General features: G+C 39.5%; 1 long non-coding RNA gene across 1 annotated transcript; it reads right to left on the bottom strand.

The window, feature by feature from the left end:
• Positions 1-12,905: 12,905 nt before the first annotated feature.
• LOC142150172 (uncharacterized) lies at positions 12,906-49,529 on the bottom strand. Its single transcript, XR_012691057.1, has 3 exons — positions 49,445-49,529; positions 14,821-14,978; positions 12,906-13,168 (listed from the first exon to the last, which is right to left on the bottom strand). It is a non-coding gene; the product is annotated as an uncharacterized LOC142150172 (long non-coding RNA).
• Between the last annotated feature and the right edge of the window lie 22,560 nt (positions 49,530-72,089).

The raw sequence follows: 72,089 nt of genomic DNA, 5'->3' as shown, positions 1-72,089 counted from the left end.
TCTGCTTAATAAGTAGAACACTTAATCTTAAAGAGTAGTAAACACACTGAAGCATTAACAACATTTTCACAATACAGCTTTGGGACCAGGCAGCAGTGGGACATTCTTGGGTAAATAGGATTTTTCCAGGTAGAATTTGAGCCGAATAGTTGATGCTCACATCCAATCCTTGGATAACCTCTTTGGCCAAAAGTACTGTTGATACTGTTGATAGTACACCTAACCAAATATTTAATTTTAATGGGGAAGGAAACTCCCAGTTGCCTCATAACAATTAAAACAATTTGGACAGTGTTTTCCTACCCCTTTAAATGAGCACATCCCTGTCTTATGTTTTATGTTTTGTCATAATGGTGAGTGTTGTTGAGAAAACATATGGATGATCAAAGGCACAGCTGCCATATTAGCAGTGGGTACAGCTACTATGAGCCCCACAGTTGAGGTGTGTCACACAGTCTGTACAGGCTCAAAGGGAAGATATGTGGTTGTTGGACAATAAGCTCGGAGGGGGGGCTTTTTCCTAGGCTCTCTTGCCTGTGTACCAACAACAGAAAGACAGGCCTTGTTGAAAAACCATGGGCATGTGGCTTACCTAATGTGGGTGTGGTTATATCTAGCCAAAAAAATATATAATTGTTACATCATAGAGCTATAATCAAATACAGCATCTAATATAATATATATATATATATATATATATGTATATATGTATACACACACACACGCACGCACGCACAAACACACCGAACAGCCGCAACATTGAAACCACCCGCCTATTATTGTGTAGGTCCCCCTTGTGCCGCCAGGATATCTCTGACCCGTCAACGCTTGGACAAAACCTCTGAAGGTGTCCTGAGTCGTCTGCCACCAGGACGTTAGCCGAAGTCATAGTCTTTCAGAGGTTTCCTCTGATCTTTGATTTTTTTTTTCTTTGTTGCGTTGCAAACGACACATCCGCAACACTAGGGAAACATACTTATCCCAGCCAATCCAACTATTAGTTATCCTTTATCAAAACTTTGTCAAAACTTAATAAATTTGTTTTAATCTTCACAGCTCAATGTCATGTTTTAAACCATTTAGCAGTAAATGTTTCACATGTCCTATCATAACATTCACAGTCGCATGTTAATCTATTCATTGCTTGCCACAACACCTACCATCCTTGCTGTTTTTGATCCCCTTTCAAATAGGTGCTGATGTTTGATTGCAATTAAGTCAAAGTATTTTAACGTAATTCTAGGTCAATGAATGAATCTAATTTGAAAAGCTCTTAGAAATCTATTGTAACTAATTGAAATACAAGGAAGGCAGAATCGGAAGCCACAGAAACCTGATTAAACAAAAATTTATTAATTTCAAAAATACCACATATATAAATATAAAAAACAAAAGATAATGTGGAATACCTCATGTAACTAACACAGAACTAGAACAAAATTCTAGTTGTATAAAATATATAATATGTAACAAACCTATAACATATGGGAGTTACTCCCACAGCAAGGCCATATAAGCAAGCACCAAAAACCCGTGAGAGTAACTCGAACTAACAGGAGCGTCCTCCTCTGTAAAAAGTACAGTTTTCAAATAGAACTGTAGGTCCACTTTCTTATACAAATTGCTAGGTCAGAAAAGCATCAAGAATTTTAAAGTGCAATGTAAATATATCAAATAATGCAGACATTAATTGAGACAACTTCAAATACTGGGACAGCCAGCTCTGTCATCAAAGTGTTTATGTTCCGATCTTGCTCCACCATATAAGGTGACACAATTTTATAAATTCAGAAAATCGAATAATCCTGGGACAACTATCTATAGCGCCAAAGTATGCGGTCAGATGTAGATACACCACATAGTCTCCATGTCTCTGATTCTCAGTGGAATTTCAGCAGCTTAGTTCATTACCCAAATTCTGGGACAAAAGTCTCTAACGCAGCAGTATTGAAAGTCCTCTCAATTGGCGGCAGTAAATCACGGTGGCCACCATATAAATAATCCTCTCCTCTCCGGACAAATTATACAAATTAATGTTTGCACTTCATACATTAGTCAAATTTTCCAATCTCAATATACTATAGAGAAGCAAAATAGATCAGCTTCTCCTTAACTTCTCAATCAGCTTAAGCTCCACTAGTATCCACTGACGCGTTTTGTTCAGAAAAAGTTTGTCTTGAGCGAAAACACATAAGACAGAAACCTGGGACATATATATCTGCCATTATCACCTTCCCCAGTGCTTTTGTCACAGTATATTCTAATATTATTTGCAAAAAAATTAAACATCAACCTTAATTTGAAGGGCTTGAATATCAGACAAAAAAAGCGACACAGCAGAGGTTGTGCAATGCAAACAAAGAACCTTGAATGCAAACTGTAAATGGTGAACACAAGCAGTAAATTTCAAAGCACAAATAAAGGTCTATTGATGGTTTTATGGCAAACATGTTCGTAGCCATCAAACCAATGAAATTCGTATTTCAAACCTGTAAAAAAAATTCTGCCATCTATACACAAAACATTCAAACTCAATGCTGTTCCTCTCTCTCAAGAGGAAAACCTGTTATGTCATTGTAGTAGAGGTCAATCCCAGGGCAGTCTTGAAGGGGCCTCTACCAAGTATCTTTTGCCTGCTAGCATGATTAGACCTATGTAAACTGGATATAATAGCAGAAATATATATATGTATATATATATATATATAAATTAATATATATTGTAACAAAGGGAGGCAATTATCTGACCCATTTGTCAGAGAACCTGTCCCAAACCCATGTATAGGGCACCTCTCATTCCAATACCAATAGTACAGAGGCAATTCCCCTATGAAACATTAAGTCCAGCACCATAGCTAAGGGACTTGTAGTGATGTTTACACGATTGGGAATACCCAAAGAAATTCTCACAGATCAGGGTACTCCTTTCATGTCTAAACTGATGAAGGACATGTGCCAGTTTCTAGGGGTTAGGGCGCTTCACACCTCTGTAAACCATCCACAAACAGATGGCTTGGTGGACCCCTTTAACCGCACATTAAAGCACATGCTCAGGAAATCAGTGGCTCAAGAAAAAAAAGATTGGGACACTCTTATTCCCTATTTGATGTTTGCCGTCCGTGAGGTACCTCAAGCTTCAACAGGGTTTAGTCCCTTTGAGTTATTGTTTGGGAGACAGCCCAGGGGTATCTTGGATATGTTAAAAAAAGGGTGGGAGCAACAAGGTCCCAGTGAGCCAAATCTGGTACAATTTGTGTTCCAAATGTATGAGAGGCTAGGAAAGATAGGGCCCATTGTGCAGCAACATATAAAAGAGGCTCAGGAACGACAGAAGAAAAGTTATGAAAAAAGTACTGTTGTTCGATCTTTCAAGCCTAGGGACAAGGTCCTAGTCCTGGTTTCTACCCAGGAAATCAAAATTTTCGCCCCATGGCAGGGGCCAAATGAAGTTCTAGATGCTGTCGGTCCTGTCAATTACAGAGTCCGCCAGTTAGGTAGGAGAAGGGAGGAGCAAATATATCATGTTAACCTCTTTAAACCTTGGCATGATGAGGAAACCTCTCCTCAGGTAGTGAGTACTGCCATTGAAAAGTCTGAAGTGCCCATAGAGCCAGCATTGTCTGTTAATCAGAGACAACAGATTGAAGAAATGATTCGCCGGAACAGGGATGTCTTCTCTTCCCTCCCTGGGCGCAATAACTTAATCAAACACGACATTGTCACTCCACCAGGAGTCATTTTAAAGCAGAAGCCGTATCGTATTCCAGAAGCCAGACGGGTGGACGTGAGAAAGGAGATCGAGAAGATGCTCCAGTTAGACATAATTGAAGAGTCCACTAGTGAGTGGAAAAGTCCCATTGTGCTTGTTCCGAAACCTAATGGGACAATTAGATTCTGCAATGTCTTTAGGCGCCTAAACAGTATGTCGCAGTTTGATGCCTATCCGATGCCACGTGTGGATGAACTAGTGGAAAATCTTGCTGGTAGCAACTATTTGACAACCCTTGATCTAACAAAGGGTTATTGGCAAGTTCCCCTGACTTCCACGGCCAAGCCAAAGACTTCATTTTCCAACTCTGATGGTCTCTATCAATATAAAGTCCTACCCTTTGGGTTGCATGGGGCACCTGCCACCATCCAAAGGGCCATGAATAAATTGCTACGACCTCACACAGCTTATGCAGCCGCTTACTTGGACAATATAGTGATTTATACCCTAGACTGGGGATCACATTTAGCCAAAGTTGAGGCAGTCTTAGCTTCCTTAAGGTCAGCAGGGTTAACAGCTAACCCAGAGAAATGTGCCATAGCCATGAGAGAAGCTAAATATTTGGGGTACGTTGTTGGTCGAGGGCATGTTAAACCCCAGCTAGACAAAGTGGAGGCAGTCAAAAATTGGGCAAGACTAGAAAAAAAGTCTCAGTTAAGAACCTTTTTAGGCTTAGTAGGTTACTACAGGCGGTTTGTTAGCCACTTCGCTACTAGAGCTGCTCCACTTACGGACATGTTAAAAAAAAGTTGTCCAGATAGATTAACCTGGTCTGACTCTGCAGAAACCGCCTGGTCTGATCTTCGGTTATCTCTTTGTTCCTCTCCAGTTCTACAAGCACCAGATTTTACCCGGAGGTTCTTCCTCCAAACTGATGCTTCTGGTGTTGGCTTAGGTGCAGTCTTGTCACAGGAGAAGAATGGAGTAGAAAATCCTGTCCTGTACCTAAGTCATAAATTGCTTACAAGAGAATAAAAATATGCCACTGTGGAGAAAGAATGTCTCGCCATAAAATGGGCTACAGAAGCTCTGCGCTATTATCTCCTAGGCAGAGAGTTCACCTTAATAACAGATCAAGCACCATTGAGATGGATGCAGTACAACCGGGAGGTAAATGCCAAGGTAACCCAGTGGTTCTTGGCACTGCAACCTTTCAAGTTCTCAGTAGAACATAGACCTGGGATTCTGCACAAGAATGCAGATGCATTGTCACGAAAATATGCGCTCCTCGCGAAGTCCGCGTCCCCCTACTTGAAGACGCTAGGGGGAGGCATATGTAACAAAGGGAGGCATTTATCTGACAAGATGCAGAGAAAGCATACAAGCAGAATAAAACATTGGCGCAGTTATGCACCTAGATTGAGGTTAAACCAGGTAAAAACTTATGTGTAGTTTAAAGTTTGGTTAACTCACATGTTTTGGAAAGCTCCTTCCTCTCAGCAAACAGACAGGGTGTGTCTGTTAGTGCAAACAGAGCCAGTGATGGGTGTTTCCTCTTAAAGAGAAGGTGGGAGTGTCACCTGCCCATCAAGCTAAGGCTGGGGGAGCAGTATCAGGTATAAAAGCTTGTTTGTATCATTTGTTCAGGGAGACCAACGCTTGGGAAGCTGGCTGGTCTTGAGAGAGATTGTCTATGTCTAGCTAGCGTTTAGGGTCTCCATATCTGTTGTGAAATTCATATGGTATCAAATACATTTTAAACCATCCTGACAATAAAGCTGCATAAGAAGAAGAAGTGGTTTGCGTGTGCTTCAGCAGTAGCGGGCTCTTGCCACAATATATATATATATATATATATATATATATATATATATATATATATATACATACAGGGTGATTCAAAAGTCACAGTACACCCTTTTATTTCAAAAACTCTACAGGAAATTGGGAAACCTGAATATTCAAGTAAGTATGGGTGACGTGGTCTATCGTTTACGGTATGTACCAAACATGGGCACCATCTTGAAATTGGCCAATCGGCCCAATTCCTGTAGAGTTTTTGAAATAAAAGGGTGTACTGCGACTTTTGAATCAGCCTATATATATATATATATATATATATATATATATATATATGTGTGTGTGTGTATCGTGCATTGATAGCACTATCATTTTTTTAAATAAAATGCACAAATTAGGTATTACTATACTTGGGAGAGTTCAATGTATAAAACTTATTTTTAAAGAACAAAAAACAGAATTATGAAAATGTCTATTTTGCCTAATTTTACATATTTATTCTTAAATAATGAATAAAAAAAATATATTTATAACATGTATACTACAGAAAAAACTCCTATCTCTTCTGAGAAATCCAAAATAAAATGCATTCCCTTTCAACCATATATATAAGCTTTTGGTAGAACATCTATTCGTTTCCCCTCCAAAATTTATCAAAGAGTGGGAGAAAGATTTAGGAATTGAGTTACAAGAGGCAGACTGGTCTAAAATATTTCAGCCAGCTCACGAGTGCTCTCCTAATGTTTCAATCCTAGAAACCCACTATAGGGTAATTACCAGGTGGTACAGATGCCCGGCACAGCTGGCAAAGGTCTTCCACGGGGTGCCCGATACTTGTTGGGTTCTGGTTCTCTTTTGCACATCTGGTGGGACTGCCCCTGTAGCAAACGTTCTGGTCCCGGGTGGTGAGCACCACGCGGAAGTTGCTAGGTCAAAACAAACCCAACACTCCGGTGTTCTGGCTATTAAATAAAGTGGATATGCCTCTATCACGTTTTAAAAAATCTCTTTTAAAATGTATTATCTTGGCAGCAAAGGCAGTAATCCCAGTGAAATGGAGATCAACCACGCCTCCGAGTATTCGGGACTGGTCTAATAGATTGGAACACTATAGGATCATGGATGAGATGCACCTGTCAACCAAAGACTAGTTTGAAATGTATTACGCTACTTGGGTTCCATGGTTAAAACTTCTGGACTCCCCAGAGTCCCCGATTTCAAATTTGACTGATTGAGTGGTTTTGTTCCCCCCATTTTTGCACCCGAGGGCTGGCTTGGTTGTATGGACCATTTGGGTGTGTTGTGTGCCCGGTAGATACATAACATACTAGGTTGACAGAGCTTTAAACTAAACTGAAGCTTAAATGGGGAATTTTGCTATACCCCCCCCCTAATGTGGTTCCCCCCCCGTCCCTTCTTTCCCTTTGTCTTTGTCTATAGGTTATTGGTTATATGGTTATTAGCAGGTATGTGTAAGGGTTGGCATTGCTCTCTTACAGATTTCTGAGTACATTTTGGACTGGTGCCAGGATGTCATTTTCTCAGTGTCAATAACATACCATGCCATTTTGTTGGTTGTACATGTATAACCTGTATTTGTGTGTAAAACCCAATAAAACTTACATTTAAAAAAAAATGCATCCAGTAAAATAAAACTAAAAAATAAATAAAAAAAAGTTATTAATGAGGACTCAGGCACAAGAAACCTAAAAATCGACTTACAGGGTGAGGAAGAGAAAACCCTCAGAACAAGAAGTGGTTAAAATAAAGACATTTAAATATAAATATATATATATATATATATATATATATATATATATATATATATATATATATATATATATATATATTTATATATATATATATATATATATATATATATATATATATATATATTTATATATATAAATTTGTAGCGACAACAAGAAAACTTTCAGCTGACCCTTTGCCTACGAATCTCATTTGTTCCTTTGTCTCTTCTCCATAAATTATGAATTACGTTTAGGATCAATTCAAACTAAGTGGTAAAATGTTTTAAAGAAAAAACAGATCAATTGAGAATGTTTGAAATCATTTTGTAAACTTTTTAATGATACCATGTTAACTCAATGCTTTGAGTTTAGTTGTTATCTTTTCTATCTAATCTGTTACATGATTTATGACCTTGACTCCAAATATCTTTTTGTAAAGTAATTATGAAGCCATCACACGCTATACCACACACAAGGAAAAGGCATTTGTGAGCAATGATTATCTTATTCAATAACAACAGAGGACATTTAAAGGACATTCAGACTGTCTGCCTTGTAATACAACAATAATTCTATTTATGTATATACTGATACATTTTATGGTATGTACAAATAGTTGTTGCCTAATGTCTTGGCTGCTTTCCAGGCCACCTACAGAGGATTAATTGGAGGTGGAAGAAAACTTTATGTCTTACTAATAGTCTATCTGTAGGTATAATTGTGTCTTGTTACTTGCCAGGTCAAACTAATTATATTCAGAGGTTAAAGATTTCATTTAAAGGGTTGCCATGTTCATGGCATTCTCAGAAGTGGCAGGTCTCATAATATAGAGATGTGTATTTGCATGTAATGTCTTGGGAGGAGGGGGTGACTAAAAAAAAGGAAAATCTAGAAAGGGTAATTTATGAAAGTAGAAAAATGCATATAAGCAGTACAGGTTTTTTTGTGCAAGTGTGCCTATCTGTCTACTGACAACAAGGGGCCTTATTCATTAAGGAAAGTTAAGCAAACGTATGCAATTAAGGCAAAACTATGTTGCATTGGAGTAGGAAGGAAATTTAAAATGTGATGGCAGATTTATGGTTGGGGTAGGGCATGTCCTAGATCAATTTTAAATTTCAGCGAACAAATAAGCTATCAAGTATTTGTGTGCTACATGAAAAAGCAGTCAGTTTTTTCCTGATGTGCAAAATATTAAACTAATTTGACCCCTTGCATTGCAACATGGTTTTGTCCAGAAAACTTGAGTAAGAAAACTTTCTAATTTTTTTGCTTAAATTTCCTTAAAGAATCGTGCCCAAGGAGAACAGACACTTTCTGCTTTGGGTAGTGCAAATGCTCTATATACCCATTTGTATGATTGTTAAGATGGCAACACACATGCAGCAAAAAGTAAAAACACAGCATAAATCTAATGCATGGACTTTTGGACAAGCCCCTTATTTATTTACAGGTTTAAATGTCTTTGTCCTACAGTCAATTTCTTTGGATCCAATTTTTCTCTTTAATAAGTCAGTTCCATTATTTACCTTGATGTTTGTATATAGTGCCCATGTGCTTCCAATTGAGTACTATGAAAGTATAGACCACCAATAAATTAGGTACGCCTCCTAATTGGGCAATCTGCTACTCTTGAAGTTCGTTCAAATATGTCCTCTGTAGCAGACTACACAGTTCTTTACTGCATTTAGTACACATTCGGCAGGAAAAGCTGCAATCGGCCAATCTCCTTCTAGCAGAGTGAGCAAATTTTATACTTCTATAGTTACCACCTTCTTGACACACTAAGTCCTGCACAAATATGCACTAATTAGTATTCACAGAAAAATAAGCATAAAAAGGGTATTTCTGGGGCTGCAAATTTACGTAAAAATTTGTTTATGAAATAACGTCAATGGAGATGAATTTAGAACAGTGAACAATGTTTCAGAGCTTACCATGAAGTCACAAAGTAATAAACTGCTAATGAATATAGTAACAAAATATAAAGAGGATATTTTGCAAAAGAAAACAAAGTTTATGAATCTTAGAAGTATTAAGTAATACACTTATTACCAGCACAGGCATATACAGGTTGGCTGACAACTATTAATCCATGGAAATGGTCCAATCGAGAAGTCCAGTCTGTGTGCCACCACTAGAGGATGAATGAAAGTTAAAAAGAAGCACTAGACCTCCAAACTACTCTGGGCTTGAGTTGTTCGCAACAGCTCGTAAATTGGCTCTGCATACTCCGGGAGTCAGCAAGGTGCGGATCTCAAGATACGTGTGGTGGTGACTATGGGCGGAGGTTCACTCTGCTGTACTAGACCAGACACTGCAGGAATGCGAACAATATGTATGTGGAATATGAAATCTCAAAAGAAAGCACAGAAAAAAAACTATTAATCAATGAATGTTACCTGTCATTTATGATTAGAAATGGAAACTGTATAAAAAAAAAAAAATAATGATATATTTTTTTTTCTTTGAAAAAGCATTTATTAGGCTGTCCTTAATGTCTACTGTACATAAAATACATTTTTACAGTTGTTCCTAATTGCAGACACATGTTATAGCATGCATACCATACTGACCCAGGACTTAGACTAGCCCCTTAGCTGGTGCAAGAGATACGGCAAAAAAATAAAAAACTTTCACACACACAGAGCTTCATTTTGATGTGGCTGCATTCGCTTTAGTTTGGCACGCCCATGTTGTGCATCAAGTAAGGGCACACGCCCCTTCCCAGCTCCGTTCACTCCCCAAAATCGTAGGCCGTCGTAACTGTCATTTGCTTTGCCATACGCAGCGCACTTCCTTTGTTGACGGCCGAGTGTCCTCGTTCTGGGCATGCGCAGAAGGTAATTGCATACGATATGCACAAAAAACAGAGATACGTCCCTTAATGACTCAGGCCTTCTATCTCCATTTCTGCACCAGAAAAAAAATGCTCTGTGTCTAACTGCAAACCAGGAAACGTTACCTAACATGAGGTGTAGCCCACATTTAATTTTTAACGGCCCAAACCACCCAGCTTCTTCCACCAGAACATGCTACTTGCTGCTGCCCTACTGTAATTTTCATATACAAACCTTATGCGTGTCACGCATAATCGAGTACTCTCATTTATGAAGGGCTCACAAAGACACAATATTTTGTGCTTTCAGAAATGATCCTCACTCACTAGTTTTCTTATTAACACACTGTCAGTAGATAATGATATGTGTTTTATTTTCCTTTGCATGTCTAGTTCCAGGTCTATTAACAGAACAATAATAAAGTTGTGTGGTGAAGAGACAGGAAATTATTTCATGTAACTATTGAATCTGAGCAGGAAGCTTTGTCCGCTGAATAACCATAGTAGGTGCATGCGATTGAGTCTTCATTAGGAGAGAAGCATGAAAGAGGACATACCTTCCAGCTGTCCCTGTAGTTGGCACAAAGTCCTGACTCCAAAATTGAGATTGTCTCACCAAAATCATTTGTCAGATATTGCTGCTCTCCCATGCCTGTTTTTGCAGCTATGACTACTAGCTTCTGCTGGTGTCTTAAGATCAGTTGCTGCTTTTCTGGATCTTAAAATGTTGTGTCCCTGTTTGGCAAAAAGATAAGTACTATTCACGTCCTGTAAGTTGAGCAATGAGTGAAAACTCTAGGCCTCCCTTCCCCACATAGAAACCTGACTTTAAATCATAAGCGCTCACATTTAATAATTACGCCTCCATCTTCCCCATCCAACGCCAACACTAAATTAATAGCATTTACATTTAATAAATAACCCTCTCCCCTACCAAACATGGCGTTAAAAAAACATTTCTATTTGATAAATATGCCTATTTTTCGCAACATTAAATCAATAACATTCACAATTACAGATTCCCCCACATTGCATGTATAGTCTCTAAAATATGTTAATAGCCCCACAAATACCACATAACTTTGATAGCTTCACATAACATTAGTACTTCAAAAAAAGCACCCACATAATATTAATCATGCCGCACCAGTCCACCACATAACACTAATCCCCCACAGCAGTCTCTATATAAAATTAATCCATCCACCAGTCTACACTTAAAATTATCCCACACACACCAGTCCCTATATAACATGTTATCCCTACACCTGTCCACATATAATATAAATAATACCCTTTACACTGGAATTTTGATTGTTGTGTTAGGCAGAGTTCTCTGCTTGCCCTTTGGAAGTGATGCAGTAGTAAAGTCTTTGTGGGTACTGAGAGAGGGAGGTCGGAGAAATGAGCTGCCTGAATGGAGGGAAGTAAGAGGGATCAGAGAGGAAGGGAAGGAAGGGAAGGAAGGGATCAGGGTGATTGTTCTGAAGAAAGGACAGCAATGCTGATGCCACCCAGCCTGGACCATTCTCTTAAAAAAATGGAGAAGAAAAAAGTTCCCAATCCTTTCATGGCCCCTGCCCTGATACAGGCCTAGATGGCTTGGTTCACTCATGCCTTGGTCCGGCCCTAAAACTGGCACACTATAGAACCAGCTTGGGACAGAATCTGATTAAGACCCCATGGAGCTCTAGGCAAGATAATGGTATAGGCCCCCTTACACATCTCCATTTACCATAAAAGCACATATAAGGAAGGGTTAGAGTAAAAAGACCCACAATGCCCTAAGCTGGAGTCTAGGTTGCTTAATGTATGATCTGATTCTGGCTTGGGGGCATATGACACAATCACATACGAGTAATACTCTGCAATGTGTTTGATGTTTTTTTTATATAAAGAGAGTGGGCCTACACTTTAATTTGTGTTTACAACTGAGACAAATTTTCTTATTTTCTTGTCCTATATTAATACTTAACTACTTTTCATACTTTGTTTACTAGAGAAGGTATGAAGGAATACATGGTCTGGTCTTGATGATGCAATTTGCGCCATCAAGTGGGCTGGACAAAGGATGTTATGCCACAGATGATATGTTCACCAAGGTGGGCGTAGCTTGATATCTTCATTTGCGTCATAAAAACATGTCCCCGTTCACTTTGCAAGCCATTGAGTCATCTTCACAGAGAGTTTACAAAGTCCCCGAGGTTTCCTAATAATTCTCCACATATTTTGGAAAGGTAGGCAACTGTGCATTAGTATATTTAAGACTAGAGCTATTTTTAGAAAAAGGGAAATGTGCCTTGGGCCCACCATGATAAAGGGCCCACCATGATAAAGGGCCCACCATGATAAAGGGCCCACCATTTTTTTTTTTTTAAAGGTGTTAAATGTAGAAATAGACCCTATCCTACCTGTAAGCATCTTCTATAAACACTTTTTAGTAGAGTAAATTTGGCACCTGTCCTAAAGCTTTTGCAATGCTGGAGTGGGAGGGGCAACCATAGTGAATCACCTGCAGTGTAATCAAACTTTAACAGAAAAGTAAAATCCAAAGTCAGGGATTGGGATGTGCCGGAGGAAGACTGGGATTCATTAATGCCTGCCCTCCCTAAACAATGACCATTATCCAGTACACCACAACAGTAGATAGAACATAACTAATATATGGTTAGATGGTATGGAGTTAAAACACATATGTTATTATTTACACCATGTTATAAATATGCCTTACAGTCTTCTTTGTAAAGCTGCATTGAACTTTGCATAATGGTTTTGTTCCATTAAAAACATTTTTTTATTTTCACGCATCCATTTCCATAATGACAAGAGCACCTTGATCACAATACAAATAACTACTGCTTCCACATGCCACTAGGAAAACCATTTTACAGCACTTATAAAAACATTTTTGACTTTGAAAATGTGACTGCTGCTTCTAGTTAAAATTGACAAGTCTCATTGAGTCTGTCAAGACACTTGATGACCCTCGCTTATCTTGTAAATGTTGGCTCTTCAGCTGAATCCTAGTTGTCATCTTGATGCATCCCTCTTGAGTCATCTTCTTCTTTAGCTATTAAAGAGAAAGGGATCTTATTAGCTGGTGGTATTTGTGTGCTGACTTATTTGTCTCTCTAATTTCTAACTATCATGAAGGTTGGATTGGGTTGGACTGCAAGAACCAACTATTATTTTGGCAATTGCACATCTACATAAGTAGGTACATTTGCTGGTAACTCTTGAATTACTATTCTCTCTTGTGTATATGACACTTCATTATATTTCTTCATTACATTATAATATTGTGTACAAAAACGGTAATGCGACTTTAGCCTTTACTATTAACACTGTCAAGCCACATCTCTCCGCTCTCTATACACTTTCGATGCTGTTGTTGAGCATAAGTTTACACACTTGGGGCCTGACTCATTAAGGATCTTAAATTAAGAAATATCTTATTTAAGTCTCCTGGACAAAACCATGTTACAATGCAAGGGGTGAAAACTAGTTTTCCGTTTTGCACATAAGTTAAATACTGACTGTTTTTTCATGTAACACACAAATATTTGATAGCTTATTTGTACACTGAAATTTAAAGTTGATATTTGTGTGCTACATGACAAAACAGTCAATATTTAACTTATGTGCAAAACAGAAAACTAATTTTCACCCCTTGCATTGTAACATGGATTTGTCCAGGAGACTTAAATAAGATATTGTTGTGCCTGATGCAAATGCTTCTGTTTTTGAGCTGGGTGTATCATGAAATGCATATGACTGAACGTGCACATAAATACACATCATTTTTAAGTGCGTCTTTTCACTACTATGCTCTGAGTGCAAATGTAACAACCTATAAATGAGCCACTTTATGTTGTAAATGTCGTGTCCTCTGTTGTAATAAAACTGCATCACAAGTAATTAGAAATAATTATTACTTTTTTAATAAATATGACTTATGTAATTTCTTAAATATTTCCACTTTTTGGACCCTAGATAATTTATGTTTATGAATATTATTTATGCATTTATATACTCATATGTCCAAACAGAATGGGAAAGTAGACTTTCCTAGATGAATTGCCACAATAGTTGGACCCGGATTGCCCAACGGGGGCCCAAGTATTCCCTGAAGTTTCCCACCATTCTAATTGCCCACTCACAGGATTTGAGATGTGAAAAAGTTTAGTTGACCTGTGATAGCGAGAAGCAAGGGTAGATGTTATATTTAGCCAATTTTGTAATTATGCATATGTGTGTGTGGGATGGAAATAATGGATGAGGTATACAGATCACAAAACCCAGAGGCTACTTTTAAAATCTTTTGTATGTATAGCCTACTTTCCTCACAGTAGGTGGTATTTTATAAATACCATACATTTCGCATGTTACGATTTTAAACAAAAAAAGCTGCTTTTATCCTCATATCCAGGAGTATTTTACATGCACTATAAATTATACATTTCATAATGAAACATTTTCACAATAAGTCATGTACATCACTACTCTCCGAATATACATTATACATTATACATTATGCCACGTGTGTGTGTGTGTGTGTACAGTTTATCTATATTTATTTACCACATTTTTAATAATAGTTTAATTGATTTGTTGCTCTTGCTGTCACTTTTAGTAGCTTGCTAATGTTTTGCCAATTTCTGCAAAAATATTTCGTCTGCAGAGTATACTCTTTTTTTTTTGTCATTATTTTTTTTTACTCACCATAAGCCAAATATGCTTATATCCACAATACACTTCCAAGTGTGCAGCCTCAGCAGTTTAAGTGAAGCTGATGCGTCCGTCAGGAGTGAACAGCTGGCTTTGAGGAGGGTCACTGAATTTGTAGGTTTTTTTTTTTGTCCCGGGATTCTCCATGCAAGCTGTATAAAACATCAGGTAAAGTCTCAAGGGAGTCTGCAAATGTGTAAACTTAAACTAACACTTTTTTTGCAGACAAGCAGATTACAAAAATAATCACAACATGCAGTAGTTAAATTGTGTTAAAACATCATTATAAAAGTAATGAAGGCATCTTATGTATATACATGTAGACATAGGTATATAGATATATGTCATATGCATCATTTATGAAAAGTCAGGCAAATTATATTTATTCAGTCATCTCTTTATAATCTGCCTTTTTCTCTCATTTCTGTGCCATGTGGGTGGTGCTGTCGTCCAGGGCGTAAGTCCAAGGGCAGTGGCGCACACGGGGGGTTTCTGAGTCTCCAGAACCCCCCCCTGCGCTAACTAAGTGGCCACCATAGCGGCACTGTCCTATACAGCAGCCGCGGCGCTGTCAAAGAAGCTGTATGTATACAGCACCGCTGCAGACGCTTCTTTGACAGCGCCGCAGCTGCTGTATAGGACAGCGCTGCCGAAACGGAGATGCTGCGCATGCGCGGGTGCATGTGCAGCAGCTCTTTATCGTGTTTTTTGCTTTTTTTGGGGGGGGATCAAGGGGTGGGGGGGAACCCCCCCTGATAATCCTGCGTGTGCCCCTGAAGGGGGCACAGTGGCACGCTCGCTACTTGCCACCCTGGCCTCCATTGCAATGCATGAATGCATGTCACAAGTGGTAGTACTGCAGAATACATTACCAGTGCCAGAGATCCTAAGATGCCGCCCAGCACCCGGCTCCTGGCTGTCTTGTCTCTGCAGTGTCATGATGTCACTATGCTGTCAGTGGACTGAGAGGAGCCGAGAGGTTCCAGGAACTACTGGACAGCGACACCAGGCAGGTAAAGCTGACAGAATGATTACAGAATAAAAATACAGAAGAACAATACAGAAGAATAGAAGAGAAGCAGAGAAGATAATTAAATAACTCCATAATTAATTAATAACTCCAGTACAGAGGGGAGGGCCGGGGCGGGTAGAGGTGCTGTGGGGTTACTTTTGCAGTCTTCAATTAATATTAACCTGCTTTTGCCCTTTAAATTAAAAATTTGCGTATTGATATAGAAAATGTAATTAATCTACTTTAGGTACGCAATTAATTATATTTTTGATACCAATAAACTTTTTATTTATTTAAAAGGTGGAAGCAGGTTAACATTAAATGAAGAGTAAAAAACATAAGGAAACCTGTGCTCATATATGTAAATAACACAATAAATAAATGTGGTTAATTATATAAATGTGGCTAGTTCTAAAATTATATGGTAGCTGAGGATTGATAAAAAATGACCAATCACTAAAAGAAAATGAATAAACAGAAAGAGCGACCACTACCTCTGGGTAATCGAACAATGCAATTTTAAACTTATATTCATAACTTGATAGGTAAGCTATTGCAAGCGACCAACTATATGATGATAATAGGCTTAATAATGGAAAAAAGATTAGTATGTGAATTTGTTTATTTATTTGTTTATTTTGAGTGTATGTATATATATATATATATATATATATATATATATATATATATATATATATATATATATATATGTATATATATATATATATAAAGAGAGAGAGAGAGACAGACAGACACTCTTAGGGGGGTTTCCAGTTGCCTGGAAACCCATTCCATCGTCCACTTCCAGCCAGAAGCTTAAATCACTCTTTAAAACACTGTTTTAAAGATCTGTATCTGTAGCTGGTGCATACAGTGCAGGATATAACCTAGCCAAAACTGCACAAGCCCAGTTGCAGCAGCTCCTCCTGCCTAATCTGGCACCTGTGAGGATTGGTCTGATCAGTCAGTGCATTGGATTGGAGAAAAATCAGGCTTGTTAACATGAGGGAAAACTCAGCTCTGCCTCACTTATACCACTTTCATACTGCCTCCCCGGCACTATCCCGGGTATATGAACCCGGGATATTGCCGGGGCGGCAGAGCCTCTTACCTTCAAATTCCCGGGTAGACCCTGTTCATACTGAATACGGGTCTACCCCGGTCTACATGGCAACATCACAAGAGAAGCTCTGATTGGCTCCTCTTGTGATGCTTATTTTTTCTTGTAACATTATATCTGGTGAGACCCGGGTTGAAAATCCTGGGTTTCACCATTCATAGTGCGGGCAACCAGGGTCGGACCAGGGAATTACCCCACCAAAAGACCCGGGTCTAGTTCATGGGTCAGCCGAACCGGGAATTAGATCTAGAGTCATTCATACTGCAGCCTTGACCGGGGTTGATGGGGCTCGCCCCGGCAAAAAATTGGGTCGAGGCTGCAGTATGAAAGGGGTATTATACTAACTTCTGATAATACTTATGTTAACATTCTCCTGACCACTTATACTATTTATATGAAATAGAGAAGAGTGATACATAAAGTGTTTAGTCTCCCTGACATCACAGCCGTTATGGGGCTAAAACACTATAGAAATGGCAGCTGAATATATAGTGAATCCTGTTCACACTCTAATTAGGACATATTTTTTTTTGCAGACACTTATAGTAACCGGAATATGTGTTGGCTGCACCCAACACTAGATCTGCACTTTAGACTTCAAATTGCAAAAATGAAAGTTGCATTAATATTATTGTTAAAGCTGATTTTAGTGTTTTTACATCTGGAAAATATGTCTTTTTGTTTTGTTACAGGAGTAGTACTCTGCTTGAATCATTATTTTATTATTGAAAGTGCTTTTTGCAGGGTTTTAAATAATTATTGTCTATCATGTGATAAAAGTGATTTCAAGCTAATTATTTCTGCAGCATATGTAGTTGTGTGTAATCATTCTAAGGGAACACAGGTAGACTTCTAAAGTTGGATGATGTCGCCAAAAGCTTATACACGTCTCCTCATACAATGCATAATGTATGGTATCAATAGTGTGGGTCATCTATGGTGCCACTGATTGATATTGTATTATAAGCAGTATGCACTGAATGAGGAGATCTCTGTGTGGTCTATGGAATTACATACACTGAGCTCTGTACGGGACCATGGTTTGTCAGGTGCCATCCATGTCACCTCCATGCGCTGGACACACTTGTTTCAAAATCAGCATTTGGAACCCCCCACTGTTTGTGTACTTATTTTTTCTATACTTGTGGGGATATTGACCTGTTTAGATTGTGGGGAACTCAGTCGCTTGGGGACAAAGAATGAGGCACCTATGAAGCTCACTAACACTAACCAATACAGGAGATCTTGCTAATATACTCAGCATCGAAATCTGGCACATCCCAACAAGACACTTTTATTAGTCCAAAAGTGTGTGTGTTCTTCTGACATGGATGGGAAAGTGTTCACTCCACCACCAGGTGTCGATGGAACAGAAAGCTCCTATGTATGTTTGACTACACTCCAGAAGTGAAGGAGATTGCAGCTTTCCTGCCCTTTTACACATAAAGGGGATAAGACACGGTTACATTCTTTTCCTATCGAAAGGAAAGTGAGGACAGTGGAGCATGACACAGCTCAGTGATGGCTTTTACTATAGCCTGGAGAGTAGTGGAAACAAGAATGCCCCTGTACAGGGGAGGGCTGGCACATATTAGCCTGGGGGGCAATACTCGACTCAACAAACTATTAGTAACATTTTAAAGGGAAAAAAATGCAGGTGGCCCAGTGACCCAGCCCAAGGTAGCACAATATGGGACCTGCTGGGGGCAGATGTACATCTGAGATGTCCAAAGCTTGAAGTGAACTTGGCTGCGTGTGCTCCAGTTTTGCCTGCCATCACTCTACATTGACTACAGATCTTCCCTGCCCCTTTCCCTCCCTGAAATTGTAGACTGTAATAAGCGTCCTTTGAGTTTGAAGATGCTTTGAATATTGCTGCGTTTAGTTGCATATGGTCCAGATCTGGGCACGAGCAGATTAAATTTGCAGATTATTTGCACAAAGTCAGCATTTGCATTCCTTCAAGGCCCTGGGTGTATAGTACACCAGAGGGTAAATGTATGAACATGCGGGTTCTTCAACACCCGCGTGTTCAGCGTGTTCGGCGATTAAATTTCCAGCGGCGCTGCATTGTAAAGGGAAGTTTCCCTTTACAATGCAGCGCCGCTTGAAATTTAATCACCGAACACGCTGAACACGCGGGTGTTGAAGAACCCGTATGTTCATACATTTACCCCCAGATGGTGTATCTAGGAAGCAGGTCAGTACAGATGCCCAAGACTTGAAGCTGGCAGCAAGCAGATATGGTCCACAAACAAGTTAAGACAGGAAGCAATCAGAAAATAATCAGTGAACAGACACAAAGTCAGGAAAAAGACAATCAATCATCAAAGAATTCAATAGAACAACAGGAAATGAGGTACAGGCACAATGCTATAACTGGAAGGTAGGCTAAGCCCTCCATGATTTTTAAAGGAATGGGGTCCAATAAGTATGCTCCTGGGAGCGAGCCTCCCTGTGATCTGACAGGCAATTTATGATCATGTGACCACCAGGCAAAAACACAGCATCCTGGTTGCCTAGAAACCAGCCAGAATAGAAGATAAAGCTACTCTGCGGCACCACAGGAAGTAGCGAAGAATCAATGTGAGCCGTCGTGAGTAACACGACATCTCATAACAATCTCGATGTTCTTTTTTCCAAATGACATTCTGGAAGTGATGTATAGAATGAATAACTGAAATGCCATCCAACTTTACACCACCTTGTGTAAGAAGTCATGTCTCCAGATGAGTCGTGTGACAATAAACATTACCTGGGAGAGCGTCTGTGTCCCTGAGGCAGCATCCAATTGAATTGTGCTTCAACTATTTAATACTTTAAACACTTTGCAAGGTGTGGTGTGAAGGGGGGAAGAGTACAATAGAGTTGAGCAAAGATGTTGTGAGATTTTAAGCAATAAAGTTCCATGTAGAAACATTCTATGTGTTAGATACAAAGTTCTGGTGATACAGCCCTTAAATTCTGCCTTACTTCTGCTATTCCACGGAATGCCTCCCCGCACTGTATTTCTAAATGTTTCACAGCCAAATACATAATAAGACAAATATTCTTGGGATATTTTTGAAAATGTGGCTCATCTTGTGGAGATCCACCACTGCTATACAATTTTTCTTATGTTATTTAGTGGGACAGCCATTTTTTTGAACACGTGAAAAAAAAATGGATGGAAATTTCTGATTCCAGTTTTTGGCCATAAGACATACAGCAATAGCTTGTGGCCAAAAACATTGTAATGTTTTCTACCAATACAGCTGACTTGACATCAACTAGTTTAAGACACTATAGATTATTTACAAAATGTAAGTGTAAAATTGCCAAAAGTCCAAATGATGCTTTATAATGACACGCATCTTTTTTGTGTGAATGCACCTGTTTTTATCATAGATCTGTGTATTGAGATGGCATCATCTGCAAATGTTTTAATGTTCTGATGGGAGATGCTGGGCCAATCAGTGAGGTGCTAGTGTTGTACCCACATACAAATATGAAGTTTCTTTTTGCAAGATGAGATATTTAAATGACAATTTGTGAAGAGAGCGCAATCACCAGGCCAATCCCAGATTAGCTGGATCTGGAACTAACTCTGTTGTCTTCTCCAAAATAACTTGAGTTTGCTGGAGATAAATAAATTGTATGATAATTATGTATAAAATAAAGTCTTGGGGGTAAATTTATCAAGCTGCAGGTTTGCAAAAGTGGAGAAGTTGCCTATAGGAACCAAACAGAAACTAGTTATCGTTTATTTAGTACATTCTACAAAATGACAGCTAGAATCTGATTGGTTGCTATAGGCAACATCTCCACTTTTTCAAGCCCGCAACTTGATACATTTACCCCTTGATGTGTCTTTGCTGCTGTAAAAAGTTAAAATTACTGATGGGGATGGTTCTACACTGACAGTAGACTGGATTTTGAAATGACGAATTTCCATTTCTATCATAAGTATTTACAACCATAATAAATCCTGCAAAAATAGGTGCAGAGTGCTGGAGGCAGTACTGAAATTAACTCAATATAGAGAACACCTCACTCATGAAACTATTTATGCACTTAACTGCTTCAATCATGTCCTGGCTTTCACTTATTTTCACTGAACTGTGCATATTAAGTTTTGTGCTTAAGACCCTGCACCTGCATTCATAACACTATCTACACTAGCAGGCATACATCCTCTACAAGCTATCCCAATGTTCCTGCTTTTACAGAAAAAAAAACCCATCTGTGCACAATGGCAAACATTCTACAAACATTATTAACAGTTTATTAAATATCATCCCCATAGCTTGGGCAATGTAATTGGGTCAATGTGTTATTATCACCAATAATTAATGTAATAGTTATTAATATAACTACAAAAAAATATTTTTTACAATATATTGAAATATAACATATTGCTATAACATATTGAATGCCTGGTATAGATTTCCAGCTGCCGTTTTAGACACTGTCTATGTACAAGAAATACGTAGTATTGTACTGTTTGGAATATCCATCTAAATGAAACATCATTGGAATTTTTCAGATGAGCTAAAATTAGCTAAAAAAAATGAATATTTTATCTTTTTCCTCAAATTTCCTAATTATGTGCCTTTAAAACAACTTGCTCTTTTAGTGTTCATAAATTGTATTTCAATTTTCACTTAAAGTATTTACTTCGAGACGTGGTGTAAAATAATTTAATTGTAATAGCGCCTTTATGCAGCGTAAAATTTCTGAAACCTCCACAATTAGCATATTTTATTAAGACAAAAAAATAGAGAAAAATATGCTTGACTGTAAAATATGAGTAGTAGATTGCCGCTGACTCCCCTCTAATGGTACTATATACCCTTACCTGTCCTAATAGCTCCAGAATGATATAGGACTCTTGTCCAGTTTCTCAAATAAAACTGGTCTCTAAATGACCTCAAAAATCATAATTTTTAATGATTTATTACAATTGTATTCACCTTTTCACTGCAGCAACTATAACATTTGACAGGTTCAGTAGCATATAGTATAGTAACCAAGAAAACTACAATTCTTGATCCTCACTTCCTTTATTATTGATGCTTACTGACCCCCGTGAACTGGTTTTGGATCTGGATTAGCTTTGTGTTTTTTATTTTGGTTTTGGTTTTGTCAAAACTGCCCTTGTGTGTTTTAGTTTTGGTTTGGATTTTGGATTTTTTAGAAAAAATCCTAAAATAAGCAAAAATCACATAATTTTGCTCTTTTTTTGTTCCAACATTATTATTAACCTCAATAACACTAATTTTAAGTCATTTGCAGTCCATTTAGACCACATCACAATATTATAGTCATACACTTTCGGACAAATACTGCAGCAACGTGGCTGGATGGTAAGCGGCAGAGCAATGACACAAACACACGGCACTTCCTAGCACATCTAGGACACATTGGCACACAGCAGTGGCAGAAAAGGAAAATGGGGTTCCGCCCTCCCTTCCACCTACAGTTATGTTGGATCTTAAAAAGGAATCCAAAAATCGCTGTGAAACCGAGTACCGAGCCGACTCCCCTAAGTTTGGGTGTGTTCGGTTCCCGAGGAATCAAGCCTGAGCATCTCTATTTATAATCCTTATTGGTCTTTAACAGAATATGCACCATGACATCTTGATACAGCTCATGATCGTTAGCATACCAATTTATTGATAGAACACTTTTCTTTATGAGCAAAGGCGTTATGAAGTGCCAGTTACATGACGTTATGTCGATCACATTAAGCTTACACAATATCATGATATATAGTGGAGAGGGAAGAGTTATGTGGCTAGATTCCATATGCCCCCATGCTTTAGGGGTCATCGTATTATGCTATTAGTCTAAAGATAAATGCTCCATCTGAATACCTTTGCTATCAAATACATGTCTAGTTATTTGTTGTTATTTTTGCTATTCATCTGATTTTATTGTTGTATACAAACAGAATTGTACATTTTCTAACTTTATGCATAGTTTGTTACATCCTTACTGTAAAGAAACCCCACTTACATCAATCAAACTCTCAAGACAGATCCAAATTCCAGACTATTGCCATTGCTAGGTATATGTCACTTTCCTGGGAGAGCTTTATGCATTATTTTTTTTTTTTTCCCAGGCGCAGTGTCTGTGTTTCAGCAACTATAATGTGGACAGGAATTTTAAGACATAAATGGAAGACAATCATCGTATTTATAATACCTGTGACAGGATGGTCTTACTTTGATACCTGGTCTGTTGGGGGAGAAATATTGAAGGAATGTTCTTCTTGCACAGTTCTCTCTCACCAACTGTTGCTGACCACTGCTACTGGTGTCCCCTTGCTACCAGACACTCGCCAACTGTGACTGCGCAATAATTGTAGGAGAATTCAGCTGCCACCACTCCTTCAATGGCACCTGGAACTGCTTACTAGCTGGATTAGCTGCTGCAGTGCCTCTTTGCTGTGGGCTGGCTGGTACCGCCTGATCAATTACTATGGATCAGGACTGCTGGGTAGCTGGCATAGCAGTGCCAAGGAGATGCTGGTTTAAACACAGGACAGCATGGGAGCAAATTAGAGTGCCAGCTCTTATCTGTTGGTCACAGGATACAGCAGCTAATAGGCTTCAGGCAGAATCTTCAAGCAGTGATGTTTTATTGCACAAGAGTCCTGACAAGGACCAGTACACACTAGTTCGTGCTACTAGTTATCATCCAGAAGTACAGAAGGCATAAATATTACATGGAAAACAGGGCTCTTTTTATACAGTTTTACACATATAACCAGCCCCTTTAACCAATCCAGGTTGATTCATGCAGCCTGTATGTGAATCTGCCTGGAGAGGTTAACACCTTTATACATGGTTGCTAGTGGCAGAGGGGACGCTGTACACGAGCTGCCAGGAAGAGGGGTTCATGTACTCTAGTGCCAGAGAGTCTATGGCGGGGGATTTATCTTCTTATAAATCTTCTGCCTAAAACCACTTCCAGGGACCCTGCATTGGGGTCTGGCTCTCCCCCTGATTGAAAATTGTACCGGGGCAAGGCAGCCAGATTGTGGGGAAGCCCCTAGCTGCCGCTACCTGGAGCCGAGCTCTACCTGGCGACCAGTGCCGGGAGTTAACCCTTGCGATACTACGCGCTGGCTACTTACCAGTGCCACAGTGGCCATACATTAAGATATCATACTTATTTATGCTCCCTGTTTAACCCTTTCAATGCTGTGGCACCTGGTACTACTTTCCCAGTGCCGAAGCGCGCATTTTAAAATACATTTTTACTACATTGAACACTTTTAAAACATTTTACACCTGAGGCGCCCAGCTCTGGTGAATTAACTCCTCCGGCGCCGGGTATTAACCCTCTCAGCACTGGAGTCCATGTGCGGCGGCCAGAACTCAGGACCCAACCACAACCCCTACTTAAACTTTAAAAACATGAGGGGTTTCTTGCAACTTTATCCCAAAAGCAGAATTTAAATGACTGTTCAGCCCTCTGAGTGGAAAGGAACACCCTTTATTCTCATTACATCTCATTAACTTGCTCCGTATACTGAATTCTTGTATACGGAAGTTACACCTGTGCTTTGCTAGTATAGTATATGTACTAGATAATACATAAAAAAGTATTAGAACCCATGCAAATTCTGTATACATACATGTATCTTATTTACATTAATTTTTAGAATTTAACAGTTTGGACTAGGATAATTGTGTCACTAATAAAGGACTTTTGTGAAGTCACTCAACATTTTGTAACAAATAAGTCAAGTTTTACAAATCTTATAAAAGTAATGATAACATAATAATTACAATTTTTTCACGGTTATATATTAAATTGTAATTCAACACCATCTTCCTAAAGCGAGAACTCACAAATTAATAGTCAGTTCCATTAGATATAATGAAGTTTTCAAGCTTTCATGATGTGTATGATTAAAATCTTATTATACTTATTTTATTATACTTATTAAGGTAACTGACATAACCAAACAGAATGTATTTGTTAATGATAACCCTAATTTAGATTAAGGCCACACATTATAAGGTCTAGAGTTCAGTAAAATGTGGTAAAAGTTTGTGAATTCAGCTTCACAGCAAAACAGGCTGTTTTGAGCGGCGTAAACACCCAGCGATGCAATCTCCAAGTTCCACTTTTGGTTCACCCGTCGTAGAATGCCAATCTGGATTGTATTTGTAAATTAGCATTGCACAGAATTTGTAGTCTATAACTGGAAAGATTTAATTCATACTGCTTGCATGGTGTGGTTGGGGAAAGACTGAGAACACAACAGTCGAAATTCTGCTGCCAAACATGTAAAATTTCATTACCAAATGCTGAACAAAGTGAATATTTACTCTAAAGCAAATGGAGCAATGCCTTTTGGTCATTTTTAAACAACACTGGCTAAAAATCAACCTGTAGCTAGGATATTAGAAGCAAACCTAAGTGCTGCTGGACCCACTGAACCCAACGGCCAATTCTGTTACCATTTCTATTCAGCTGCTGGACCCACTGAATCTAACTGTAAGGCTGGGTACACACTACAGAAATTTTCTGCCGATGCGTTATCTATAACGATTTTACCAGTGACTGATAGATAAAAAAAGTCCTGATCATCATCTCGATTCATGTGTACATGCTATAGACGTTTTACAAGATTTACCTTCAGATCAGCTCTCCATCTATCATAACCATCGGCGGAAAAGATCATGATTCTGTAATCTGTATGGAGATCCTGATTGTGAGTGCATACACACTGCAGGATTGGAACGACATCGTTCCATTGCTGAACAAGAGTTTCAAGTCACTTTGAAAATCTCATGTGCTTTGGAACAATAATTGTTCATCGTTCCAGGGTACACACTACTGTGATATCGGGCCAATCAGTCGCTTATCGTCCAATTGACATGATAATCAGCTGAAAACCCTGTAGTGTGCACTTAACCTTACTCCTGTTACCATATGTAATTGACTACTATACCCACTGAGAAGACCTGTTACTGCTGGCACCATGTCTATTCAATAATGGACACACTGAATCCAACGGTTACTGCTGTTACCATCTCTATACAGCTGCTGGACCTAACTGTTATTTAATTGACTACACTTTGGATATTTCCAATGAATCCAGTTGGACTAACCATTTGATGAATTTACATAAAATATTTCAACAAATAGAATTTCATTTGACTCTAGAGGGGGAATTCAATTAACTGCGAAGAGCCTCCGAGATGGTCGTGAAGGCAGTCAGTGGCAATGTACCATTGCGGATTTCGCCATAGAAGTGCGAGCAGATATCCGCGATGTGGAGGTACCGTAGTACCAGAACATGGGTGCAGCCACAGTGTTCCATTGCTTCCCCAATAGTGATGGAGTCATACATGGCGTTTGTATGTTTTTACCCTATGTGGTCTGGATTTCTCCCACAGAATAAAGATGTCTGGTTATTTGGCTTCTAACTAAAGTTGGTAAGGTTATTAGTAAGTTGCTCAGCGGAAAGGGGGTGATGTGCAGATTGTATAGTTCTGCGAAATAGGTTTATTAGGTACAATTTTCTAGTACTGTGCCACCAGAACAGCCTAATTTCTTCACGACATGGATTTAAAAAGATGCCAGAAACATTCCTTAGGAATTCTAATCCACGTTGAAATGATAGTATCACACAACTGCGGCAGATTTGTCGGCTGCACATTCATGCTGCAAATCTCCCGTTTTACCATATACTAAAGGTGCTCTAATGCATTGAGATCTGGTGACTGTGGAGACCATTGGAGTACAATTAATTAATTTTCAGTGTACCCATTAATGGAACCAGCTTGCTGGAAGTAGCTATTACAAGATGGGTAGACTGTTGAATCAGAAATCAAGATTCATCAGACCAGGGGGTAAATGTATGAACCTCCGGATTCTTCAACTCCGGCGAGTTCAGCGTCTTCAGCGCTTAAATTTAAAGTGGCGCTGCCTCGTAAAGGGCAGCGCCGCTTTAAATTTAAGCGCTGAAGACGCTGAACTCGCCGGAGTTGAAGAATCCGGAGGTTCATACATTTACCCCCAGATGACATTTTTCCAATATTCAACTGTACATTTTTGGTGAGCCTGTGCCCACTACAGCCTCAGCTTATTGGTCAGCTTGAACCAGTCTGGCCATTCTCCTCATTTTCTGTTTTGGACACTATTCTCTGTAGACTCTTGAGACTGTTGTGCGTAAAAATTCCTGGAGACCAGTGGTTGCTAAGATGCTCAAACCACCTCCTCTGGCACCAACAATTATTCCATGGTCAAAGACACTTAGCTCACATTTCTTTCCTATTCTAGCATTTGGTCTGAACAACATACTGAAGTAGAATTATATGTAATGTAAAGTATACAAGCATTTTATGTACAAAGATGGAGTGAAAAGCAAATGAAATGTATACTCCTGCTATTAGTATTTTACAATAAAACTGAAACAGCAGAGCTGTACAGTATAATCTGATGTACATCTCACACCACTGTGTTCCTATTAAAACAAATGTATCAAGGTTATGTCTCTAAAAGGTTACTATGGTTCTAATAATGAGCCAATATTTGATTTACATTTTTATTGTGCATCATTATTGGCATATAATGTGTAGTGGGAGTATATTACAGCCTGCATGCACTCAAACATACACCCTCTTATTATGAGTGTACTGAACGCAGGGTCAAACAAAAAGGACTGAAATACACAAACAAAACAGCAAATGTAAACACACAGAGAATATATATGTTCAGTTTCCAACACAGAAGAATAAATACATTTTAGAGCAGACATGAAAAGTATTATCAGGATACATTTATCTCTTTGTGGGATGAAGGTTTGGTGCTTCTTAGTGGTGAGCAACGTTGCTGCAAAATTTCACACAAATCAAATGTCTCATTGGAACAGACTGTTTTGCAGAGGTACAATATTCCAATATCACAATCTACTTCCCTATCTCAAGGTTACTATCCCTGGTAACCTCGAAGCTCCCTTGTGAACATTCTTCACTTTTGAATATTGTCATGTTATCCAAGTCACTCTAAAAAAAATTCTAGACTGACGATTTTCGTATACATATTGCATTTCTTTTATTGCTTGATATGGGAACTTTCTTTGCACTTGCTTTTAAGGTTCTAGGTGAACTAGAATTAGCAGCTTTAGCATTGTATGGAATCACTTTATTGGTTTCACTGAGCATATGATAAATTACACTTTATTTCACTGAATCCTGAGAGGGTGTATGAGTGGAGTTGTATTTCTGTAATAGGGATCAATAATTGATAGAACTTCTGAATCAGTTTCTGAAAATAAGCTGTCCAATATCATTGTATTTTGTGAGGCCATGTGTCAGGCGCCATCCCTCCAACAACGGGACGTGATTCTGAACCCGTCAGTGGCTGGCGACGTTACTGCCACAGGTAATTAGCTGGCCACCTCCTCTATTTAAGGAAGGCTCTAAGGTTCCAGAGTATTAGCTCTTTTCCCCTGTGCTCCAACATTCCTGCCCTGTGTGCTGATACTCTATCGGATTTGTGGCTTCTGACCTTGACAATTCTTCTGGACCAGCGTCTTGGATATCCTTTTGGCTCCTAACCTCTCCTCGTGGTACTTTAACCTGTGGCTCGGCTTCCGTTTTGCTGCTGCTTGTCCCGCTTGGTTATGACCTAGATCTCTTGGCCACTCTTAACTACTACTTCACTGGTGGCTGTTCTGGAGAATCGCAATCTGCATGTCCCTTAAATCCAACCCCCCTTGCAGGTGTAACTGGCTAAGACCTTGGGCATGTTAGATGCCGACCATTTTCAGTAGCTCTAATCGCAGCAAGTAGGCACTACCTTATTGTTTCAACATGACATTATACTCTGACCATGACGAATGGTACAGGTGAACTCACTCCCCGAGACCTACTTCTACATTTTGCTCTGTGGGTAGAGCAACAAGAATGGGATTAAGCCCAATTACTTGAGTGTATTCAAGGGGTAGTATCCTGGCTGGACTCCTTACAAAACTAACGAAGGATTAACTCTTCACACATCCAGACTGTTACACAAATGTAAATGCAAGCACACACTAAGCTTGTTAATCAAATGTATCAACAAATCACACACTGGCATTCAGATGGTTAACTTGGTCAATATATATATTCTTCTTAACAGGCTAATGGATTTGTTAGAGTATCAGGGATGCAACCTATTAAATTGTAGATTTAATATACAAAGTACAGGGCATTCAGATATAATAAATAATTAGTAAACAATAGATTGAGATAACATAAACAAGCAAAACAGTTTAAAATTAAAGGGGTTACATTCAGAGTAGCACTTACATGAATTTGCATTTTCTGGCCAAGGGAAATTGGCTTGGAAGATGGATAGCTTATCAATGTTAATTGATTTCCCACAAGTCTGACAATTTGTTGTAACTGGTCTCAGTTTTTTAAAGACACTTCAACACCTGTCCCCGCACCCAGGGGTTGTATCTGTGATACTTTTTTAAATCACCATTTGAATGTTGCCTGATTTACAACCCAATTCTATTATGTGACCTAACTTTTCTGTGGAGCGTCACACAGACCAAGGGGTAAATGTATCAATATGCGGGTTCTTCAACACCCGCGTGTTCAGCCTCTTCCGCGATTAAATTTCAAGCGGCGCTGCATTGTAAAGGGTTAACTTCCCTTTACAATGCAGCGCCGCTTGAAATTTAATCGCGGAAGAGGCTGAACACGTGGGTGTTGAAGAACCCGCATATTGATACATTTACCCCCAAATTTCATTATTAATAAATCCCTTATGAATGTGTCCATCTTTTGATGCCAAACATGATGGAATTATGACAATGTGACATACCTTTTCCAAAGATATGTGATTATAACTGTCCCTGGATACTGCCAGTACCTGGCATTCACAACCCTGGTGTGATTTCTGCTCGTTGGTATGGAGTGGCACCCAGTTTTCCAAATTATGAACTATGAAGACATTTTCCTTTGAAGCCTATATTTTTATATACTTGTATAGACTTTCACATGTGGCCTTTGTCTCCAAGATTTTCACCAAGGCATCTGGCTCTCTCATTTACATTTAGTGTTTCTTTGTGTTTACACTACCTATTGAAATGAAGTCAATTAGGAAGTGGAATACATTATCAAAAACAATGGATGTCTGTGATCTGCATATGTTAAGCAGGTCTCCTCACAAAATGGTTTGTTCAACCTAATTACCTCCTACTGGGCTAATTGTTTCCTTTTTAAAAACATTTGGTCAAACATTTATCTGAGTTGAAAGTCAGGTTTATTTATGTATCAATGCAATAATTTATTTTGGCCCTGGCATTTAATATTCTATTACAGATCTCCGATTTATGCTCTCATCCTGACAATATATATATATATATATATATATATATATATATATATATATATATAAGGCAGCCCTACCTACCCTGATTTAACAATGTGAATTTTATTATGGTCATGGCTGTTCCTAGCCCATTTTCTGCAGCACGTGTCTTTCCCCTTCCACCTCAACCAACTGCAAGCCACTCCACTTCTCAGACTGTCAGTGTTAGTCAATGACCCAATCACCAATGTCATCCTCCTGATGTATAAGTGTAATATATTCTCTATCGCCATTCTTCCCTTTGTGCTACCGATACATCAATAGAAAGAAGTGATCGGTTACTGGGTCATTGTCTGACCAATTATCACCCACTTCCTTCTGTCAGGGCATGTAGTAGGAGGGTTGTGAAATGCGCTATTTAGCAAAAATTTGATTAAATGGTTCCCCTATTGCCCCTTAGATCCTGTTGTCTGAAGTAAGGTGCTCACGATACCTCATAGCAGGAACGCCACTTTCTATGGTGCACAAAGAATTAATAAGTTATTCTTGGCTTAAGCTGAAACATGTAAAACTGTAAAATGCCCCGAATCATGAGGGGGTTAAAAGTAAATATGATATATTTAGCCTAGATTTTGTTTAAAATAAACAGTATCAAAAAAGTATATAGATATTTTAAAACAACTCTGTTGGTCTCAATTGTATGTGTTTCTGTGGCTGCTGTACAATAAAGCATTATGCTACTTGTTAAAATCTAAAAGCAAAATATTTATTGCAAACGCTTTAATAAAATAAAAAGTCCCAATACTTTGATACGTTCTGTATTTATTTGTTGCTCAGCTTCCCGACACAGAAATAATGATACATTGCACTGCAGGTGCACCTTACTTTAGACTTTGAGTTAAAATAAAATGATGTGTATTTATGTAAGAAAAGAAAACAGAGTCAAAATTCATCATAAAGTGTTGTTACACAACAGATGGAACTCTGGGATATCTTTAAACCTGTGAGAAACACATGCAAGACACCATGCTTAATAGCTTCTCAATTATTACATTTAAAGTGATTTATTAAATCTTGTCAAACACATGCTAGTTATGACATAACGACATCAATTACGCTCGCTATGCAAAACTCTAATGGATAGAATAACATTTAGCGTGTCACCTATTTATGATAAAAGTTGAGGAACAAATGTAATCCCTCATTGTTTTTACTTTTGCAGTGGATAGGAAATACTGACTTTTGTATAATTTCTCAATACTCTGAAATATAGCCAATGGGGCCTATATTTTAAAATGTCATTAACCTTGAAAAGGTGGAATGGTTGGGTTAGATAGGTTACAACAATGATGTCACAGACAAAACTCATGCCCAAGTGTGTTCATGTACTGCTCTGTAATAATTCTATCACATTTCCTTTGGGTACTTCATCATAAACATATGGAACCTTCCTACTGTGCAGTTTGCCAACAGCCCCCTTTCACTTAAAGCTAGATTCCCTTACCAGTACCTGGTTGGCCCCAGGAAAACTGGGAAGCGAGAATGCGGGCATAAGAAGAACCCAATGGCTGGATATCATGGACAAAGGCAGTCATGTGGTCAGTGTGAAAATCAAGAAGGCGATTAGGCTAGTGATTTGCGTACATGGCAGCACACCACTTTGCATCCCAATAATCCATGCACATTTGCTAGTCACAAGATTGTTTGTATCAAATGTGGACACATGCCAGTTGCATCTGGCTATGTTGCCTAGCTAACCTAATGACTGTGCCAGAACACAGTATTTTAAAAATTGCAGAGAGTAACTAAGGAGGAATTTAGCAGAGAGGCAACCTTGTTAAGGACTTTGACATGCTCACAGTCAAGTATAGGAGTGCATATACTTAGGGATAGGAGTGCATATACTTAGGGAGTATAGGGAGACAGGGGCAGGCTGGGCTGGGTGGCTAGGGCACCCCAGGCCTGTCCCATAGGGGGCTACCTTGGGCTGGGTCACTGGGCTACCTGCTGGGAGATGGTAAATATTTCACTAGAAATCAGAGAATTACCTTCAAAAAAAGAGGATGCAATCTCCGGTGCTAGTGTCAAAAAAAGAACCAAAATGTAGATATATACTGTACATATATAAAAAATATGAAATATATCTAAAAATTATATTAGATATTTAATAAATTCTTACTCCAAGCATTGGCACCCCTCTGCAACTGTTAATGGGACTGTTTTTAACCCTCTAGACAAAACCAATATATATATTAAAGCAGCCCTGTGGGGTACCTACAGAGTAATACATTTACAAAAAATTCCAAATAATACAACCCTATATAAAGAATAAAATATCCTATAAAATAATGAAAATAATTTTTTTATGACTGATATGGGTTACATAGGCAAACCAGGGGGAAGGGGTCCTAGTGCCTGGAAACCCCCCCCCCCCATCCAAGCCTGGGGCACTGTATTATTGAGGTGGCTGGACCCTGCCCCCTCTTCACAAGGCTCTGCTTGAAAAGGGAGAGCTGCGTGAACCTAACAGTAGTGCAGACAGCATTGCCCATGTATATTATGGGGATAGGAAGAGTTGGAGAGCAGCCAAGCACTGTCTAAAATTATAGCCACACCCCCATGCATGCTGGCCACGCCCACTGGCAGCGTGGTGTGGAAACCATCCTCTACAAATCCTGTGTTTGCCCCTGGGTTGGATATGAAATATTAAATGTTATTCTCATTATCTTCAGTTCAGTGATATAAGCTTGAAATATTCAACCTTTTTCAGATGGGACTATTGTTTTGAGAGTTGTAAAACTTTTGTAAAAAATATATAATTGATTTGTATAAAATAGTTGAATCTTTAAAACAAAATATATTGCATGAAAAAGAGTTTTTAACAAGCCTTTTTTTAAAAAAATATGTAATGTTTCATTACACATTCATTAGACATTTATATACATTTAAGACTTTTGCCAGGTAAAATAATTTAGGTCACACTATCACTGTCTGTACCATTTTTTCTAAAGCTTAGTTCCATATATATCTATACACTTTACTTTTTGACTCCATAATATTCTTTATCAGTTGCAAGTTATTTGTTCTGTGTTATATAAAATGCTAGGAACTCATAGCAGTAACTGTACAATACCTGTTACAGCTTCCTTTGTTCTTGTGCCAGAAAATAAGTCATTAGATTGTGTTAACCTCTGTTCCTGAGAGGTCTTATGAGGTGTAAGAAAACAGGATAACAAGTTTTCCACTTGTCTAAACTGATAGAAATGATACGATTTACTCTCTGCTATGGAACAAGCCAATGCACTGATGTCCCAAAACTCTTAAGTTGTAGTTCTAAATCGACACACTAGTTTTTTTTTCTACTTAAAAGGAAATGCTGCACATTTTGCTCTTTTATATCCCCAAATTGATAAGGTAAATTGCAAATACTGTCAAGATTTTTTGCAGCCTCAAGCTGCAAAATAAAATAATCCTGTTGAAGATCGGTAAAAATAATCCTATTCAAGATCAGTTACCCACTGGAATTTAAACACTGTGTCTGACTTGCATGTTAATGCAAGGGCAAAACATGTGACAGTGTTTTAAAATATAGTACATAGTTGCCTACTCTACCGGAATTTCTGGGAGACTCCAGAATTTCTGAGAGTCCTCCTGGTCTCCCAAGAGAGCAGGGTAACCTCTCGGATCCTTTCCACTTAGTTAAGTGGTGGGGGCAGGGCTTAGGACACGATTCACGCGTCATCGTGGCCTCGCCCCCTGCTGTAATAGGCCAAAGAAGGTGATGCCAGTTTAGGAGGCGGGGCCAAATGACAAGATTTGGCGAGTCCCACCTCCACACACCCACTTTCTCCCCCGGATCTTCCGGAAGACAAATTGCCAATTTTGGCAAGTATGGTTAAGTATCACATATCACAGCAATAAAAAAAATTAACTTTGCCTCTATTTACCAAGTCAGTCTACTGGTGAAAAGTGGTTGTCCCAGACTTATCTATCCAGAGATAACTTTTCTCTTTGCTGGTAGTTTTAATTGCAATAAGTCTGTGCATGCTCAGTGTATAATTATACTTTAGCAGTGGTGTATTTTTCTTGTTTATCAGTTTTCAGGACCATGGACAGTGTGATGCTCTGTAAATAAGAGGGATAAAACTCTTGTGAGTATATGGGAAGTGTTTAGAGAACCTGTAAAACCACACAGCGTTATTACACAGCGCTATTACAACTGTAATCACAATGAATTTAGGTTTTCTCGGTCTATGAAAGTCACACCTGCCAGCTGTATGTACACTTATAGGTGTCTCAAACCCTTTGAAAGTCAGCCCCCTATGGTGTATCCACAGTAATCTCTTGCCCTTTGAGAGTCAGCAGCATGATACCACCTGGAAGCTAGATGTTCATATATTTACAGCATTCAATTGGGCTGATAAAAACATGACAATAAGATTACACATCCTCCAGGACTCCGGGCTGGCTGGTGGCTTAAGTGTACACAACCTCAAATAAGATTTCTAGGCATCAGAATTAGTGCAATGCATTCAAAGACTTTCTCCCTCTGGTTCTACAGGCTGGGATGATATTAAATGTGACACACTTTTTCTATATCATCATCAGTGATTCTGTGGTCCCCATGTTCAGTTTGGTCACAAGTAGAGATGGGCGGGTCCGGTTCCCCGAGAACCAAACCCACCCGAACTTTGGGTATCCGAGTACCGAGCTGAGCAGCTCGGTACTCTCCCGCCCGTTCCGAATCCAAATCGAGGCCGAACGTCATCGTGACATCGTCGGATCTCGGGGCTCGGTTCTCGCGATACTTCAACATTATAAATACACGCCTCCACAGCAATCCATCGCCATTTGACAGAGGGAGAGAGCAGGGTGTAGTCACAGGCTGATTAGAGCAGGGACAGAGAATCCAATATTTTTCTTGCGATTGCTCTAACAAAAATCGCTAGAGAAGAGAGGAGGATAGAGGTTTATTATTTTTTGTTAATATTTGGCACTCCCTAGTGCTTTTGGGGTGTCCCCCATAATTGTGCATAAATATTTCTGGCTGTCAAAAGTCATATCTGTCAGCAGTATCTACCAAATAATTTTTAGCACTCCTCAGTGGTTTTGGGGTGTCCCCCATAATTGTGCATAAATATTTCTGGCTGTCAAAAGTCATATCTGTCAGCAGTATCTACCAACTAATTTTTTCCACTCCTCAGTGCTTTTGGGTTGTCCCCCATAATTGTGCATAAATATTTCTGGCAGTCAAAAGTCATATCTGTCAGCAGTATCTACCAACTAATTGTTAGCACTCCTCAGTGCTTTTGGGGTGTCCCCCATAATTGTGCATTAATATTTCTGGCTGTCAAAAGTAATATATGTCAGCAGTGTCTACGAAATAATTTTTAGCACTCCTCGGTGCTTTTGGGGTGTCCCCCATAATTGTGCATAAATATTTCTGGCTGTCAAAAGTAATATATGTCAGCAGTGTCTACCAAATAATTTTTAGCACTCCTCGGTGCTTTTGGGGTGTCCCCCATAATTGTGCATAAATGTTTCTGGCTGTCAAAAGTCATATCTATCAGCAGTATCTACCAAATAATTTTTAGCACTCCCCAGTGCTTTGCGCTCAGAATGGATTCAAAGCAGTCCACATATGATCAGAATGAGCAACCAGGTTCGGTCACCAGTCCTGATGTTAGTGTTCACAGTACGTCATCTGGCCAAGGCGATATCAAACAACAGAGTGTTTCCAAATTAGTGCAAAAAACAAAAACCAAAAAAAAATTTACTGTATTGAAGCGAAAAAGAAGTGTAACTGAGCAAAAGTTAAGTGACGATAAAAAAAAATTGCAAGCATGCCATTCTACACACGCAGTGGCAAAGAGAGAATGAGGCCTTCACCTTTGGTTATTAGTGGCAGATCCCAAAAAAGTTACCCAGCCTACAATTGGTGCACAACTACTGTTATGCGTCAAAGCCGAGCTGCAAGATAACAGTAAGGCATTAGAGGAGAATGTTTGCTCTGATTCACAAATGACAACGATCCCTGTGGAGAGTCCATCCAACAGTGGGATGTCTAATCGTGAGCATTCTGCTGATGTGTGCTATAATAGCCCGAGTGTAGCCGGTGATACTCAAATTGAGGATGCCACTTTGGAATTAGAAGAGGATGAGGGGGAGATTTGTGTAGGCGACGAGGGCGCTAATGAGGATGTTGATGACGATGAGATTGTTTGTGTAAGTCCTGCACCAGTGGCAGCAGTTCTGGCACGTGACAAGAAAAAGGCCATTGTCATGCCTGGGCATAAAACAAAAAAATCCACTTCTTATGTGTGGAATTATTTCTACCCAAATCCAGACAACAATTGTATAGCCATTTGTAGTGTATGTCAAGCCACAGTCAGTAGTGGGAGGGACCTTAACCATCTTGGAACCTCGTCTATGTTACGCCATTTAACGAGAGTTCATGGCAAAGTGTTGGGAAAAGCTGAAAGTTCTTCCCAAAAAAATAAAAGCACTCCATCATCAGCTAAGAGCCTCCACTCACCGACATCCCGGCGGCTACAAAATACACCCAACACACCATCCTCATCAATATCCTCAGTAGCGCTCGGAGTTAGCCCAGCATCCCACTTAAGGCTGGATGACTCCTGCACTATTATTGATTCCTCTGAAGAAAGCGTTAGTCCCACTGCTGCTGCTGTTGCTGCTGCTGGGGGTGAATCGTCATCCCAGAGGCAGGTCAAGAAAATGAGCAGTCCTACATTTCAGCAATTAACTGTGAAACAATCATTTGTGAGGGGAAGCAAATATGACAGCAGTCACCCAGTCGCCAAGCGAATCACAGACGCCATGGCTGCAATGTTAGTGTTAGATCTGCGTCCAATCTCCACAATAAACGCAGCTGGTTTTTCACGGTTAATTGAGGTTTTGTGTCCGCGTTACAGAATTCCATCGCGACACCATTTCTCCCGAAAAGCAATTCCACAACTATACCAAAAAGTGTGTAAAAATGTAGAGATTGCGCTGAAAAATGCCATTCTGCCCACTGTTCACTTAACCACAGATATGTGGACAAGTGGAAGTGGCCAAACCAAAGACTATATGACTGTGACAGCCCACTGGGTTGGTCATTCACCTTCACCAGCAGGAACAGCAGCAGAATGTACACCACTACGTAACATTTGTCACAGGCAGGCCACTCTTTGTATCACTGGCTTCACTAACAGGCATACGGCTGACAATTTGTTACGCAAACTGAGAGATGTGATTGATGCATGGCTTATACCACTCGAACTCTCCCCAGGGTATGTCATTTCTGATAACGCCAACAATATAGTGCGAGCATTACAGCTGGGTGATTTCCAACACATTCCCTGTTTTGCTCATACCATCAACTTGGTGGTACAGAGCTTCCTACGAAATAACCGTGAGGTACAGGAGATGCTTTCGGTGGCCCGTAAAATTTCAGGCCATTTCAGGCATTCAGCCACAGCATGTAGGAGATTACAGCAGCTCCAAGTGCAGTTTAACTTGCCCTGCCACCAACTTAAGCAAGAGGTGGTAACTAGGTGGAATTCCACCCTGTACATGCTTCAGAGGATGGAGGAACAGCGCAAAGCCATCCAAGCATATTGCACAAGCCATGACATTGGGAAAGGAGGGGGGATGTATTTCACTCTTGCACAGTGGGGAATCCTTTCAGTGCTGTGCAAGGTGCTGAAACCATTTAAAGTTGTGACGTGTGAGGTGAGTGCAGACTCTGCTAGTTTGAGCCAAGTCATTCTTTTAATTAGACTATTGGAAAAGCAGCTTGAGAAAATGAAGGAGGAGCTGAAAGCAAGCAATTCAGCAAAGTATGTTGGCCTTGTCGATCAAGTACTTAATTCGCTTCACAATGATCCTCGAGTTATTAAGATCTTGAACTCGGATCAGTACGTTTTGGCCACTGTGCTTGATCCAAGGTTTAAAACCTACATTGAGTCTTTACTTGTTAAATGAGCGAGATGTGAACTTTTGCAAGGAGCTATTGCTCAGCAAGTTGGCCGCTGAACTGGACCTCGGCTTAACGACGTGTCCTCCTTCACTTTCTCAAGCTGCTGCTGCTCGTAAAAAATTAAATTTCCCAAAAAGAAGCAGGGAAGACGCAGGGGGCAGACCAGAAAAATTTAACATCTGGGCTGGTTTGAAGGATTTTTCAAAAAAATGTGTCACTTTGCCCATAACTCCATCCAATACGAGTATAAACATGCAAAGGATGGTGGAGGATTACTTTCAAGAGGTAGTTGATATGGAAATGTCAGACAGTCCCTTTCCTTACTGGGAAGAAAAGCAGGCCATTTGGAAACCCATGTACAAACTTGCTTTGCAATACCTAAGCTGCCCACCCTCCAGTGTGTACTCTGAACGAGTGTTCAGCACAGCAGGGAACTTAGTCAGTGATCGCCATAGAAGGTTACTTCCCAAAAATGTGGAGAAAATGATGTTTATAAAAATGAACTACATCTTCCACGAGGAAGGCCTTCACCATCCAAGACATCCAAGCACTGACTGTTCTCTAATGGCGGATTCAAGCGGCGATGAATTGATAGTCTGTGATGATGACGTACACACTGATGAGAGTGAGGATGAAGCTGAAGATGATGACGATAACATCTTTTTAAAACTTTCTATGTAAGTGTAGGGTGCAATCTACCCCCAAAGAGGAAAGGGACTTGTGGCATTTCCATATCACATACCATCTTGAAAGGCTGCTGTTAGGGCAATTTATCCTTAAGGGTAGGGTGTCATAGACAGAGTGACCCCAAACTGGCTTTGTCCATTTCTCATAATATTGTACAGTCTATAACGGCTGAATTTTTTTGTATTTTATACAAGTGGAGGGGGGCCTAGAGAGACAGAAACCAATCTGGCTTTCTCCATTTCTTTACATATTTAACTATAAGTGTAGGGTGTAATATACATCCAAAGACGATGGCTGCATTGCCAATATGCATAGATGGAGAGGAAGACAATCTGTTTTGTGTGTAGAATAAATGAAGGCCTACCAACGAAGAATTAAACTGTTTTTTTGGATGATTTATTACCTCAACAATTAGATTACTTATCTCTAAAACAGTTGGAGCACTAAATTGGGTTATTTTAGGCCCAAAAACATTGATTTTCCAACAAAATAGCAAAACAAAACCAAAACCAAAACACGCAATGGCGGTTTTGCAAAACCAAAACCAAAACCAAAACACAACGGTAATCCAGATCCAAAACCGAATCCAAAACCAAACACGGGGGTCAGTGAGGATCTCTAGTCACAAGTAGCCTGCTCTCATCCAGTTATCCATCTGTCCCTTACAATATTGGCCTGCTGTAATCTAATCTATGCATCTGCCCCTTTGCTATCCCCACTCATACCTCTCTGGTATGAGTGGGGATAGCTGTCTTAGATTTTTAATCAACTGGTCATAAGGGGCATTCAAGAATCCTGTGAACTCCCATCTGCGACTTTCAATTACTCGAAATGACAGACTTCTTTTGTTGACCAGAATATCTGCTAGACCTTTCTCCTCATTTAAACAATATTGCCTTTGTAGCCTCTTATCCCAGGGCCTTATTTCTTCCCTATATGACTCAATGCTTACCTTGAGTGACTCTCAAAAATGTCCCCATGAAAACAACTGGGAAATAGATTTGGGTGAGGATCTGGATGATAAAGACTGTAAGATATAAGAAAAGGTGTATCCAATCTATACTAGCACTTCTCTTCTTTGTTGGAGAGAATGTCATGAATTGGGTTAATTCTTAAATATTTGGTGGCCCTGACCACTTTTACAGAAATTCTGGTCAGAGATTTGGAGTCCGGTTGTTATTTTAAATGCTGCTGACCTCCTTTTCCAACCAAAATGCATACTACTCCACTTCCATTTCAAGATGTCCCAAAACACTTTAATAAGCTTACCAGACACATCTCAATATGGCCACCTGGCTGAAAGCCAGTTTTCGGGCAGAACCAGAATCCATCCACTATGGTGGCCCTTAGGAAAATAGTCTGGTATGTTTACAAAATTGAACATATAACCAGCATCCTGAGGAATTCATCTGTTTCTTTGCTTAAAACCTGGTCCCTATGGACTATATTTTTAGCTTCAACTCAAATCTGATTGAAGTGTACAAGAAATGACTATATTTTTTTTATATTATGTCTTGTTGCCTGAGAGGTCTTCATACATCTCCACCACACCTCCTTCCCTCCCTCCTCTTTTCCCTCTTCTTGCCCAAAATCCAAAATCAAATATCAACATTGTTTTTTTATATATCTGTACTGGAATTAAAATACATATTGCATTTGTAGTTTCCCTGATGCAAAATCTACACCAGACCATACAACCATCCAAACACACCCACTTCTTTGTTCAAGTCTCCCACCAAAGCGTTTCTGGACCTGCTGCCAAAAAGAAAGGGATGAGTAAAAGGAGGGACATTTTGGCATGTACAAGGGCCACAATTTGTGCCTTTTAAACATACACTGTAACAAAAAGTAACTTACTTAAAGAAGATACCTCACCAATGAGACATAGGTAGTTTTATTATTTTATAGTATACCTGTTGCCAGCTGAGTGGAGGTCGCCATTTTGTGGGCTCGGCCAACATTCTGTCTAGAAATCACTAGAATCTAATGATATCACTGAGGCATAAAGTGTAAATTAATATTGGTTGTGCCAAAAATGGCTTTCCCCAGTGTAGAAGCATGTAGGTGATGGGGTAAATTTATGTATACTGTAGGCAAATATACATTTTCAGTGAAAAGAAAAGTACCTTCTTCCCACAGCATGTTCCTAGAGAGTGTAAAAAGTGTCTCACCTATTATGTTAATACTTAGACTGGGCAGTGCTCTCTGCACCAAGATCCCCTCCGCTACCTGAGTAACCGTGGTGTTCTTTACTGGTCTAGAGTGGAGACAATGAGATGTGGGGCTAGATGAGGCCATCCAGAAAATGGGTAATTTTATGCTGGTTAAACTGCAGATGAAGCTATATATGGCTCCCATTCCACCTTGTATACCTCAGTTGTGATATCCTGTAGGTGAAGTTATCTTGAGTCATATGATAGTAACAGGGATCTCCAGTCAAACTGGAATATGCTAAATGTAGTTTTGTATGCTAAGTATACTTATAATGTCTTTTACCTTCATGCCACTGTATGCTGCTGTCCCCCAGCCATCCCTAAACTATGGCGTTGATGCCTCACAATATATGCATCATGAACGTCTGACAGTTCCATGCACTGGGCCCTGATAAATTACTTCTATCTGGAATAATTACAAGCTTTGTGCATATAAGTGTAACTTATTTGTACTAATAGGGAGCATCAACATTTTTACCTGTTTAAATTCTTTGAATGGTAGTCTAGGGAATGGTAGAGAATGGGAACTGGCAGATAACAGGCAAACTTGTACAAAATAAGAATAAAAAGAAATTATAGGTACACTTATCTAGCATGACATTTTCTAGTTTTTTATTCTAAGAAGAGTAACTTAGTAATTTAACTTCATGGTGATTTAAGATATACTTTTAGTCAAAATATCTAACTACAGTCATGGCCAAAAGTTTTGAGAATGACACAAGTATTGGTTTTCATCACAAAGTTTGCAGTGTTTTTAGGCCTTTTTTCAGATGTTGTTATGGTATACTGAAGTATATATTTACAAGCATTTCATAAGTGTCAAAGGCTTTTGTTGACAATTGTATTAAGTTTATGAAAAGTTTATGCAAAGAGTCAATGTTGCAGTGTTGACCCTTCTTTTCGAAGACCTCTGTAATTCGCCCTGGCATGCTGTCAATCAACTTCTAGGCCACATACTGACTGAAGGCCGCCCATTCTTGCCTAATCAATGCTTGGAGTTTGTAAGAATTTGTGGGTTTTTGTTTGTCCACCCGCCTCTTGAGGATTGACCACAAGTTCTCAATGGGATTAAGGTTTCAGGAATTTCCTGGCCATGGACCCAAAATTTTGATGTTTTGGTCCCCGAGCCACTTAGATATCACTTTTGCATTATGGCAAGGTGCTCCATCATGCTGGAACATGCATTGTTCATCACCAAACTGTTCTTGTATTATTAGAAGAAGTTGCTCTTGGAGGATGTTTTGGTACCATTCTTTATTCATGGCTGTGTTCTAAGGCAAAATTGTGAGTGAGCCCACTCCCTTGGCTGAGAAGCAACTCCACACATGAATGGTCTCAGGATGCTTTACTTTTGGCATGACACAGGACTGATGGTAGCGCACACTTTTCCTTTTCCGGACAAGCGTTTTTCCAGATGCCCCAAACAATCTGAAAGGGGATTCATCAGAGAAATTGACTTTACTCCAGTCCTTAGCAGTTCATTCCCTGTACCTTTTGCAGAATATCAGTCTGTCCATGATGTTTTTCCTGGAGAGAAGTGGATTCTTTGCTGGCCTTCTTGACACCAGGCTATCCTCCAAAAGTCTTCGCTTCACTGTGTGGCAGATGCACTCACACCTGCCTGCTGCCATTCCTGAGCAAGCTCGTACTGGTGATGCCCCAATCCCGCAGCTGAACCAACTTTAAGAGATGGTCCTGGTGTTTGCTGGACTTTCTTGGGTACCCTGAGGCCTTCTTTACAACTATCGAACCTTCCTCCTTGAAGTTCTGGATGATCCAATAAATTTTTGATTTAGATGCGATCTTACTAGCAGCAATATCCTTGCCTGTGAAGCCCTTTTTGTGCAAAGTAATGATGACTGCATGTGTTTTCCTGCAGATAACCATGAATAACAGAGGAAGAACAATGATTTCAAGCACCGCCCTTTTTTTAAAGCTTCCAATTTGTTATGCTATCTCAATCAGCATGACAGAGTGATCTCCAGCCTTGTCCTCGTCAACACTCTCACTTGTTTTAATGAGAGAATCACTGACCTGATGTCAGCTGGTCCTTTTGTGGCAGGGCTGAAATGCAGTCGAAATGTTGTTTTTGGCATAAAGTTCATTGTCATGGCAAAGAGGGACTTTGAAATTAAATGCAATTCATCTGATCACTCTTCATGACATTCTGGAGTATATGCAAATTGCCATCATAAAAACTGAAGCAGGAGACTTTGTGAAAAATAATATTTGTGACATTCTGAAAACTATTGGCCATGACTGTACATAACCAGTCAGAATGTGAGCTGACCATGGTACCACCTGGCGTATGTGGAGTATTATCCTACATTTTTTTCAAATGAACAAAAACCCACAGCAAAAAGAGAATTCAGGGTGTTTAAAATGATGTATAAAACCAGTAAAGTTGTCCATAATTTTGATATTACCAAGCAACATTTTGGAAGCCATGCTTCACAATTTGACCTGATGAAGCCCACTGTATCTATCCCCCGATCCAACCAGCAAAGAAGTGCTGTTGACAAATCCTGGTCCTTTAAAAAAAAATCATCTCCCTTTAAGTATTTATTTCTTCAACTCTGCCAAAGATTATTTTTAAAACTTTTTTTTTTTTTCTTAAAAGCCTAAATCTATTTTTTTAGTTCTGCAAAATAAAAGTAAACTGTCCATGAATAACTGTACTTAATTTCAAGGCCTAGATACTGGAACAAAATTGTGAACTCCTTACAAAGGCAAATAAGTAGCAAATATAACTGGTTGAAACTAGGACAACCATCTATAGTCACTGTAAGTGTCCTCTTTGCATACAGCAGTCACTGTGCATTGCTGCCTTTATAATGACAGCATGCTTTTTATTACAAACATACATTACCAATGCATCTGGCACAAAATGCAGACAGACCGGTTGGTTTAAAATGTTTCTGTCCTCTCTAATACAGCCAGGTCAATAAACAGCAACTTTCTGCTAGAGATAAGAATTGAGCAGTTAAATAACAGAAAAAGGTTAATCACTGAACTTAGCAACAAACTGTTCTACAAATCACCAAAAAGTCTTCTTCTTAGGAAAAAGTATTTAGAAAATGCAAGTCCAGTATATATGTGACTGACTTTACATAATACAGGACAAGAATGCAGGAGCACATTTTAAACACTAAAGACATACTGATCACAATAATAATAACTTCTGTATTAGACTTTTTAATATGGTTAAATAATATAATATCTGAAATAAACCTAGTGCACATTTTGATGAAATGTGCGTATATATGTGTACACATGTTTCTAATGCCAGTAAAACGCTTCCTACCCAATATGGCACTGATAACTGTAAAGTTTGGTGGAGGAATAATGATGCAGTTTTTCATGGTTTAGCCTGGGCTCATTCATTCCGGTAAAGTAAAATATTAATGTTACAACACACAATGACATTCTAGAGCAGGGGTAGGGAACCTGTGGCTCTCCAGGTGTTGTGAAACTACAAGTCCCAGCATGCTTTGCCAGTAGATAACCAGCAGAGAGGTGGCAAGGCATGCTGGGATTTGTAGTTTCACAACACCTGGAGAGCCACAGGTTCCCTATCCCTGTTCTAGAGGATTGTGTGCTTCCAAGTGTGTGGCAACAGTTTAGTGAAGGCCCTTTCCTGTTTCAGCATAACAATACTCCTGTGCACAAAGCGAGGTCCATCAAAAAATGGTTTCTCAGGTTTGGTGTGGAAGAACTTGACTGGCCTGCACAGAAGCCTGACCTTAATCCCATAAAACACCTTTGGGATGAACGGGAATGCCAGCTGTGAGCCAGGCCTTATTGCCCAACATCAGTGCTTGAGTTCACTAATGGTCTTGTGGCTGGACTGAATGGGAATCCCTGCAACCATGTTCCAAAGACTAGTGGAAAGCCTTTCCAGAAAGTGGAGGCTGTTATAGCAGCAAAAAGGGGACCATATATATATATATATATATATATATATATATATATATATATATATATATATATATTTATATATATATATATGTATTTTTTGGTGGACAGTCGTAGGTTACCTTGGACAAAAGGTCATAGTCATGGCCACTTGCTACCTGTGAGCAACCCTGTTGCTCGCACACGTGGGGCAAATGAAATGTATCTTTGCATGTTTCTTACCGTATAGATCTATTGATTGCTCACTCTTCTGTGCATAATATTGAGAGCTGGAGAGACTGATTCAGAAGAGTCACCAGTCTTCCGCCAAAAAATCTCCTGGCAGCTGCCTACAAGAGGCTGAATATATCAGGTATATCAAGTGGCAAAGCGAGCACTAACAGTCATTATGACACTGCTGGCATTGCAGTTGAGCTGGATCATTCATAATTAATAATTACAGGAGATTATTCTAACTACTGATAGATAGGCAGGTAGGGGTCAGGGGTAGAGCTAATCTGAAGCACTTAGGATAAGATAATTGGGCATTAACTTGATAAAACAAAACACAAAACAACATTCATTTCTTGAAATATTTTGAGCTGTCCAAAGACAACAGATCAAAAAGCACATTTACGCTATTAACAAGTACTTGAAGAAAACTTAGACCTTCCATGCAACTGAGTTAAAGAACTGATGAAAGTACACTTTTCGACTCTATAAAAACAAGGTCAACAAATAACTTTTCAATGCGATGTTAAAGAAAATCATTTCTGATGAGACTTCAGGCATCAAAACATGTAATGTTGATCTACAGTCTAGCAAAAGGGCTCTCAAAAAAACCTTATCATTCAGCTCCTTGGATTCTTCATTAATAGTTTAGAAAATTTCCTGCATGTTATGTTGTGTTTTTAAGTATTTAAGTGTTTATTTGTGCCCAAGGGAGGGATAGCTAGCGGTGAACTGGTTAATGGCAGAATGATGTTAGCCTGTCTTCACAAACTCAGAGAATGCTAATTCTGTGCTTCTTTTTGTAAACGGGCAGGAAACACTTAGACAAAGCAGATGTGTTTTTCTGATTACCCGGGATGTTAGGGAACTTGGCAAGCTCAGTGTATTTCATAACCTGACAGGGAAGGTCAAAGACACCTGCTCTAGTTACTGTTTAGATAAAGAAAAATAAAAACACACAGGCATATATAAACTATGTTATGTTATGTTTAGTGAAGAGGCGTGTAGTGTACACGTGTGCTAGCCAAAATATAGACACTGGGGCTGTGTGGCCGAATGCAATATTATAATTAATACATTTACTTGATTTGTCAAAGCATCAAGCATGAAACATTTAAGAATCCACTTTCACTTCTAATCATTTGATCAAGGGCTATCCCTTTAGTTATTTATTTCAGCCCTTGTCTAGTGTTTATACCTGGTCCTGAACTAATATGTACTTTAAGCTTGTACAGATGGAATATGGTTTATTGCAGAGAATGGTGCACAGTGTTAAAGATGGAGAATCTGTATTATAATGTGACTGATCTGTGATTATTTGTTCTTAAATCTTGAATATTCAAAAAAACATTCTTTGCCAGTGAATCCCTAATTGGGACTTCACTGCGCTAGATCTGTGCATGCTCAGAAAAAGGCTCTACCTTGTTCTGCTCTTCTAAAAGCAGAGTAAGTGCCCATGAGGGTGGAGATTTTTCCCTAAACCAGGGTTTCCCAAACCCAGTCCTCAGGGCTCCCCAACAGTGCAGGTTTTCCATATCTCCTTGCTGGAGCACAGGTGTATTCATTACTTACTGACACATTGTAACAGATCCACAGGTGGTCCTAATTATGTCACATGTGATCTGGAAAACCTGCACTGTTGGGGAGCCCTGAGGACTGGGTTTGGAAAACCCTGCCCTGAGCCCTCATCAAAACTTTGCATTGAGATAGGGCCATACTGTGCTCAACCCCTGCAGACAAGCAGTAAGTCCTAACTAGTCTGATCAGACACATTAAATTGATAGAATATCACATAAATAGCAGCTGTGGGTGTGTCCAGGTAGACCATGTTACATAGATACAAGCAGGTAGATAACAGTAGCTGAGTAAGTATACTTTTATTTCCATTAGTTTGTGTCACAATAAATGGCTGGTATGTATTTGTGTCTCTGTGTATACTGTGCCATCTGCAGAATATGTGAATACATTGGTGTCATTTTTGAGAAATCGTAGTTCCTCAGAAGTTCCGTTGCTGTCTAATTAGCCATGGCTCACTGGCTGAGAGCACCAAGTGAACAACAAAGGTAGATATTAGCTACAGACTTTGTAAAACCTCCCTCTGTACCAGGCAACAAATCGTAAATGAGAAACCTTCCTGCATTTTTGTAAAACACTGTGCTTGAGATGCTATTCAAACAATTAGAATCATATGAAACTAAAATGAAAACTAAAATGAATAATGATAACACAATGTTTACTAAATTGAGAAAAACTAACAGTGTTTTCATTGAGAACAAAAGGTTAAGAGTATATGATCATATATTCTATTTAGGGATTTTTTATTTCTTTATAGCCTGGCCAAACAATCCAAGCTAGCTCAGGAACATGCAACCTGCAGTACATAACACATAATTAACCATGTTTTGTTTTAGGTCTATATATGTCATAATGTGACAACTCTGTCTGATCAGCTACTTAAGACGTAATCTAAGGTATGTGTACATACTTCTTGACATTGCTTCCACAGAGTTTACACTGTAGACTGTAGAAGGCTTTTTTTTTTTAAACTAATCAATTTGATCTTGCAAACACTGACGGTTATTTTTCAATTTTTCTGCTACGTTTAGTTTGACTTGTTCTCTAATTCTCAGAGGCTTATAAATATATGTATATTTTTAAACCAAAAGTGTGAAGCACCTAATTAATGAATCTGACTTTGAACAGATGGTATGTTTTATTCATTGTGTATTTTTCCTACTTCTGCCCCCATTCTGTGTAACTACCAGTTGAAATTTTTATAATTAAACCCTTTTGAGTCAGAGTCGATGGGGTTAGTTTTTTAATGAGATGGGGAAGGGGTCGTTTTACAATCATTACCTGCAGAGGGTGATTTCGGTGATGTAATGAGATAGAACAGTGAGACCATAATATAGCAAATGTGGGAAAAAAAAGGAAAAAAGATGAGAAGCGAACAGATGGAGAATGAAGAATAAAAAGGCGTTTGTGTGTGTGCATGTTTTCACATTTTACAGAATGCTTTGTTCGGTTTATTATATTTAATATTATTTTTGTACTTTTTATACAACATGCAGTACTTATTATGTGTTAGCTTTCAGCTTTTATATCATTTGTATCGTTAATTAAATTAGCAAATATTTTCCACTTTTAGGATTGTTATTCACCAAAGGCTAAGATCCTACTCCATATGATGACTACATTTCAAGAAATTAAATATTAGTCTTTAATAAAAATAATAAATTATGAAGCTTTTAAATGCCTTAAGTATGTTACAGGTACTATTGCGTTTTGTCACATTAGAGCTGAATTAGATTAAAGTGTTTTAACCTTTTTTACAAATCACACAGTTTAGAAAATTTATTTAATGGAAGAATATACAAATTACCTTTTTATGTTCTATGTGGTAGATATGGTTTACTGTTTAGTAGATGAGTATACAGCCATTTTTCCCTAGAAAATGAATTCATGTGCAGAGATGTCGCCTTGGACTACAACACTTATATTATATAAATACACTACTATCCCAGAATCATAAAAACAACTACTTATTTATTAAATTCACATATACCTATTAGTAGTATACACAATTTACCAGCTGCTATTATAGACTGAACACAAGCAATGACATGCAGTTGTATCGAAAAGCAAATTAACTTTGTACAATCATATCATGTGTAAACTTGTAGGAGCAGTATTAGCAGCGGTTGGGATTGTCTCAAGATAATAATATATCTTTTAGGAAAGCAATTAAAGAGGCTATCTGTGGTATATAGATTGATATCGCATGTGCGGTTCACAGCCCAATAAGTGTCTAAAAAGATCTCACTGCTGTGACCACCAGTCTCCTGATTATTTGCTTTCCAAATTGCGACTTTTTAATGCGAGTCCGCATCCGCAGTATAATCCTGACCTTAAAGCAAAAGAAAATATGTCTGAGTTCATAAAACTATCCCCGGGGCTGATAACGTTCCAGTTGGATAAATGTGAACTAAATAACCGTTCTTGACGCGTTTTAGTGCTCGCTGGCACTTTCTGCAGAAGGATATTGAACTCATTGGTATTTTCTCTTTCGCATAATATACCGTATTTCCCCATGTATAAGACGCACCTTTTCCCCCAAAATTTTGGGTCTAATAACTGGGTGCGTCTTATACAGGGGTAGTAGCACTTACCCTGTCAGATGATTCCTCTCTCCGGTAAACTCTTCTCTCTGTCTGATCCTGATGCTGGAAACCTGATTAAGGTCCTCTCTGCGATGTCCGGATGTCCTTTCAGGACCTTGACAAGGTCCTGAAAGGCATTCTTTCAGGACCTTGAGGTCCTGAAAGGATTGTCAAGGTCCTGAAAGGACATCCGGACATCACAGAGAGGACCTTACTCGGGTTTCCAGCATCAGGATCAGACAGAGAGAAGACAGAAGACTTTACCAGACAGAGGAATCATCTGACAGGGTAAGTCAGAATTCACTATAGCGTTGTCTCTCCTCTGTATAAGCTGCACAAATACTCTGTGAAAAAATTGAGGATAATATTTATCCTCAATTTTTTCACATGATTTATATAGGTGCGTCTTATACAGTGGAGCGTCCTATACATGGGGAAATATGGTATATCTGCAATTTGAGACTGCATGATCTACATTCTTGCAGCACCTTTCAATTACTTATATCATTTCAATATCTACTTCAATTACAGCGCCCAGGGTTTCTTTTTGAAAAAAAAAATTCCCTTGGACTATAGTTTCACCATCCAAGCTCATATAAGCAGAAAAACAAGTTTATAAACATAGTTCGACTAATGCAATAAAAACATTATACCGTATTATAATGACACCTGAGATAAAGACAGTCTGACTATCCCCTTTGTTAATTTAAATTTACACACATGTGGCCAATTTTGTTTTAAAGCTCTTAAGAAAACTCCTGGGGAAGTGAGGACTGGAAAGAGGATATAGTGGTGGTGTTACCAAGTCAATCTGGTAACACCACAGGGCTGTCACAGAAATCAACAGGAATGGGCGTATCTGCTATGATTGATGCAACTGTACTACAAGACATTGAATCTAACACTTCCCCGGTGTTCACCAGTGACCTCGGCAAGGAGATATGGGCTTGACTGCATGGGACATGCAAGTTTCGGCCACCTTAGAAAGCTCTTCGTAGGGTAGTTGGTGAGTTGCCATAGTGGAGAATGAACAAGCCAGATCAAAACCAATGCAGGCAGAGCAGGTACCAAAGGAATAAGCAAAGGGTAGCTAAGAATACCTGAGGTCGAACCAGATGTCAGTAAATCTAAAATCATGGAGAGAAAGCGTAGTCAAGGCACAGGTAAGGGTCAAAACCGAAGAGTCATTCTAAAGGGTTAAATAGTACTGAGAGGAAGGTCTCACAGGAACCAGAGTTCAAGACCATTGATACTCTGGCCTTGTGGGGGGCGGGGCATCTGACAGGGACCCAATCACAGAGTCTGACAGGAACCCAGTGGTCAATATTTATTCAACTGCCATAATGTGATACGAGGTGGTAAAAATTAATTGGTGCTTGTGACTAGAGATGCTTAATATTTTTAGGTGGTTTGAAATTTTGCAAATTTGACAACCTTGTGCATGTTTGTTTCTTTAAAAAATTGTAAACACAATCAAGTAATGTTTTTAATTAATCTAAATATATCTTTTTGTTTGCAGCTTTGCTGTTTGAGATACGCCATTGTCACTCACCGGACCGTGAGTGCCTCTTCCCGGACATTTAGGAACCGTGGCCGTCCACCTTCCTGAGGGTCTGCGCATGCGCAGCCCTTTTCTATACTTCAGTGTATACCCCTTTAACTTAATTGGCAGATCAGGCAACCTCCCTATATTAAGCACCTGTGGTCACTACCACGTTGCCTGATCTTGGAGTCTCATTCCTCATGAGTCTCTGAAGGTGTTCCTGTATTACTTGTGTATTCAGTGCTGCTGATTCCTGTGGTTTCCAAACCACTTCTACTACTGTGGTTCCATACCACTTCTACCATCAACTTTATCATCATGACTGTTTGCTGATTCCTATCCGCTGCCTCCGTGCACTACAGTCTTCTACACCACTTCAACGTTATTTTATATCAATGTGACTGTTTGCTCATTGCTATCCGCTGCCTCCGTGCACTCCAGCTTTTACCTCACTCACCTGCTTCTCATCAAGTTTGTTTGCTGATTTCTATCCGCTGCCTCTGTGCACTACAGTCTCCTGCTTGCAACTCGCCTGTGTTCAACATCGTGACTGCCAGCTGACTACTATCCGCTGCCTCTGTGCACTACAGTCTCCTGCTTGCAACTCGCCTGTGTTCAACATCGTGACTGCCAGCTGATTACTATCCGCTGCCTCCGTGCACTACACTCTCATCTCATCTTTGCTGTGGCTTCCTCAAGACTGCCGCTTTTCATTACCATCTGCTACACTTCGTGATCTACAGCTCCTGCCCTGCGCTGCACTCCTGTTTCCCATCGCTGTTGGTTCCTGTGGTTGCTACTGGTTACCTCCGTGTGCCGCTGAGTCCTGCCGCTGTGGTCAGCGCTATCGTCCATCTCCTGCTGATCCACTCTCCACGCCTTCACGTGTTCCACTGGCCTCTACCCTCCTGTCAGCATTGGATTTGTATCTCTTCTACTACCCTCTGCTGGATCATCTCCATTCTCCTGGGTTTCCTATGAGTCCAGTTCCACGTGTTGCTGACTCCTGTGGATTCGTGTCCCTGTCGGTCTACTCACCTGTGCGCTGCACCTGCTAGACCGCTGCTTCTCCTATCCAGGGACTTCCTATCCAGTCGGTCTCCAGCCGCTCAGGTACCGCTGCAATCCCATCTGACTGCTACTGCTGAACCACGGTATGCATACTTCTCATTGACTGTGCTGTGTATTGCATATCTTGCTGGACTGTGTTTGGTTCTCTCTGGAGTCTGCTATCCGCTGAGTCTATTGCCATCATTGACTGTGTTATCATTGTGCTGGACTACTTCAAGAGACTTTCTAGATTGCAGACCTGATCAGTCATTTACATATATATATACCTATATTGTGCATATTACTGTGGATCGTGTATAAGGTGCCTGTGTATATCCTGTGTTGCAGTCTTCCCCCGTGCACCTCCTCACATATATATGCAGTGGTACAACTTGCTGATGTCAGACCACTGATCCCTGTTTCCGGTATCACCTGTTCCATTATCCTCTCACATAGCAGTGGTACAACTTGCTACCGCAGACCACTGACTACCTGGATACCTCCACTTGGATTCCATTCCTTCACTCAGACAGCGGTACAACTTGCTACCCGCAGACCGCTGACTCTCATCACCTCCTTGTTTCTGTTGGACATTCCTCCTCACTATAGCAGTGGTACAACTTGCTATCGCAGACCACTGACTACCTTCACGTGTCCTTGTCCATACAGTTCCTTGTGTATCATTACTTCATTATTACCAGTGTTGCTAGTCATAGACTTTCCTGAGCATCTCATCGGTCATCATTTCATGTTCCGTGATCACCCAGCTACCAGAGTACCCTATTACCATCTACATTGCTCTGGTAAGCCTACCATCTGGTGATCCCTGGGTAAAGACTCCTAGTGCCCGTGACAGTAAGATCAGGCCATGACAGACCCAGATGTGGAACCTACCGCCAAAGAGATGCTGCAACATCTGGTTAGCCGTGTGGAGCAACAGGATGCCCGCCAACAGCTGTTACTTCAGTGTTATCAGTCATTAACCTCCCAAGGAACATCTGGACAGACTGTGACAGCTACTACTGAAGCTCCTGTGCTTTCCTCCGTTTCCCCATTGCCATCCCAGGTGTCTATAGCTTCCACGCTTCACCTGCCTACTCCGTCAAAGTACGATGGAGACCCCAAAACTTGTAGGGGTTTCCTTAACCAATGTTCAGTCCATTTTGAGCTCCAACCTCAAAATTTTTCTACCCATCGTTCCAGAGTGGCCTATCTTATCTCTTTGTTTTCAGGACAAGCCCTGGCTTGGGCCTCCCCTCTGTGGGAGAGGAACGATCCAATATTACAAGATAGTGCCAAATTCATTTCTACATTCCGAAGTGTGTTCGATGAACCAGGTCGTGTGACCTCCGCTGCTTCCAGCATCCTCCGTCTGCGACAAGGATCTCATACTGTAGGCCAGTACGTCATTCAATTTAGGATCTTAGCCTCTGAACTTCAGTGGAACACTGAAGCCCTAGTTGCCGCCTTCTGGCAGGGACTTTCCGATAAAATTAAAGATGCACTGACTACCCAAGAGCTTCCTTCGTCACTTGAAGATTTGATCTCTCTATGCCATCGTGTTGATATGAGATTTCGTGAAAGAGAGGCTGAGAAAACGACTTCTGCTAAAGCACCTTTTCGCTCTAACCCTCAATTTCGTCCAGTGTCACCCGCTGTGATTCCCATGGAGATTGGACGTTCCAAGTTATCTTCTGAGGAGAGGAAACGAAGAGTCAAGAATAGACTCTGTATCTATTGTGCTGATTCCACTCATGTCCTCAGCTCCTGCCCTAAGAGATCGGGAAATGCCAGGCCCTAACTAGTTCTGGAGAGGTGAAGTTAGGGTCCCTGGAGTCCTCTCCATCGTCTATGAAATCTAAAGTCTGCGCTTTTGATGTGACTATTTCCTTTGCTACCAAGACCTTTGAGTCACAGGCATTGATTGATTCCGGAGCAGCAGGAAATTTTATTTCCAAATCGTTAGTTAATCAATGGTCTCTACCAATGATTACCTTAAAAACTCCCATTACTGTGACGGCTATCGATGGATCACGTCTCATCAACGGTCTCATCACCCAGAGTACGTCTCCAGTAACCCTTCAGATTGGTGCTCTGCATCATGAAGAGATATCGTTTTTAATTCTTCCTGTTACGACAAGTCCGATTGTCCTAGGCCTTCCATGGCTTCAGTGTCACTCTCCCCAGATTGACTGGCGCACCCCTCAAGTCACGTCTTGGGGGCCTGAATGTCACCATCATTGCCTTTCCCAAGTCATTCCTCTCAAGGTACAGCAAGCTTCCATTTCAGCTATTTCACCGGGACTCCCTCCTCAATATGCTTCATTTACCGATGTTTTTGATAAAGCTCAGTCTGAACGTCTTCCTCCTCATCGTTCTTGGGATTGTCCGATTGATCTTCTTCCTGGCAAGACTCCTCCCAGAGGCCGGGTCTATCCACTCTCGTTACCTGAAACTCAAGCTACATCTGAATATATACGGGAGAACCTCCAGCGTGGGTTCATTCGACCTTCCACCTCGCCCGCTGGAGCTGGGTTCTTCTTTGTCAAAAAGAAGGATGGATCATTACGCCCTTGTATAGATTTTCGTGGACTCAATGCCATTACTATCAAGAACCGGTATCCCATTCCGTTGATCACTGAGCTATTTGACCGCATTAAGGGAGCCCGTATTTTTACTAAGTTGGATCTTCGTGGTGCTTACAATTTAATCAGAATCCGTTCCGGTGACGAATGGAAGACGGCGTTTAACACCAGAGACGGGCATTACGAATATCTGGTAATGCCTTTCGGGCTATGTAATGCCCCCGCTGTTTTTCAGGGTTTCATCAATGAGATTTTTCGGGACTTATTATATGTATGCGTCGTCGTCTACCTGGACGACATATTGATTTTTTCACAGGACCTGCCTTCTCACCACCAACATGTGGCAGAAGTCCTCTCCAGGCTACGGAAAAATTCATTGTTCTGTAAATTAGAAAAATGTTCATTCGAATTACCCCAGATTCCATTCTTGGGGTATATTGTTTCCGGAGTTGGTCTGAAGATGGATCCTGACAAAGTAAATGCTGTACTACATTGGCCCCAGCCAACTACTCTTCGTGCCATCCAGCGTTTTTTAGGTTTTGCCAATTACTATAGACGCTTCATTCAAGACTTTTCTTCCATTGCATCTCCTATTGTGGCCCTGACTCGTAAAGGGGCTAATCCTAAGCAATGGTCTACTGAGGCTATTCAAGCCTTTCAAACATTAAAAGAGTCCTTCTCTTCGGCTCCAATCCTTCGTCAGCCTGATGTGACACTCCCTTTTTTCCTAGAAGTAGATGCCTCTAATGTGGGCTTAGGAGCTATTCTCTCCCAACGCTCGGAACAGCAAAAATTCCACCCTTGTGCCTTCTATTCTCGGGGTCTCCTACCCGCAGAGAAGAATTATACCATCGGAGACAAGGAATTACTGGCTATCAAAGCCGCATTAGAGGAATGGAGATACTTGTTGGAGGGAGCTCGCCATCCGGTGACGATCTTCACGGATCATAAGAACTTGTCATATCTCCAGTCTGCCCAATGCTTGAACCCTCGTCAAGCAAGATGGTCTCTTTTCTTTTCCCGTTTTGAATTAATAATTACCTTCAAACCAGCTGCCAAGAACAAAAAAGCTGATGCCTTATCTAGAGCCTTTGCTACGTCCTCTGATATAGAAGAGGTTTCCAACCATACCATTCTAGACCCCAAATGTATCTCACTGGCTGCTTCATCCACCAAAACGCTACCATTTGGGAAGACCCTCGTGCCTCCTACTCTAAGGAGGAAAATCCTTTCGTGGTTCCATGCCTCTCGTTTTTCTGGACACGCCGGTGAACACAAGACTTTTGAGATCCTCTCTCGAAGTTACTGGTGGCCTTCAATGAGGAGAGACGTCAAAGAGTTCATTGCTTCCTGTGAATTATGTTCGCAATTCAAATCCTCCCGCAGAACCCCAGCAGGGTTGCTGCGACCACTACCCATTCCGTCCAAACCATGGACCCATATTAGTATGGATTTCGTTACTGACTTACCACCTAGTAAGAACCATAACACTATTTGGGTCGTAGTGGACAGATTTTCGAAGATGGCTCATTTCATCCCTCTGTCTGGTTTGCCTTCCTCGTCTATCCTGGCTGAACATTTCATTAAAGAGATCTTCCGTATCCATGGATGTCCATCTGAGATTGTGTCTGATAGAGGAGTACAATTCGTGTCCAGATTCTGGCGAGCCCTTTGTAAAACCTTGGGCATACGATTAGCACTCTCATCTTCTTACCATCCACAATCCAATGGACAAACCGAACGTGTCAATCAAGATCTTGAGACTTTTATAAGGATATTTTCATCAGCCAATCAAGACAACTGGGTAGAGTTACTCCCTTGGGCTGAGTTCGCCCATAACAACATGTACCATGAGTCATCATCCAAAACTCCATTCTTTGTGGTCTACGGTCACCATCCGTCTTTTCCGGAATTTCCTGCCCTCCCGCCCACCCAAGTTCCTGCGGTGGAGACTGTTTGTCAGACCTTTAAAAATATCTGGTCTCAGGTTAGAACCTGTTTGAAGAAGACATCTGTCAAATATAAATCTTTCGCTGATAAGAAGAGGCGGGCTATTCCACCACTAAAAATTGGAGATCGTGTCTGGTTATCCACAAAAAATATTCGTTTGAAGGTTCCATCCATGAAATTCGCCCCTCGTTTTATTGGTCCATATAGGATCATTCAAGTTATCAATCCAGTATGTGTGAAACTTCTTCTTCCTAAGAGTCTTCGGATTTCTAATGCCTTCCATGTATCTTTGCTCAAACCTCTTATTATCAACCGTTTTTCAACTCCTCCCTCAGCTCCGCAGCCAGTTCAAGTCCATCAGGAGGAGGATTTTGAGATTACCGAGGTACTAGATGCAAAAATTTCGCGAGGAGTCCTCCACTTCCTCGTTCATTGGAAGGGCTTTGGTCCTGAGGAGCGCTCTTGGATCAAAGCTGAAGATCTTAATGCTCCTGCCCTTTTGAAGAAGTTTTACTCCAAAAATCCGGACAAGCCCGGTTCCAGGCGTTCTGTGCCCACCTTTAAAAGGGGGGGTACTGTCACTCACCGGACCGTGAGTGCCTCTTCCCGGACATTTAGGAACCGTGGCCGTCCACCTTCCTGAGGGTCTGCGCATGCGCAGCCCTTTTCTATACTTCAGTGTATACCCCTTTAACTTAATTGGCAGATCAGGCAACCTCCCTATATTAAGCACCTGTGGTCACTACCACGTTGCCTGATCTTGGAGTCTCATTCCTCATGAGTCTCTGAAGGTGTTCCTGTATTACTTGTGTATTCAGTGCTGCTGATTCCTGTGGTTTCCAAACCACTTCTACTACTGTGGTTCCATACCACTTCTACCATCAACTTTATCATCATGACTGTTTGCTGATTCCTATCCGCTGCCTCCGTGCACTACAGTCTTCTACACCACTTCAACGTTATTTTATATCAATGTGACTGTTTGCTCATTGCTATCCGCTGCCTCCGTGCACTCCAGCTTTTACCTCACTCACCTGCTTCTCATCAAGTTTGTTTGCTGATTTCTATCCGCTGCCTCTGTGCACTACAGTCTCCTGCTTGCAACTCGCCTGTGTTCAACATCGTGACTGCCAGCTGACTACTATCCGCTGCCTCTGTGCACTACAGTCTCCTGCTTGCAACTCGCCTGTGTTCAACATCGTGACTGCCAGCTGATTACTATCCGCTGCCTCCGTGCACTACACTCTCATCTCATCTTTGCTGTGGCTTCCTCAAGACTGCCGCTTTTCATTACCATCTGCTACACTTCGTGATCTACAGCTCCTGCCCTGCGCTGCACTCCTGTTTCCCATCGCTGTTGGTTCCTGTGGTTGCTACTGGTTACCTCCGTGTGCCGCTGAGTCCTGCCGCTGTGGTCAGCGCTATCGTCCATCTCCTGCTGATCCACTCTCCACGCCTTCACGTGTTCCACTGGCCTCTACCCTCCTGTCAGCATTGGATTTGTATCTCTTCTACTACCCTCTGCTGGATCATCTCCATTCTCCTGGGTTTCCTATGAGTCCAGTTCCACGTGTTGCTGACTCCTGTGGATTCGTGTCCCTGTCGGTCTACTCACCTGTGCGCTGCACCTGCTAGACCGCTGCTTCTCCTATCCAGGGACTTCCTATCCAGTCGGTCTCCAGCCGCTCAGGTACCGCTGCAATCCCATCTGACTGCTACTGCTGAACCACGGTATGCATACTTCTCATTGACTGTGCTGTGTATTGCATATCTTGCTGGACTGTGTTTGGTTCTCTCTGGAGTCTGCTATCCGCTGAGTCTATTGCCATCATTGACTGTGTTATCATTGTGCTGGACTACTTCAAGAGACTTTCTAGATTGCAGACCTGATCAGTCATTTACATATATATATACCTATATTGTGCATATTACTGTGGATCGTGTATAAGGTGCCTGTGTATATCCTGTGTTGCAGTCTTCCCCCGTGCACCTCCTCACATATATATGCAGTGGTACAACTTGCTGATGTCAGACCACTGATCCCTGTTTCCGGTATCACCTGTTCCATTATCCTCTCACATAGCAGTGGTACAACTTGCTACCGCAGACCACTGACTACCTGGATACCTCCACTTGGATTCCATTCCTTCACTCAGACAGCGGTACAACTTGCTACCCGCAGACCGCTGACTCTCATCACCTCCTTGTTTCTGTTGGACATTCCTCCTCACTATAGCAGTGGTACAACTTGCTATCGCAGACCACTGACTACCTTCACGTGTCCTTGTCCATACAGTTCCTTGTGTATCATTACTTCATTATTACCAGTGTTGCTAGTCATAGACTTTCCTGAGCATCTCATCGGTCATCATTTCATGTTCCGTGATCACCCAGCTACCAGAGTACCCTATTACCATCTACATTGCTCTGGTAAGCCTACCATCTGGTGATCCCTGGGTAAAGACTCCTAGTGCCCGTGACAGCCATTCACATTCAAAAGTTTACTCTTCGCAATTCAAAAAAGTTTGTGTTCGTGCTGGTCAGTATATATGTGAACTGGCCTGAACACGTGTAGAATGCAGAGTGAACATTTGTTAACCAGTTTGAATGCTGTTGAACAAGCTCAAGCTTGGTCAAACAGGCTCGAATTTGATGGAATATGTTAAACTTGTTCAACTTGCTTGATTTTGCTACCATTTGTAGAATTGGAGAAGCTCTGACAAATTTTAACCAGTTCACTGAACCAGTTTTAGAATCAATACTGGTCACCTTAACCTGGGTCCCTCTGGAACAATTATAATCTGCCTTTGACATCCCTCCATGGCTCAATGGGGGGAGATATACAGTGATTGTCCTCTGCCATGTACCCTAGATTCCTGGATTCCATTGCTAGTTTGGGGTATTTCCTATCTACCACAGCTCACTGCATAACAGGAATAATAGATATTGACCTCAACACACCAGAGGTACATATTTTAGAACCCCTGCACTAGGCTATTACTGGTCATTTATGGGTATCCAATATATCTAATGGACTCACTTTAGATCCTACAGCTCCAAGCTTTGTATGACTTTTTACTCTCTCATTCACTGCATCAGTGTTGAAGATGAACTTTCCACATTCAATTAACTAAAATAAAAGTGAAAAGATGAAGAGTTAATTTCAGCAACTGGTTTTCTAGTGATGTAAGTTATGGTTGTGTTTTGCAGCTTAGTAAGCTTTTCAGTGTTCTAACTAGTATTAGTTGTGATGCGATTGAAGTCAGCATATCCTTTTTAGTAAGATCTAATGAGTTTTTACTCTAATAAAATGAAAATCCTCTGTAGCAGATAACCTTAGTCCAGTGGTGGCTAACCTGTGACACTCCACGGGGTAAATGTATCAAGCTGAGAGTTTTCCGTCGGGTTTGAAAATCCAATCAGATTCTATCTATCATTTATTTAGTACATTCTACAAAATGATAACTAGGATCTGATTGGTTGCTAAAGGCAACATCTCCACTTTTCAAACCTGCCGGAATTTACCCCCAGGTGTTGTGAAACTACATGCCCCAGCATGCTTTGCCAATATATAGCAGCTTATTGCTGGAAGGGTATGCTGGCACTTGTAGTTTCACAACACCTGGAGTGTCACAGGTTAGCCAACACTGCCTTAGTCTAAGCTTACATTTGTTACCTGACGGTATTACTTGTGGGCTTGACACTTAATTTGTAAATTAAAGTACAGTACTTAGTGTACAGAGAATCAAAGTGCAACGCAACTCATAGCTAAATCTGATATGTGTGCAGAACTTTCCTGGCAAATGTGTTATTTTCTGTTGCTCAGGCAACATTCAGCGAAACAACCAGACTTTTTAGTCTAACACTGTGCAACTGTGCCCAGAGCTACGACCCATAATAGTTATTGCCTATTCTCATTAAGCTGAACAGTCTGAAAACTTCACTTGCAAAGATATATTGCTGCTCCAAGTAGCTGACAACACAGTCTCTTCATTTCCTTAACTTCGGCATAGTAACATGTGTCCAGTCCTGGAATAACCACCTGTTTTTTCATTTTTTTTCTTGTTCATGGAGGTCACTGTAATAAATCTCAGAAGATTTGCAGCTTTACAGCTCTTATGAAGTAGAATTCCGTGAAATGGGCCTCGGAATGCCAGTCTTGAACTTATTTCCTTTTATCTTTGCTAAATGGTATTTTGCAGGAGGTGCAAAGTTTTACCAACTGGATATGGGACATCATTCTCTACCTATCTGTGCTAAACTATTGTTTAACTTCAAACACCATTTTGCTATGACCTATAAATTACTTCCTCACATGCATAATATTTAAACATAAAACGTCTGACTTTCAATGGTTATAAACCAATGCAGTGCGCTAACCAGCACCTGTTAAATAAGAGGATTACTAAAAATTAAAATGAGCCCTATATACTTATTATTACCTTTAAAGCTATTATAGAGTACTGTCATACAGAAGCTTGTGATTTACTGAGCTATATGGTATAAAATACCCAAAATAATCTTTCTATGCTACAGTATACAACTATTTTTCTGAAAGAATAAAATGTACATTTTGAAATAGGAAAATATTCAGATTTTTTTTTCTTTTGTGACATTTTATTGGTTTTCCAATGACACTTTTGACAATGACAATTTGCTAACAAATTACAGACAATGGAGCTTCTCTATTTTGCAACAGGCAATGATAGGGAAAGAGGTGCTGGTCTGTGCACATAAGCCTAAAGATCCATAGATCTCTCAGATCCTTTCTAAAGATTCCCAGAATGCTTTACCTGTTTATACAGAGGTATTCATATGTCACATCCTAAAATCAACACTTTTCCAAGATAGCGTTGTCACTGATGCAGAGACAAGATTTCCCATGCAATCTGCGTGGCTATGCCTTAGTCAGGTGACAGACGCATTTTGTGCCCTCATCTGGGTGTTGCCACATAGCGGTGTCACAACCACACGTCATAGACTGGCATCCAACAGCCCAATTGCAGAGCAGGCTGATCACTAGCTATTTGCCAGTTCATTGAACCAGCTTCTCTAGAACAGTTATCCTGTTTCATTCTGTTTGTTACCAGTAGTTTGGAAATTTGGCTTTGGGTGACTACCCATCTGACACTTTGACCTTTTGGCTTTTGAAGGACTTCCATTCTATTGACTGAAGCATCAATATTCCATTTTGAAAACAACTGCATACTTAAAGTGATTGAAGCTAAAGCTATTTGGACTACACCTGCTTCTTATCCATTAATTTCTGTATTATCAGAATACCTTTAAAACCTTTTAGTCTCATTGGTAACAACAATTTGTTGTTCATTTCAATCCCATTCATAATTGTGCAAATTTGAAGGTTCATTCTCTCTTTTTAAAACTGAGCACAGTATCAAATGACTGATGGCAATAACCATATATACCAAAAACTGTATGATATATCTGTTTCTGTTTGTTATAAAATATTCCAGCACACCTTACTTTTTCATCAGTGGAACAGCAGGATGAAATTGATAATTGCACTTTTAACTCTATGCTTCATGTTCACAAAGTTTGCTTTTGGGGTTTAGAGTTCTTTACATAGAAACATTTCCGCATTAACTATTATTATTATACTATATTTATTTTGGTAGACTGAGATAAATGTTCTCCACGTACTAGAAGACTACTAACCAATATGATAAAATTGTAAATCTTTTTAAATGGAAGAAAGTACCATTGCACTGGCATTATTTTGAAAATAAAGAAAAATTCAGAATAAGCATGTGCTCATATTGGGCCTGATTCATGTCCAAACTCAACTTGGATGTAAGTTCTCTATTTAAGAAAAGCATGCAACTTGTACGTAGTTCTGCCTGTATTCAAATCCAAGCATATCTCAAGATACCTTACAATTTGAATATATGTGAAAATACGCTAATGTCTAACTAGTACTTGTCGTCGTAGATACACATTAGACCCGTTGGCTCAAGACATGTTTCAATCTGCCCCTAATGGCACTATCAATGTGTTTCGATCTCCACTTTAGAATTTAATAAATTGATTGTAGGATGCTGATGACACTATGCCAAGATGGTGACCAATAACCCAACCTTGAAACTAGAGAAGCTAGAAAATTTCCAAAAATGTCAAAATACAATCACATTTCATTGGTTCAAAAACTATGAACGTGTTCATGGTACAATCTCCAATTGACCCCGATTCCAATTTGTGGTTTTAAACTCACAACTCGTGTTTATCCTTTAATGGTATGTGTTGGTGATCAATGTTAACAGTTCAGATTCTAGATTCACTGTTTGCTTTCTTATTTGTGTTAAATTTAGTGTTTTTTGTATTTTTTTTATTCTTAAACACAATTCAAATAAAAAAAATTAATAAATAAAAAGCATTTTCATTTGTTTAAAATTTGTATTGCATATGCTTTATTTTTGGCAGCTCAGAGGATGACATTTGCGGTCAAGGACTGCCATTAAAAAAAAGTTAAAAAATATCAAATTCTCTATGTCTTTCTCAAAGTTGGTTCAATTCTATCAAAATTTCACATTTTTGTACAGATTTGTCAAACCAGTCAGAGAAACTTTCACGGATTGGTTCAAACATCTCTACTTGACTATAAACAGGCCGAAGGGTATTGCAAGCTAGTGAGTTTTAATGGTTTAACAATAAGCACAATTAAGTACAAGAGTTTTAATATGAATACATCATTATAGTATACAGAACTATTGGATTGAACAGCATTTTGTTTCATCTACTTTTAAATCACAGCGACTACAGCAAAGCTGAGCTAAAATTTTGCTTGATTGCGGTGTTAAGGAAAGCGATCCATTCACTGAATCAGTGATAGCTTTAGCAACATCATTAGCCTAAGGCCTATGCTTAAAATATGTCCCCTGTTGGTAAAGTTTGCCACCTTCTCTTAAAGCCTGTCTTGAATACCTTAGCCAACATACCCTGCCTGACTGCAAAATACAATCAGAAGACAGATGTGCTGTGTTTTACTTTATATCTTTTTCTTTCTAAGGGATAAAAATGTAATTATTGAAAAAAAAAGAGTGAAGATTTGAAGGTTCTTAAACTAACATAAGGGCAAAACAGTAAACAAAAATGAATAAAAAAAATATACCCTTGGGAGAAGAAGTAACAGATGAAATTATAATATGAAGTTAAAAGGCTGAAACCATTGCCAAACATTTAAGTGTATAATTATGATGCATATTTGTTACTTTAAAGTTCCTTTAAGTTAAAACAATTTCAAAGTTCATGAATAATTTCTGGCACTATAGTAAATTGCCTAAAGTGACTTATTTTATGAAAGCTTTCTTCTACAATTTCAACTCTAAAACATTTATTCACAATAAAATACTCCTTTTTCTTAAAATAATAATCACATTACTATAAATAGGCAACTTATACATTCCATGATAATATGCAAAGTCACAGAAGCCTGTCTATTGTGTACATAAAGATGGACAGACATTGCAAACTTCATGGTAACCTTGAGGATATTGTGTGTTGATTTCGATAAAATGTGGTCAACATGACCGTGTACCTCTTACAAGTTTCTGTGCTCCTGATATTAAGAGTATGATTGCTCTGTGTTAAAGGTTTACCATCACTGTAGTATTTAGCCTCCAACCTCAGCAGAAGAACATTAAACAAATAACGGGACAAAGCTAAGAGTGGAGCTGTTCCCAGAGTAACATTTAGCGAGACTGCACTCACTGCTGCCGGGTAATTTCAGTTCATCTTACTTTAACTAAGGACCTTCTGTTTGGATATCATTGATCATGTGTGCATCTTAGTATAAAGTATAAGGTACCAGAGGACTTCTGCAACCCTTTTTGAATTGGGCAATTTAAAATGAGTTTTCCATTTCAATATTGAATTGAACCCTCTTTCCTTCCTTAAAAGAGCCATTTTTGTGGAAGTTCCCTTTTCTGGGAACCCCACCATTTGCTGTGCATTGCATGGTCCTAACACTGGCCTGGCATATAGCTAGGACCTCTACTGATCATCTTTGGTGCTGATCTGGTCTCTCATATGCAGGATAGATTAAATACAGTGATTAGAATGAAAGCTGGCTGCTGATTGGATCTTGTAGGTAAGGAAGTGGTTACATTCAGTTTTAAGCTGCAGTTTACGAAAACTGAGATTTTATTACATATTCTGCAGTTTTTTTAAAGTGTTGGATACTCATAAACGAGCTGATTCTCAGCCTTGGCAGGTTGTGTGACTCTATTTATAAAAGGGCACTAAGATTTCTGTCAAAGTGCATGGATTTGTCGAGCAAGATGGCGGCATTTTGAGAGGAGCAGAAGTTGGCACAAACTAGGAGGTGGGCTGTCTAGGGTGTTTCTTAGCATAAGCACATTTATGAGACAAATTTGAGGAGCAGTGCAAAAACGATATTTCATTTTGTGAAGGATGATTATTGAAATGAGATTAAAAGTAAGAGAGGGTGCAAGTCAAAAGGACTTAAATTGTGCACCTGCTCACAGTTGGTGGTCTTTGAGTCTCTTCCTATGCTTTTAACGGGATCCATTCTACACCACCATGTTGCACTTTGGCAGGAAAGTAAAATTCTAGGCACACTTAAGGCATTCTTATAAAAAAAAAGCTTCACACAAAAAAAGTGACACTTGTAATAAAATACGGCCCAAAGTCCATTCACTCATGATTAATTTGATTCATAAATGAGGCCAAACGTTAAATGGGTGATTGTGAGTGGCATGACAATTTTGCAAAATACGCCTTGACAAATCAAATTTTTCTGCCTCTCTGCATACCTAGGTGTACTTCTAGTCTAGGTTTTGAACGCACAAGTCAAGAAGAGATATTATATATATATATATATATATATATATTGAAACAAAGGGAGGCATTTAGCTGGCAATATGCAGAGAAAGCATGGAAGTAGAGTAAAACATTTGTGCAGCAATGCACCTAGATTGATGATAAAGACTTATGTGTAACAAACAATAGTTTAAGTTTGGTTAACTCACATGGTTTGAAAGCTCCTTCCTCTCAGCAATGCAAACAGACAGGGTGTGTCTGTTAGCACAAACAGATCCACTGATGGGAGTTTCCTCTTAAAGGGAAGGTGGGTGTGTCACCTGCCCATCAAGCTAAGGCTGGGGGAGGAGTATCATGTATAAAAGCTTGCTTGCGTCATTTGTTCACTGGGACCAACGCTGGGGAAGCTGGCTGGTCTTGAAAGAGCTGGTCTATGTCTAGCTAGCGTTTAGGGTCTCCAGAATTGCTGTGAAATCTGTACGGTGTCAAAACATTTACCATCCTGACAATAAAACTACATAAAAAGGAAGAAGTTATTCGCGTGTGCTTCAGCAGTAGCGGGCTCTTGCCACAATATATATATATATATATATATATATATATATATATATATATATATATATATATATGGGTAAACCATGCAGGTAGATGTGCAAAATCACAGTATTTTGTTGTTTGCATCAAATGTACTTTGCAATCATTGCTCATTCTGTAGCTATCAATTAACAACAAGTTTTCAGGTTTTCATTAAACGGCCTATAAAGGCTTATTTATTAATATTTCACAAATAGGAACATTCAAACTAAGACACAGCAATCAGAGGTCTATCTTTAATTTGTATTACAGTGAAGTATTCATTTTATATAAATGTGTTGCTGTGGCCGTGGCATTGTATTACTAAATACCGATTACTAATATGTACAAGTATTAGTAAATCAGTTAAAATGTAATATTTTACTAAGAAGTGTGTTGTTCTAATATATGTTTAATTTATCCTCAAACACACTTATTTTAGGTTTTCAGGTTTGTAGTTCTTTTAATTTGTGATTATGCAAATATATGTATTGCCTTTGGCAATATATCTGACTAAAGAAGACAGGATACACAAGTGAATAATTAAAAAGTTACATAATTCTTTTCTGTTATGACTATATTATTATTACATCATAATATACTGATCATTTTTGAGAGGTGCAATACAACAAAAAATGTATAGATAGGTCAATTTTAAAACCCTTGCTATGTTGTTTATGGGATCATTTAGAACCTTTATTTCGAATAAACAGAGGGTTGTCAGCAGTATTTAACTTTAAACATGGTTTTGAAGACTTGCCTAAATTTTATGAAAATTATTAGTATAAAAAAGTGTTATTTTTCAGAATGAAATACTCCTGACAGCTTGGTGAGATAAGAAATCCAAAATGTGGGCCTGAAACATTATAGAAAATAAAGCAAAAGAAGGAGTAAATTTGCTCTTGGACAAATCATGTTACAATGCAAGAGATGCAAATTAGTTCATTATTTTGCACATAAGGAAAATACTGGCTGCTTTTTCGTGTAGCACACAAATATTTGATACTTTGGGGTCAAATAAACTTGTTAAATATGGGTCCGAGCATTCAATAACATAAGACTATTCAATACATGAATAAGAGCTGACCATCTTGATAATTGTAGACCAATAGCTTGCATAGGTGATATAAATGCTGTAATGTTTAAATTATTAGTTTGGAATAACCACTTCTTTAGAAAAAAAACAAATAAAAAAAACCATACATCCAGTAAGTTACATAAAATTCTTTTTTCCTTCAAAACATTTTTAAATGACTTTAAATGTTTGAACAAAAATTAATAGATTTGTGAATCATCTCTAAAAGATATATAAAAATAATATATATATATATATATATATATATATATATCAAATATATATAAAATAATACTGAAAATAGTTCCATAATTTGAAGGGCTGGAAATTGGCTCAACTCTATGTTGAATTATCGCCTAATCACAGTCTTATACTTTCTCATGAATTGCAGTGAATGTTAACAACTACATAGTACATTATATGGCAGGGGCAGAATTTCAAACAGGGGGCTTCCACTACACATTGGCAGTGTGATGAGGAAGCATGACTGGGGTGTGGGGTGCTACCATAAAACAGTGCTAGACAACTCTCCATCCCCTTCCCATCCCGTTTATCTACATGTGCAATGCTGCATGCACTGATGTTAAGTGCATGCAGCTCAGGATCAAACGATGGATTTCTAGAGTCGGTTTTCCAGAGTGTGCATGACAAGAATGAAAGCATGGCTATTATTTTAGACAGTGCTTCAGCCCTTCTTATACCCTTCAACTGTATTGCTGTTTGCACCACTGTTAGGTGCACGTAGCTTCCCCATCAGGAGCAGTGTATGAGTGTGACAATATGAAGGAAGACATACCTCCCAACTGTCTTTGCAGTCGGGGTAAAGTCCAGACTGAGCAGACAGTCACCTAAAATTGGGACTGCCCCACTAGAATCAAAACAGTTGGCAGACTGCCCTGCTCCCTCCCTCCTACGTGTTCTTCCAGCTTTCACTACCTGTTGCTGGTTGTGTGTTCAGTTCAATTGCAGCTTGTCTAGATTGTTGGGGTCCTGTTTGGAAAAAGGATAGGTACATGAAATATGTTAAATTAGCAATGAGTTAACATTCTAGGCATCCCTAACCACAATCAGCGCCAACGTTAAATCAATTACACCCATGTTTATTAATTAGGCCTCATTCACTGCAAACAGCCCCAGCATTGAATTAATGGCAGTTACATTTTATAAAAAGACCTATCTTCCCGCAACCGACCCTAACATTAAATTAGTAGTATTCACATTTAATAAATAAACCTATTTCCCCATCATTAAATAAACAGTCCCTGACATTAAAATAATAGCATTCACAATTAATGAAAAAAATCTACCACCCATCTCCTCATACTTGACCCCACATTCAACTAAGCACCCCAGCAATAGATTAATAATCCCAGGAATTTGTCTTAAAAAGGCACTACTATGACACTGAAATAGAATAAAAAGAATATACCTTACAGGCGATAAAAATTACTAAAAAAATAACAAACAGCTGGTGCTAGAAAGAGAGTCTGCGACTTTTAAATAAATATTGCAATAAAAATCAGGTAGGAAAAAAGCAGCTATATGTTACGACTCTGCCTATACCTTGTATGTGGCAGCAGTACCTGAATTCCACCAGAAGTGCTGCTGTTCTGCCCTTGAACTTTACACCTTGCCTGTAGGAGTTAATCTCCTTACCTTTTTAGTACTGCACCAGTCTCACAGCTTCATATACCTGCCTCAATCTGTGTTCTGTGCAGTTCATCGTTTATACCTGGCTGCTGCTTGACTCTTGTTTATCCCTGTTCCAGTTCTGCTTTACTGCTGTTTGATCTTCCGTTGTGACACTCTGCCTGATTACTGGATTATGCTTGTTTGCCTGTGAACCTGACGTCTGCCTAATTACTGGGTGATGCTTGAGCTCTAGTTGCCCTGACCTCTGCCTGGTCACTGGACTCAGCTAATCTGTTTGTTTCCCTGGACTGTCTTGTGCCTCTGGCAATCTGGAATCCCGTTCCGTGCCTCCTTAGTCTGGAGACTCATGCATCCTGTCAATTGGGTAACTCTATATAGTTGTTCCTGCATTTAAACTGTATTTGTCATTGCTTGGAACCTGTTGCTCTGTGGACTACTCCTGCCATTCATCACAACTGTTCATGTTTGTGTACAGGAGTATTCCTGTTTATTCCGCTACCTGAAAATCTGCATATTCCACAGATTGAAGAACACAGCCATGAATAAAGAATGGTACCAAAACATCCTCCAAGAGCAATTTCTCCCAACCATCCAAGAACAGTTTGGTGATAAATGATGCCTTTTCCAGCATGATGGATCACCTTGCCATAAGGCAAAAGTGATAACTAAGTGGCTCGGGGATCAAAACAACAACATTTTGGGTCCATGGCCAGGAAACTCCCGAAACCTTAAATCCATTGAGAACTTGTGGTCAATCCTCAAGAGGTGAGTGGACAAACAAAAACCCACAAATTCTGACAAAATCCAAGCATTGATCAGGCAAGAATGGGCGGCCATCTGTCGGTATGTGGCCCAGAAGTTGATTGACAGCTTGCCAGGGCGAATTGCAGAGGTCTTCAAAAAGTAGGGTCAACACTGCAAATATTGACTCTTTGCATAAACTTAATGTAATTGTCAATAAAAGCATGTGACACTTATGAAATGCTTGTAATTTTTTTTCAGTATGCCATAGCAACAGCGGACAAAAAGGTCTAAAAACACTGAAGCAGCAAACTGTGTGAAAATCAATATTTGTATCATTCTCAAAACTTTTGGCCATGACTCTACACACAAGCATCTGTACAAGAAAAGTTCACATTAGCACTCATAAATAAAAATTATATTCTAAAATAAATGAACAACTGTTAATAGTAAAATAATTATTCAAAATAAGAATTTTAAATATTTGTTTTTTATTTTTTACATTAAATATATAAATCAAGATGCATTTAATGCACACTGTAAATACATTAAGTTTTTAAAGTCTATCTTACTTGCATACACATGTTCTGTGCTAGGTAGTGGCACACATATGTGTCGTTTTTAAAACAAAGTCTATGCCAAGTCAGTCATGATATTCAGTCGGCACTTACATCTGCCCGTGGCTGGTGCAAGTAATATGGCTGAAACCAAATGTACTTACGAGAAACCCAGGACTTGAATCAGCAACATCTGCATTCCATTTTTGTACATGACCCATTAGTCATTAGTTAGTCCACCAGCAATGTGTAATGTGAAAACGGTACCTGGGGCACGTCTGTAAGCTCAGTAGGGGCCGCGACCTGCAGCTTCTCAGCAGCCAAGCCCATCTCTCTTGCGGCAATTCTTGGTGAAGACCTGAGAGGCTTTTAGACTCCACGCCCTACTGAGCTTGTGCCAATATAGACTGGGGAACTCCACTGGGCGTAACAGTACTGTGCTACAGATATCTTGTGGCACCCTATAAATAAATGATAATATTAAAAAGAAAATGCTGAGTTGAAAGCAGCTGCTGATAGGTCTGTAGGTGACATATCTTTTGCGGGTGCTTTCTTCTGGTGCAAAAAGATCTTGCTGTATTGAAAAAAAGAAGTAAAAAAAATAATAATTTTTTTCACAAAAAGGTTTGCACCCCCTCCCAAACAGCTTTACCAACCCTGTTGCTTGGTGTGAAGGTTTTTTTTACATTAATTTATTTATTAATATTTCTGCTTTACATGGCAGCTGTGACTGATACACTTAACTGTATCATGCACACTGGCCCATAAGGCAGATAAAGAGGTGTGTTTGTGCAATTTGCATGGTATTCTAAATCACATGGATCTAAAAATCCATGCAACTTGGAATCCTCTGTAAATTACGGGATGCGATTTACACTTAAAATTTGATAATGATTATAGTAGCATTGCAGCTATAAGTGTAACTGTGTATCGCTGCTTATCACAAAGAAAATAAAAAGCTAAACAATGCAACTTGAAAAAATATCCAGAGTAATAAGAGCTACTTACTGCACTGGATGACTCTAATCAGCTCCACTGAGCATATCCGGGGGTCCTGAGCAGGGACGGTAGGCTCAGTTTTAGCTTATAGTTTCACTGTTAGAACAAAAATGAAAAATAAGATCTTTCAACAAAATACTTTCTACATTTAAAAAATTAGACAGATATAATAGAAAAGTTATATTATATCTACCTTTTAGATAGATAGCCAGAGGTGCTATTGTCTGTTGTAACCCTTATAATTGTATAAGACAAAGACATATAACTCCCTTTGTTTTAAACACAACAAACTTATTCATAACATTCAAATATTTTTGGGGCTTAATATAAAAACAGTTTAACTCAAAACATATATATTTTTTTTTAAAGAGGTCCATGTCCTTTGGCTGTCATCCTGGTCCTGGATAGATAATGGGTCATCTTAGCTACGATCCAGATTTCCAGTGAAAGGGCACAGAGAGTACAGAATAAGAATAAGGGCCTGATTTTGAGTTAGGAGCAAAGCAAAGAAAAGGAGCAAATTTGCACCTGAACAAACCATATTACAATGCAAGTGGAACAAATAAACTTTTGCAAGCAAGGAAAATACTGGCTATTTTTCCATGTAGCCCACAAATGCTTAATAGCTTTTTTCTTTTACACTAAAATTAAAGTTGATCTATGACATGCCATATCACAACTATAAATCTGTCCCCACATTTTAAATTTAACACCCCCTCTAATTCAACATGGTTTTGCCAACGTGCAAATTTGCTCCTTTTTTTATGCTTTGCTTCTAACTCAAAATAAAGCCCTACGTGTACAAGATATGGTGGGGTGGTGAAAGGGTTAAAGCAAAGAGATTTAAGAGAATGATAATGAAAGACTGCTGGAGAGCCCATCAACATCCTATGGCTGCCACTGAGACACTGGAGAACCTTACATATGATACATTTCTGAATAAATTTGCTTTCTACAAAATGTAACCTGTTATATGTTAACGTAAATTGTTGTTGTACTCAACCCCAAAATATGGTCATTTTCTGAATAAGTTTGCTAATTAAATAAAAGTTGTGTAAGGTTAATTGTTTGGCTTCACCAAAATTTTGGAATTTCTATAACTAAAGATTGGAAATCTAAATCTAATAAAAAA

Source organism: Mixophyes fleayi, chromosome 4, assembly GCF_038048845.1.
Source record: "Mixophyes fleayi isolate aMixFle1 chromosome 4, aMixFle1.hap1, whole genome shotgun sequence".
Taxonomy (NCBI): Eukaryota; Metazoa; Chordata; class Amphibia; order Anura; family Limnodynastidae; genus Mixophyes; species Mixophyes fleayi.
This window is presented reverse-complemented; position numbering and strand designations above follow the sequence as displayed.